Below are 70,904 nucleotides of genomic sequence, written 5' to 3' on the forward strand. Positions count from 1 at the left end.
CCTCCCCGATGTTGGACACGCGGGGGGTGGGGGGAAGCACTTTTTCTGTAGTATACAAACGGATAGATGAAGGAACTAGATTGAACGAGTGTGAACCATAAACGGGCCATGCGCCTGCGACTCCTCAAATCGCTCGCCAGGGGGCGCTGCTTTCCCACGTCTCGACGCCAGTCCCTCCTGGCGCGCACTCCTCTTGCGTCTCGGGCTCGCGCGCGCTGCCGCGGCACCGGAAGTGACTGCGCTTGCAAGTTCCCCCGGTCTCTTCAGGGGAAACTGAGGCCGGCTTCTCCGGGAGATTCGGCACGAGCAGTCAGCCAGGTAGGCCGGCCCAAGTCCGCGGCATACTTTCCAGCCGCAAAACTCTCTCCTGTCTGGAAGCCGCGGGGCCGATGAAGGGGGGATGTGGCCCCCCACGGCTCGCTGGGCTCGCAGGTGAGAGCGCCGCCTCCTCTATGCCTGACAGGCGCTGCGCCCAATGGGAGCCTTTGCCGTCCCGCTTCCGTGCCGACTCGACCTGGGGATTGGCTAAGCTGGGGCGGGCCGCGGGGGCGAGACCCCTCCTTCCAGAGAGGTCTAGGGGGCGCCCCTGAGGGAGGGCGGTTGCCTAGCAACGGGGCGGTGGCTCGGCGGGTACCCGGCCTAGGGGAGCGCGGAGCCGTAAGCGAGGCCTCAGCCCACCCACCCGGGGCTCCAGCGCGTAGCGGCCTCCGGCCCTGGAGCCCTGTAGGGGGCTCCAGAAGACCGCCTTGAGCCCGGCTTCAGGAAAACGAGGTCTCCGCTGTGGGAGCCTCGACCCTTCTTTCTGGCCGGTGGCGGGGCTCAGCGCCTCCCTCTCACCCCGTCTTTGTGCGGGGTGCCGGCGGCCATTGTGTCCGGGCGCGGAATGGAGGACCTGGCAGTCCCCCAAAGCTATGTCCAGGGCCTTTGGGGAATTCAAAGACAACTAGCGGTGTTTGTGGGGGGGTCTCCAGCATACGCCTCTCGGAAAGGGCCGGGAGTGGTTTTTCCGAAATCAGATCGCAGATCGGAGGCCGGCTCCCCCTCCCCGTGTCCCTGCTCGAAACCTTGAGATTCACTGAGAAGTCCCTTTAGGGTTTCGGAAGCCTCATCCAGGGCTGGTACTTAAATAGAAAGAAAGAAAGGAGGGGTAGGGGGAAATTACACTAAACCCACACCTCCGGGAGAGTTCTCCTGGCTCCCAGTAGGAGGCGGAGAGCCAAGGGGCGTGCTAGAGCGAGGGGGTTGGGCTCCCGGGTGGCTGGAGGCTGCGAAGGAGAGGCCGCCCTGGATCTGGGCGATGGAGGAAGCAGGCGAGGGGGCAGGTTCCTAAGCTTCGCAATTCCTCTGTCGCCTTCTGGACTGCCTACCAGGTCGCATGATCCCTCCGGCCGGGGCTGGTTTTTTTGCTGAGTTACCGGCGAACCAGCCACCACCTCCTCCCGACCTATGATACAAAAGACCTTCCGGGGGTTGCACCTGCTTGCTGTCGCCGGAGATAGATTTGAATGTAGGTGGTGGTGGTGGGGATATGCCAGTGGGGGTGACTTTTGGAAAAAGGCATTTCGGAGAAGAGGGGGTGGTGGTGGTAGTAAAAAAGAGGCTGATGAAACAATTCAAAGCTTGCTGGTTCTTTCTATTTGAGTTCATTGAAGTCCCTTAGAACCTGGACTCAGACCTTCATAAGAACCACAAAGAAACCGATTCTGGTACCTGGAGGAGGAATGGGGATATTTTAAGGTAAATGACATGCATATTAAATTTTTCTCCTGAAGCTCTTTCTCTCTCTTCAGAACCATATCTTGGCTTCGGATCCTGGAAGAGAATCGCTAAACACAGACCCAGTGAGTGAGCAGGTGTTTGGACAATGGACTGGTTGAACCCATCTCTATTATAAAAATGTCTCAGAGCAACCGGGAGCTGGTGGTTGACTTTCTCTCCTACAAGCTTTCCCAGAAAGGATACAGCTGGAGTCAGTTTAGCGATGTCGAAGAGAACAGGACTGAGGCCCCAGAAGAAACTGAACCAGAAAGGGAGACCCCCAGTGCCGTCAACGGCAACCCATCCTGGCACCTGGCGGATAGCCCCGCGGTGAATGGAGCCACCGGCCACAGCAGCAGTTTGGATGCTCGGGAGGTGATCCCCATGGCAGCAGTAAAGCAAGCGCTTAGAGAGGCTGGCGATGAGTTTGAACTGCGGTACCGGAGAGCATTCAGTGATCTAACATCCCAGCTTCATATAACCCCAGGGACAGCATATCAGAGCTTTGAACAGGTAGTGAATGAACTCTTTCGGGATGGGGTAAACTGGGGTCGCATTGTGGCCTTTTTCTCCTTTGGCGGGGCACTGTGCGTGGAAAGCGTAGACAAGGAGATGCAGGTATTGGTGAGTCGGATTGCAAGTTGGATGGCCACCTACCTGAATGACCACCTAGAGCCTTGGATCCAGGAGAACGGCGGCTGGGTAAGAACCACGCCCCTTGTATGTCCGCCCCTTGTGTGTCTCTTCTCTGTGGAGATCCCTAGCTGCCTGTTTTGCTTTCTTTTCTGTTGTATGGCATGGATGTTGAAGATATTGATTGTTCAGGAGACTTTCCTGGCTTCATTTTAATACAACTTTGGAAATACAGATGACCCAGTTTTTAAGGGACCTGTATCTTTCATTCTGGATACCCTAGTGGCCCCACAATTTTATAGTTTTATTCCAATTTCCCAGCCAAAACAAAAACCAAACAACAACAACAACAAAAAAAAAAAAAAAAACAAAAAACGGCCTGTGTGTTTACTTGGCTTAAAACCTGTGAGAGTAGCAAGTTCTCCCAGCATTCTGCTCATTCTCACGTAATGGGTCACCTTGGCAGGGGTGATGAACATAATACCCGGAGGAACTGCGGAGCTGGTCGCCTCGGGCTCCTGTGTGCTTGCATGCATGATACTCAGACCATGTGGTCAGGCAGGAGCCCGCTGGCTGGAGTGGCTGAGTATTGTCTGATTTTAGGGAGGGTGGTCTGGGCCAATCATGTTTGTGCTGTGCCCCTAAGTTCATTTTCCCTAAGTGTGCAACTTTCTGCATGGCTGGCTTGTTCGTGGAGCCCTTGTTGTGCCATATACTGAGCCCCAGGACTTTGAACCTCACTGCCCTGGGCCGGTTGGGGATCTCCAGTTGCTCTGCCCAGTGTTTTTCTGACAGAGCAAGAGCCTGGTCTGTGAGGCTCTGTAGGAAATTAAGATTTGGTGACAGACTGGATGAGGGTGTGAGTTCTGGCCCTGTCATTTAACTGGCCATGTGACCTTGGTCAGGCTGGTTTACCTTCTGGAGCCTTAGTTTCTAACAGACTAGTGTGACTCTTAAAGAGAGCAGAGGTTGAGACCAGTGAGTGCCTTTTCTCCAGAGAAACCTGCTCAGCACCTCTGAAGGGTGAGACAGAGATGGTCACTGTAGCAGGCATTTCCCATTTGGAATGAACTCCATTCTGGAATAGGGGAGATTGTGGCTTTTGAGACATATTCTGTCCCCTCAGAATATGTGGAAAATGGACAGACTGGAAAATAAATCATCCATTGAAGGAAGCGAGGTGGAAGGAGCCATGCATCATGGACTCCGGAATGTCAAGAATTTAGTTGTCCATAGGCTGGGCCTAGGGCGGGGCAAGCTCTTTGCTTTACTACTGGGCAAGAGACCTCCTGGGTTTGCCCTGGGACCCCATCCTGTCTCTGGTTTCCCATTTCTTTGAAACTTCACCCCACTACCCTCCGGTAGCACTTGTAAAGGCAAGGAGGTCACTTGTCAGTAGAGGTCAGATGACAGAGTAGAGTTGGTTAAGGTAGAGGTGGGCTCCCTTGAGCTAAGGACTTGAAAGCCAATCTGTAAATGAACTCCCTGGGGAGATAAATGATTAAATAGTTCCTGTTGGTTTGTGCTGTGACCTCTTCTATTCATTTTCTCTTGCTTTGATTCTCTTTTGGGGCAAATATTTGTTCAGCTGATTATAGGAGGGACAGAATTCCAGTGCTTCAGACACACCCTCTGAAGCATCTCCAAGTAGGTGTGGGCCTTTGCTTCTGTGGCCTGCTGACTGAGTGGTCCTAACAACAGGTAGGGTCTTGCCAGCTGCAAACAGTAGGCAGATGGAAAAGGTACCTGCTGGGCCAGGCAGCCTCTTGTCTGCAGAGGCTACTGGGACCTGAGAATTGGCAGGTCTTTTTCCAATCACCTGGAAAAATGCTAAACCTACGTAAAACAGCAGCTTGGGGGCAAATTCATTAGATCCCCACTGACTAGAATTCCACCTTCTAAAGTCTCTTCACTCAAGAATCTCCAGAGCCTGTTGGGCAACATACCTGGTAACTTGCCACTTCTGCTTGGTAAGCAGAGAGGACTGTGTGCAGAAGAGCCGGTTATGGCAGGACCATTTCTGGATATGCATTCTGCATTCTTCCCCTGGGGGGGGGGGTGTACTCAGTGTTATTTGAGCCTCGGTAGAAGACGCCTGCCCATGTCCTTTGAGGTACAGTCTCCTCTGAGCTGCACAGATGCTGCTGCAGTGGCATCCCACCCCTAACTTCCCTGGAGGCCGCAGCTATTGAGGTCTTAGAGTTCAGGTAGTCCACTCAGGATATGCTCTGAATGTAGCATCCCTTTAGGAAAGGGAAAAGAACTTTGCCTGTCTTATACCTTGAGTACCTCAGGTGTTTTTATCCTTTACTTAATGAAGCAAATTTACTGAACAATTACTATAAGGCAAGCAGTATGCTAGGTGCTAGCTTAAGCTAGACATTCACTCTCCATCAGGAAAATACATGGTCATTCATATATTCCATACAGTCAGTAACTTTCCAAGATAGGTGAATTTATTCCCAGGTTGTACACAAAGCTCCCAGTGGCTAAATGACTGAGCTTAAATGTTTCTCAACTAACTAAATTGAGGTTGGCCTAATTTTAGAGTCCAAACTCTTTCCATTCATGTCTTGTTCAGGAAGTAATAGTCCAGACAGACTAGCATAGAAACTTGGGCTACTATTGGGCTGAAGGTGCTCATTCCATGTTGTAATTGTAGCATTGTTTGGGTATCTGAGAACAGTGCCTTTATCATCAGTAGGAGTTTTCCAAATGTGTGGAAACCTCCAACTGTGGTACTAGTAAAACTCAGGCATGGCATCAGGAGTTTGTCCAGTCATGATGGGCTTCTTGTTGGTGTTTTCCTTGTTAAAATCTCAGCCTTGTCAGTCACTGAGTGGCATGTGAGCAAGGAGACAGATGGCCTGCCCCAGAATCTCTGCTAATTGTAGGGCGATGCTCTAAGGATTGGAACTCCAGCCTCTGGCCATACTCCTGCCCACCTGCCTGAGTCACCTGGGGAATGTTGTACCTGTTGTGTCACTTGTCTTTTGTCTCTGCTACCTGTAAAATCGAATAATGATGCCCAACTGCCAGAGTAAAGCCCTTCCCTAACCTAATTGTAGGGTGGATGCACTTCTCCAGAATGAGCTTCCTCCCCGAGGCTCTGAACTTTACCCCCTGGAGTTATTCTTTAAGAAACTAAGCCTCTTCACTGAGACCTAGGCCCGGTCAGATGAAACTCTTTAGGGGTTTTTTACTTTGAATGTGGGCGAGGCTTCCAGTGGGCCAGTCACTTTGCTATAAGCAGCCCTGGAGATACCCTGTGCCCAGTGGAAACACTGTTGTTAGGAGCAGTGAATAAGTGGTACTGGGAGAGCACCTAGCTTGGCCTTTCCCGAGCTGCAGATCTCTTAGCTGTACTGGCTCCTTCAGTGCAATAGGGATGGATTGTGCTTAGCTGAAGCACCTCAGCTCCATTTGCAAATTCGGCAGTTCTGTGGTTTTCTTGGGGAAACCCCATGAGAAACCCCAACACCAAAATTCTTAGTAACCTCATTCAGGTCTCCAAATGAAGTAAAGTGTCTCAGGGGCTCCCCCTTGGAACACCTACTTTTTTTCGGTATCCTTTTTAGGTGGCTCTTAAAACTTCTTTGCCATTGTAGGGTTTTCCAGACTCCCTAAAGCAACATCCCCAGAAACCACATGGAGCTCTTCATCTGCCTGAAAATTACCCAGGTATTTTTAGGGGGCCAGTGGAACCTGGAGGAGTTTCTTGACTTTCTTGTGGGCAACCACCAGTTTTGTTTGGGCTGTGTGAAGCAGTATTATTAGCTGAACCCCAATCCCAGCAGACTCCTGTCCTAAGACCAGTGGGCTTGGGCATTCATTCTTCTCTTGTGTCCTGCCTCCTGGTTTTCCCCAGCCCTCAGTCTACCGTCACAGGTCTTGCTTTTTGCAATTGCTGCTTTGTCTGGTTTAGTGTGCTTTGATTTAAAGGTAGTCCCCAGTGAGCTGTCTTTCAACAGAAACAACATCCTCGACAACCTAAATCTGTCAAGATTTCTGCCCCATCCGCAGCCCCCAGCCAGAGTCCACAGGGTCTTCCTTACCACTCCTCCTTTCTTGAAGGAGTTACTCGGGATCCTGTCGCCCCACTCCCGCTGGGCATCTAGTGATAAGGACCACTGGGTTTTTGTTTCAGCTAGTGAGACAAATTGCCACCAGCTTGATATTCGACTTTTGTATATGATCCCTAGCACTTTGTATAAAGGAAGGAAGCTGTTTAAGTTGGTGCAGAGAAGGCATTTCTAACAGCTGGCCTCTGTCAGGAGTTGAGGCAGAGTCCACATCTTGTTCACACTGATTATCTCAGCCCAGAGCACAGGTCTTGGGTGTAGCAGTCACCAGTGAAAAAGATACTGACTATCTGAAGAAAGGACCTTATCAAACCAGAATAATAATGGTGGGCACCTCCTCTGACCCAGATACTGAGCCACTACCCTGCTAGGCTCAATAGGAAACGAATTAACAAATACTAGATCTACTTTTGCCTCATGTAGCTCTTTCTGGTGGAGAGACAAAAAATATATATTGGAAGCTGAGGTTCAGTCTGTAAAATGCTTGCTGTGCTAGCGTAAGAATCTGAGTTTGGATCTGCCATGCTTTTAATCCTAACACTTGGGAGGCAGAGGCAGGCTGGTCTACAGAGTGAGTTCTAGGATAGCCAAGTCTATACAGAAAGATCTTCTCAAACCCTTTAATAAAAAAGAATCTCCTGAGTTTGATCACTAGAATCCGGAATCCATGTTTTTTTAAAAAAAGTCTGACAGTGACAGTGACCCAGTGATCCTGTACTGTGATCTCAAAGCTGGAGGCAGAGACCACTCAAGCCTAACATGTGAGCTCTAGGCCAGTGAAGTAGATAGCTCCTGGGAAGCAATACCCAGGATTGACCTCCAGCTTCCATATGCATATGCATATAGATGCAAGCTAAGCTGAGTGTACATGCACTCCGTATACACAGCAGTCCATTGGTACAGCCTGGGAGCTAGAGAGATGACTCAGTGTTTAAGAGCTCCTACTGTTCTTCTAGAGGACCCAGATTTGGTTACTCAGTCAGTCGCTTGGCCCCCCCTTCCTGTGTGTGTGTGTATGTGTGTGTGTGTGTGTGTGTGTGTGTGTATGTGTGTAAGAGAGAGGGAGAGAAATGCATGGATTTTTGAAGAAAATTAGGGGGAAAAGCAAATTGGTTCATAGATTATGCCTAGCAAGGCAGGGTAGGGCACCACTTTAATAATGGTGGTCAGAGTGGCAGGATAATTCAGCTTGCGAAGGTAGATGCTGTCGAACATGGTATCTTGGGTTACATCCTTGTTCCCTTATGGTGGAAGGAAGGATAGTGCTAGTTGTCCTTTGCCTTCCATATCTGCCCATGGCATGCCTGTCCCCAGTGAGTAGATGGATGAAACTTAAAGAGTAATAAAAAACGTGAAGAATCAAGATGTAGAGAAATGAAAAAGAGCTCACTCCTCACCTGTTGAGTGGCTAGAATATTAATTTGACATAAGACAAATTAACAGAAAACTCAAATGTTTTGATAATTCGTAAGTACACAAGAGCCAAACTCAAAGAATGTCTAGATTCATGATTGGGGTTTATGTATCATCCTGAACTCCATAAAGAGATAGGAGGCTGAGTGTGGTGGCACATGCCTCTCATCCCAGCACCCCGCAGAGACAGGCAGATCTTGGAGTGGGAGGCCGGTGAGGGCTACATAGTGAGACCCTGTGTTAAACCAAGAAATATGTAAATAAATAAATGGGAGGAAGGAATAGGGCTTTGGGATTCATACAGGGACTATCCAAGGTATGGGAAGGGAATCATAGTGAGTAAGTAATTTTTAAAAGATTTTGCTTATTTAATGTATATGAGTGCACTGTAGCTGTCTTCAGATACACCAGAATCCATTACAGGTGGTTGTGAGCCACCATGTGGTTGCTGGGAATTGAACTCAGGACCTTTGGAAGAGCAGTTGGTCCTCTTAACCACTGAGCCATCTCTGCAGCCCCCGTGAGTAAATACAGGTAATAAAAGTTGTAGAACAACCTGATTACTGATACAAATAAATGCTTTTGTGACAGATGTTTCTTTTATGAAACCAGCTTTTTTCCAGATCAGCTAAGGCTGTACAGGGCAACCCTATCTTGAAAACTGAAAAAGGAAAAAAAAAGAAGAAGAAGAAGAAGAAGAAGAAGAAAGGAAAGAAAGAAAGAAAACAGCTTTTCAGGGTTAATCCTATGCATCTCTGGGTGTATGTATGTTCCTTGGAGTAACCAGCTTCCAGTAAGCCACATATCTATATTCTGGTCTCCTAGGCCTGTTTTTGGAATATTGTGTCCAGAACCCCAGCAAACCTGAACATGGTATTTGAGCCAAGATCTGAAGAGGTGGTTCACAGTGTGGGTCCATATAGCTTTATAGGCAGAGGAGCGAGCTGAGGAGGAAGGAGACTTGGCACTTTCAGTGATGGCAAGAAGTCATTTTGGCTGAAGAAGCAACAAGGAACAGAATGGTAGGAGGCGAGGGCAAAGAAAACTTGGGGAAAGGATAGAGAGGAGGCTGGGAACCAGAGCACGCAGGGTGTTGAAGGATAGGTTGAGACTTTGGCCTGAAACAAAAAAGAAGCCAAGAGTAGGTTTGTAGCAGGGAGGTGGTGCTCGGAATTGTGTACAGGTGAAAGGAAGTCTTCACAGATGAAAAGGCATCTGAGCTTTGAGTGTGCAAGCAGAGAGAGAATGACTCGTCTGTCTAGCCACATTGGAAACCATGGGCTTTGGTTTGGGGTTTTTGGTTTTTGTTTGTTTTTGTTTTTTTGGCTATTTGGAGATTCTAGCTGGAACACGGACTGAATACGCTGTTATCTGGGCATGGTGGTGCACGGCTATAATCCTAACACTTGGGAGGATGAGCAGAAAGATTGCTTTGAGTTTGAGGCCAGGCCAGACTACATCATGAATTCAGGGCCAACCTGGGCTATACAGTGAGCCCCTATCTCATGCCAATAACTTTAACTCTTCTTCAGAAATACTTCTTTCCAAATATACTTTCCAAATGATCCTCCTTTATTCTTCTGTTTCTGCCTGAAAAACTGAACTCGTCCAGGCAAACATCCTGCTACCACCCCTCAAGCTCTTGGACCTACATTGAAGTATGCTGGGGTCTGGAGAGCCTGATACCTTGTTGCTGTCACACTTTTTATTATCTGTCCCGTGGAACTCTTGGCTCATTCATTCACAAAGCCTTCGTTCTCCTTTTTGTTTATAGTAGGCACATTCTCCTGGCAGCCTTCTGTCATGGCATAAATACTCTAGTGGACCAAGCTCTCCCTGGTCTTCGGGTAAAGACCCAAATATCTGCTCTCTTAGCTCTCTGTATTCAGTCTACCAACAGATCATTTTAGTCCCAGACCTCAGTTTCTTCCTCATGATGGGATCTTGAAATTGACATCCTAGAAGTCCTGATTCTCACAGGCGTCAGTCCGAGGGCAGATTTCACCAAGGAGGCTATTCCACAGCAGTTACTTAGAGTGGCTTCCTTCTTTCCAAGACACAGTGACATTTGTCGCTGGCTCCATGCACGCTGACCAGCGTATTCCAAGTTACAAAGCACTTGCATATCTACCTTGCCTTTGTGATACCTTTAGCCATGCAGATTGGTGATCTGAACAGTGCCATCTCCATGTCACAGGAGCAGGCAAGGCTCAGTGATTAGTGGGTTCGCTGGTCACCTAGTCTGTGACCTGGGCTTGTTGGGAAGGCTCAGAAAGTCAGCTCTTGGTCTACAGTGCTCAGAACCATGACACACATCCAGACAGTGCTGTCATGATCCTTGGACCCCTCCAGTCACTGTTTTGTAGAGAGAAACCACCTTTGGGACCTTGTGCTGCTTGGTTTCATCCCCAGTGAGCCTCAGGCCAGGCTTACATTGACTCCAGGCGATGGAGTTCTCTGGGTAAGAGCAGCGTTCCCCTCGGAACTAGAGCTTTTTCTCTTGCTCTTCAGGAAATGCCATTGCAATGACTTCCATAGACTGTTTCCTGTCCCGGCCCAGCAGCCGGATTCCTGCTGCAGTGTGGAAACTGGAAAGTAATGTCCCAAGAGGCATGCCCCTACTTTTTTGTATGCCCTCGCTTTCCTCTTTCAGTCACTTTCTCTGCTCTTTCCTTTCCCCTTCACCTAGTCTCTCCTTCCAACCTGCCCTCCTCCCTTTAGAACTGGAGATGCTTTTCTAGTAGTTCTGCCTATGATGCTAGACCGTGGGGTCAGTTGGAAAGAATTCCCAGCCAGTCTCCCTGGCTCCATCAGTTAGAAACTCTCCCCTAGAGGGGCACTAGACCTGTCACTTGGAGTACCCTGTGTCATCTATGAACTGACTTCTTCCATGGGTTTCTACCCATTTGGGCATAGGACAGAGATTTCTAAGAGAAATAACCAAGGTTCTGCACTTAAAATCCTGCTTCTTGGAGATTGATGACTGGGTGGACTGACAGAGCTTGCCACTCCTTCCCAAGTCACCTTTCAGGAGGAAGCTGGAAGGTTGCAAACCCTGTTGGACTGTCCTCTGAGGAATGGGAGCTGGCCTGGGAGGGGATTGGAATGCACTCAACTATGCCTCAGATCCTTTGTTCCAGCTCTTGAAAGGGAAACATTCCCCTCCCTCCACCCTGGCCACACACATGTGCCTTTGTTCCCCAAGTCAGAGTCAGGCAGGGCCTGGAACACAACCGCTGGGAACACAGTGTCCCTTCAGAGGAACCTGATTCTGTCCCCAGAGACTGTCCCTTGGTCAGTGCGACTGGGACTTAGGAGCCCGGCCTCATGCCCTTTTTACAAGAGCGTCTCCCACAGGCTGTACGCCTGCTTCCGGACACATGTCTAAGCACTTCTTTGAAATTATTCCACGGGATGCCCAGGTCCCAGGACTAAGCAGCCCCTCCTCTTATTCCGCTTGGTGATTAATATTATTGTTAACATTGCTATTAATAGCACCTAACATTTATTGAATGCTTACTCTATGCCAGGCATTGTTCAGTATGCACTGCAAGTACTAATTGAATCCATTCTCACAGCAGCACTCGATGAAGTAGGCACTATTATTAGCCCCTTTCACAACTGAGGCATGGGGGTAAAGCAGCTTGTCTGAGTAGCATACTTAGTACTAGACAAAGCCTGGGAAGAAAGCTTCTAGCTGAGCCTTGAAGGGGTGTCACGGGAAGCAGAGTCAGAACTCGACTCCAGGCCTGCCTTACACTAGAGCTTAGGCTGTTTATTTCCTGTACTTGAAACAGCCTATAAAGTAGGTAGCATCTTCATTTTATGGTCAAGAACACCAAGGCTGAGAGAAAAAAAGGATACTTATTGCTGAGGCCTCCCAGGCCAGTATCTGGAGGAGCTGGTGTTCCAGTTCAGAGCGTTTAACTTCCAGAACTGCACCACTGTAACAGTCTGCAGATAGTGACAGTTCCTTTCCTCTCCATGATGGGGACCAAAGCTTTTGTTCACATTTCCAGGTAAGATGGGCTACTTTCAGCCTCATTTCCAGGGAGGAAATTAAAACAAAGGGTGAAGTGACTGTCAGACTTAAAGTCTATTTGCCTGGTTTGTTTCATTTGGAGGCAGGTGGCTTTTTGAAAGAGTCTCATGTGTCCCAGGCTGCCTTCAATCTCATTAGGTTGCTGAAGATCACCTTGAACTCCTGATCCTCCTTCCTACACTTCCTGGGATTACAGGCATGCCCCACCATGCCCTGCTCCTGTGTTTGGCTAGTTACTCTTGGTCTTACTTGTGCCTCCTGCCTCTCCTAAAGCTGAATTCATTTGGTTTAAATAAGTAAAGGCTTATGAGTGTCTTAGGTGGTGTCATGTCACCACCGTGGCTGTGGTGGTGAGGGAGACTACATGCTTCCTGTTGGCAGTCTGTCTCAACTTTGCACCATGGAACCGGCTAGTGGCCTTGCCCTTTGAGTCAGTCTATGTGATCATCTGTCTGTCCCCTCAGCTACCAGACATTTTAGCTCACTGTTTTGGAGCTTCCAATTAATGGCCCTTGGCTCCACTGTCTCTGGTTTATGAGTGGTTAGGCGGAGCTTTCTGGCCCACAAATGGTGAAGCAGAGTTGCTTACTTCATGGCAGCAAGGAAGCAAGTGGCGTGAGAGAGGGAGCTAGGGAGAGCGTACCCATCACTGCATGCCCCCAGTGACTTACTTCCCATCACACAAAAGCCCATTAAGGTACGAATTTGCTCTTTAATGACGAGAAGAGCTCTGGGATACCTGCCCTGCTGGGGATAGCAGGTTGAGCAGACCTTCTTAATCCCGTCCCACTTTCAAGTCTCTGCATAAAATGGTTTGATCCCAGTCAGTAAACCCATGACCGTCCTGCACTCAGCATCCAGTTACCTTCCTGAAGATTCTGAATCAGAACACTGTTGCATTAGGGACCATGTCTTTAACACATGAGATTCGGGGGCGGGGGCTCAGGGCGGTGCTTTTGTCTCATTCTGTAGTTTGAGCTAACTTGAAACTTCCTCCTGCCTGGGAAGTCCTGGGACCACATTTGTATGTAAGTGTGCCTGGCTAGCACATATGTTTTTGAGGTATATTTCATAGCCAGGCCAAAACAGTATTTATTGATCATGTTTAACAAACCTGTAGATAGCTCACATGTGAAGCAACGTCCAGTTCTCAAATCCATAAACCTGAGAGCATAGTGCCAACCTTACTGGAGTAAGCAAGGCCTAAGTAAGGAAGTGAATGCTAAGTGTTGTAGGAATAATTGCAGGTGTTGTGTGTGGAGCGCTTGCTTGCTCTGCTGCATTTATGCCCTTGACATAATCGTCTTACTCGGTCTCCACAACTGCTCTGCCGTGAAGAGGGCACAGCCAGGACTCAGAGACCTCCATAGTAACGCATCTAAGAGGCAGAGCAGTCTGACAATATGCCTTGTGCCAAAATCTATCCTTATGCCACTGTGTTGTTGCTTTTTCAGCAGACCTGGACTAGTTTATTTTATCCCGAGTGCCTGGCACAGTGCCCAGGCTTCAGCAGGGGATTGGCTAGTGTCTGTTCAGTGAACAGGAGGGTTGTTACTACTAGATGTAGTAGTACACTGTCAGTCCCTGAGGAAACAGACACTTCTGAATCAGGAATAAGCCCCAAATACTTGGTGAATGGCTTGTGCCAAATCTGTGGTATAGACTCAAAAAGTGGAAGAGGCCAGACCACTGATTACGTCCTACAGGTGGCCTGGGCCTCTGCCAGCGGTCCTGCTTCTACCTCCACTACCCATTAGATTACCCACGAGAGGCCTCCACCCTCGGTCAGCATCGTCACCTTCCACCTGGCCCCTGACCAGCTAGATTGCCAGTCTACCCTCTTTTGCACCCCAATAGAAAGCATCAGAGTGGGGAAAGTCACTGGGGGCTTAAGTAACCATGGTTTTTTCAGCAGCATGGCTTTGTATGCTGAGGTCTCCCATTTCCTCATCTGTAAAAAGAAGATAATGGTAATGGGTCTCTTCCTCGGGGGCTCCATGTTTTTCCTCTGCTGAGAATCACTCTGCCTGCCTCAAGTCTGATTAGGACTCTTATCTTTATCATTCAGGTCTTACTTCCCTAGAGACTACCCATGTTTACATGTTTACTGTCTAATTCAGGGAAACTTAAGCTCCCAGAGTATTTGCTTTTGTCTTGAAATTTTTCCTTTATTACCAACATCTAGCAGAAAGTTTGAAATTTGGTAACATTTGGCCAGTGTTTTTTGAGAGAACGACTGTGGAGTATAGACCTACAGTAGACTTGGTCGGTTTCCTGTGCTGTCACCTGTTCAGAAGATGTGGAACATGAGGCTTCTTTGCTCCTCCCTACCCTGTATGCTGGAGGTTGGACCCAGGGCATTAAGCATGCTGTGCAAGTATTCTTCCTCAGTCTATAGTACCAACCATTTTCAGCCTGATTTGAGACAGGATCTCTGTGGAACCCATTTGGTCCTGACCTTAGTCCTCCTGTGACACTTTTCTGGGGTTATGGGCTTGCACCACCACACCCAGCTCAGTGGAAGATTAAATAGGTGAAAGGAATGTGGCTGGGACAGGCTAGATGGGTAAGAAGCAGCCAGCCAGATCTGAAGGGTGCATGTGAAACACTGGGAAATGGTGAGCTATCATGGCTTTTACTGAGGAGGATCTGAACTGGGCAAAGCTGGTCAGGCAGAAGGAAGTAGAGACTGATGTAGGCCTGGGAACGTAGGGGTGGGAGTAGCTAATGGTAGAGTTGGACTCAGAGGGAAGGCCCAAAGCACCCATGGGATGCAGTCAAGTCTCCGGTAACCCCTGGGAGAAAGGAACCCTTGCCAGGTGGGACTCGGCAGGCAGAGCTGCAGGGAGGGGAGAGTCAAAGGCACCTGAGACCTGCAGGCCAGGTAGGCCGCCCTGGTTGTTATTGGGAGCTCAGAGCCAGGTGCAGATTCAAAAGATTGATTGAAGCCTTTTGGCAACTCTAGCCTTTGTAGGGTAAACATCACCTGTCTCCTGCCACCTGCTGTGACTGTGCCAACAAGGTACCCTGGCAGTCCCAAAGAGGCCCAGCTTTCCTGCTGCCCTGGTAGAGCAAAACTATCCTCCAGAGAGGCGGGTAGCCTCTGAAAGTCTCAGGTGACCATAAGGTGTCTCCTGCTAAAGGGCCTTCCCACTGAGGAAGGCAGAGAGGGGCCCTGGGAGCTCAGACAGCTGGGCCAACTAGGGGGAGGGGTCAGCTCAAGAGCAGGTGCAGATTTCGAGGAGGGTGTGGCCTGAGGGGAAGTAGGGATCTTGGTAGGCTACAAAACTTCCCTCCCCCACCCCTCACACAGCTGGCTTCTCCAGGAACCCGACGACCTAGTTAGAATGCTTAGAAATAGTTAGCTTAGGTTATAGTTGAGGGCTGTTCCAGTCTATCATCCTTGAGACTTCTTGGGTCCAAAAGGTACCCTGGAATTCCCCAGAATAGTTCAATGTGAAGAACATGCAACGTGTCACATGCGTGGGGTTGTTGCCCAAGGAAGGACACAGTCAATAAGGTTTCTTCTTTGCTGTGTCTACTGCCATGCCCAGGGAGAAGTCGTACCAGTCCACCCCTTCCACTTCTCTCCAGGGAGTGGTGGATGGCCAGAAGAAGCCACAAACTCCCTGAGGCATATATAGAGGGAGAAACTGTTGCTGAGAACACAAGTCCTCTTCTTTCCTCCTTTCCAGTAGGACAGTAAAACCAACTACCTGGGAGGGTGTGACAAGACTGAGGTCAGGGCCAGCTGGACTCCAGAGACCCTGTTTCAAAACATGTAGGAAATGGTTGGGACTACAGCTGGATGAGTGAGAAAGGTTCTGGGTCTCTGGAGGCCTCCACCCTCTCTAGTAGCAGCTGCTTCTGATGTTTGTGGTACTTGCCAGTGCCTCCTTGGGAGAAAATTGGTGATCACCATGAAGAGTTAGGTACAGTAGGGTTAGGAGTGTAACTCATTGGTAGAGCGTTTGCCCGGCATACAGGAAGCCCTGGGTTCAAGTCCTAGCACTGCACCTACGCAGGCTTTGTAACCCAGACCTAAAACTCAGTATTCTGGAGGATCAGAAGTTCAAGGTTGTCTTCGACTATATAAGGAATTATAAACTAGCCTAGCTCTGCCTCAAACTAACAAAAAGTAAGTAGTGATGAGTTGGACATAGTTGCTGGGCTTAGTAACGCCTGCCTGTAGTCACAGTGCTTGGGAGGCTAAGGCAAGAAGAATGTCATCAAGACTGTCCTGTGTGGTGGGGGTGGGGGAGAGTGGATGAGATGGCACAGTGGGTAGCATTTGTTATAAAGCCTAATGACATGAGTTCAGACCCTAGAACCCACGTGTAGAATGAAAGAAGCTACTTCACCAAGGTTTCCTCAGACTTCCACAGGCATGTTGCACCTACCCACTGCTCAGAAGTAATTTAAGTGCTTTTCTGGAAATACTCTGCTAAGGTTGAAAACAACTGTTAGATTCATGGAGCCTGGCATATGGTGACTACTCAGTGTGACAGCTCCTGCTATTACTGTTACCTGATTGCTGTCTGTCACAGGTGCTCAAGTTGCTTTGGAACTCATTATATAAACCAGGCTGGCCTTGAACTCATAGAGATGTCTCTGTCTCCAGAGTGCTGGGATTAAAGGAGCTGCTTTCTGAAAGCAAATGTTTGGGCGACAGAAGATGAGGTTAGCCTTTGGCCCAAGAATTAGGGAAACAGGGACTTTAGCTCACAGCCTTGTGCCTGCCTCCCTCACCAGGGAGGGCCTCAAGTCAGAACTTGAACACAGCTGGACCCATGTTGTTGACTAGGTATTTGGCAACAGGGTGTATTTTCTCTAGTATTTGCCAAGGTTCTCCAAGATTGCAGACCCGCCATGTTTGATGACTGGAAGATTTATGAATTGAACATTTATAGTATACAGGAGCATGCAAGCCTAGCACACAGTGTGTGCCTCCATATCTGGATAAGTGAATTGTGTGGGTACTGTGGAGTTTCTCTGGGATGGCCTCTTTCCTTGTTTGTTCAATGGCCATAAGCCTCTTGCCTAAGCTCTGCCTGTCGCCTCATATGCTGAAGAAAGATAACACCCGCTTTGCCTCCCTCCTGGGCTAGCAGGGAGGCCCTAGGAGGTGATAAGTGAAAAAGCACTTTGAAAACTATAAATGTTTGGTCTTGTTGCTCCTCCTTGATTGAGGCCACAGCCATAGATGTCTGTATCATTCATTCTTCCACTGAACCAACAGCCAGCAAAAGGAAACAAACGTTGACTTAATATTTCCCTATTTTTGTGGGTTAGGACAAGCTTATTTTTTCAAGCCTAGACATCATTAAGGGGAAATAGTTCTTTCTAGACAGGTTGTTTCACAGGGGAGTTACAGGGCGCAGGTTAGGAAGAAGCTAAGGAGGAAACACTGTGCTTATTGAGCACAGGACCATCACTTTTACCGGCTACCATTGGTCCTACCACTTAGTGGCTAAGTGTCCAGCAGCCAGATGAGCAAGCATTCCTAATGCTGGCTGGTGTAAGTAGAGTGCCCCATTATACTGCCTTGTGGAGAATAAGCTCACCAAATTCTAGTTTTTTCCATTTCTTTCTCTGTATGGCTTGGTTACTCACGGATTTAGCTATTGGTTGCCTTCTGCCGTGAAATTACTAGACAAACTCAGACTGTTGAATGTGACTCCAGTGAGTATTGGCTACCCCAGAATGTCCTTGCCTGCCTAGCTATGGTACTAGTGGGAGCTTGGGCCCCCACCCAGATCAATGTCACTTACATATAAAATCCAGGGCTCAGAGCTCCTCACCACACTCACCTCTGGTTGAGAACAATATAGCCACCCCTTGTTCTACCCATGCTCCTTCTGCTCCCTTACAGCACTCACATGCAGATGGAACCTTCGGTGACCACACTGGAGAGAGGTCTTTAGGGAGTCACTCAGAAATGACCCTCTGAGGCAAGGCCCAGGGAGGAAGCCCAAGCCTAGGGTTCTGGGTCTCCTGGGACTGGATCAAGCAGCAGGTGGCTGAGTGTTGAAACTGAAAGGTGTGTGGGACCAGACAAAAGTCCATTCTGCCTGCCTGTCCATGCAGGTGGTCTGCACCTGCAGCACTTTCTCGGTCTCATTTGGTTGTAGAAGATAGGGTTCAATATTGGTACCCAATGCCTCAATAAGAGATGTGTGTGGAAGTTTGGAGCAAAGCCTGCAGTTGACATCTAGTCCTTTGGGCCCTTTTCAGAGCCCTTCAGGTTGAAAGAGAATTCTCTCCTTTGAGCTATATCGGAAAGGGTCCAGGGATAGTGACCTTGATTGCCAGACCTTCTTTTGTGGGGTTTCTGTTGTTTGTGGCACTGGGCTATGTCTTTTTCTTTTCTTTTCTTTTCTTTTCTTTTTTTCTATTTTACTTCATCATCGTGATTATGGGTATCATCATTATTGTGTGCCATAAGCAACTGGGTGGAGGGCAGAGGACACTTTTATGAAGTCAGTTCTCTCCTGTCTTTTTTTTTTTTTTTTTTTAAGATAGGGTTTTTCTATGCAACAGCCCTGGCTGTCCTGGAACTTGCTCTGTAGACCAGCCTGGCCTACAGAGATCTGCCTGCCTCTGCCTCCCAAGTTTTGGGACTAAAGACATGTGCCAATATGCCTAACTGTTCTTGCTTATCTTTTTGTGTGTTTTAAGAGGATCGAACACAGGTCTGATGAGATTTGATTGAAAAGCACTGTCTGGTTTTGGACACAGCGTCTCACAATATCTCTGGCTGGCCTAGAACTAGCTTTTAGACTATGTTGACCTCAAACTCATAGAGATTCACTAGCTTCTGCCTCCTGAGTGTTGGGATTAAAGGCTTGTGGCAAGCAATTTTACCTGTCAAGACATCTCTCTGGTCCCTTGTGTTTGAGCTTCAAGAGAAGAAGGTTCCTTAGTTGGAAGCATGGACTGTAGAATTGTATTTATGGGTTTGAGTCTTGGCATCATCTTATACTGCTGTTGGACAGTAGCTGTGTTTCTTTTTTTCCTCTGTGTATGTTGTATCTGTGCATGTTGTATAAGTGTGTGTACTTGTCTGTGTGTGTGTGTGTATGTTAAGGAAGCTAGAGATTGGCTTCAATGGTCCTCTGTCATTCTCCACTTTATTTTGAAACATGGTCTCTTGCTGCTCAGTCTAAACCTCTGGCCTCTGAGCCCTATGGACCAGGCTGTCTTCATCTCTCAAGTAATATTGTTACAAGTGCATGTCTCCACACCTGGCTTCTCACATGAATGTTAGGAATTGAACTCACGTCATGAGACACTCTCTCAAAAAACACAAAACAAAACTCAAACCAGGAAGAATTACTCTTTCGAATTCATTTTTGCAGAGGAGAAAGAAGTAACAGAGAGGAAAACATCACAGAAATATAGCTAGTAAGTGGTGAAGCCATGCTCTGAACCCAGGCAGTCTGCCTCAGAAGCCCCTCTGTCCTGTTGGGGTGGGGGACAGCTGTTGCTGCTGTAGCTATTGTATCCAGCACTGTAGTTCTTTGATTTTGTTCTCTCTGCTGATTCTGAGCTCAGGAAAAAAACATAGAAACCCACCCTAGTCACCTCAAATCCCCAGAGACTAACATAGTATTTGTAGTACTCATTGATATTTGCTTAATGGCAGAGAATACTCCCTTTCTTCATTAATCAGTCAGTAGGTCTTTACCAACCATTTCCTGTAGGCTAACTCTGATCCTGGGACTGCAAAGTGAAGCTATGCCTCTGTGAGCAAAAGAGTGTACGTGTGTGTGTGTGTGTGTGTGTGTGTGTGTGTGTGTGTGTGTCCCCATCCATGTATTGAGGGGGGTTACATTCCAGAGCTTTGTGTCATTGGCAGAAATTACCACAAGGGAGGCAGAAATAGTACAGGTGGCCGGGTGGTTAGGGATGTTTTCCAAGCCTGGATTCCCACCCCTCCCTGAGTGGGCCACTCCCTCCTCCTACAGAGCGAGGCTTCACAGGTTCTCTACCCTTTGACCGGGGCAGAAATCACTCCTGTCTTCTCGGTGCTTCTGGAGGCTTTCCTTATCTTTCTTGTCCAGTTTATAAGCATCTAGAAGGATGGGAGAAAAGGCAAGAGAACAAGACCGTAGAAAAGAATCACACCCATCTCAACACTGCAGCCAGATTGGCATTTTAGAACCTAAGTTTAAAGTGGGGTATAGTGATCTTGTACTTTATAATTTCAGTGTTTGGGAATAGGAGTTCAGCAGCATCCTCAGTGCACAGTGAGTTGAAAGCCAACCTGGACAAAACCCTTCCTGTCTCAAAACAATTGAACCTACTAAGAACAACACTATCAGTAGCATTCTTTCACCCTACCTTTGTTTATCTGGTTTGGTTGGTTTGTCTGGTTTGGTTTTGATTTTTTACACAGAGTTTTTCTGTATAGTCCTGGGTGTCCTGGGCCTTTCTCTGTAGACCTTTTGAATGCTCACTAAATACAAAGAGCTGTACTCAGCAATTTATATGCATTCTTTTTTGCCAGGTATCCCTAAATAGGTTTTTAGTGTGTATTTGCATTCATCTGTGTATTCACTTGGATGCCTATGAAGGGCAAAAGACAAAACCTCAGATGTCATCCTCAGGAATGTTATCCTCCTCTGAGACAGCCCTGTCACTTGCCTGTAGCTCTCTGCATCAGGTGGGCTGGCCAGCCTACAAGCTCCAAGTAAGCATCCACTTGTCTCTGCTTCTCCAGACTGTGTTAGAAGCATATATTTGAGTAGTAAATGGCCCTACCTTCTTTCCAGTGAGGAAATGGTGGCCCAGAGAGATGAAATTACATGTTTAAGGTATTCCTATTGTGTAAGATAAAACCTAAATTTGAACCTAGAGAGGTCTGGTCCAAAACCTTCTGTTGCTCTTTCTTGTCTGTGTGTAAAAATGTACAGAAGAGTGTTGGGGAAGCCTCTTGGAATTCAAGGGATACCCACTGCCCTGCCAGCTGAGAAAGTTTGTCTGCAAGGGGATACTCCAGGGCTTCGGGTTATTGTAGGATCTGCCGCAGGCATGTTTGAACTTAGCCATTCAGTATCCTCTAATTTCCTGCTTTTACCCTCTCAGCTGCTAGTCAGGAGGTTCATGAAGGTGACATCATCTAGCTGAATCAGCTGCTGCTGTAGACTTACGGGAACTGAAAGTCATTGCCCCTTCCTGCTTTGCAAGTCTCTCCAGAATGAAGTTAGGGCATGGGAGTTCCACCTGTCTAGAGGGTCATGGCCAAAATTCAAAATGTTCACTGCTTTAAGAGCCAAAAAGGTAGGCCAGGTGGCACTCACCTGTAATCTTAATGTTTGACAGGCAGAGGTAGGTGGATCTCTGAGTTCTAGGCCAGCCTCAACTGTATAACAAGTTTCAAAACAGCATAGTGAGGCTTGTATATTTATTTTATTTTACTTTTTTAATTTTTGAGATAGGGTTCTCTATGTTACACTGGCTGTCCTGGAACTAACTATATGTAGAGCAGGCTGGCCTCAGATTCACAGAGATCCACTTGTCTTTGCCTCCCAAGTTTCTGTGAGATCCTGTTTATAAAACAAAATGAAGCAGAATAGCTTATTCTGCTTCCCCTTCCTCCTCTTACTTTGAAGCCCTGGCTGATTCACAGCCTTCCATGGTGGGATTCATGTGTGCCACCATGCCAGGCTTCAAAGGTTCATTTCAGTGGGAAAAAGGGTTTTTGAGGGACTGAAGTCTCAAGAAGGTTTTCTTTTCTTTTCATTTAACCTTTTGTCTCTTTTTGTCTAAGTTATGGGGTCAGGGCAGCACTGTAGGTAGGCAAACAAAATTTATTTGTGGATTTTGGTTTTGGAAATAAGCCTTTTAGAGTCTGATTAGGAGAATTCAAATGAACAAACTTGGTATACTTCAGAGTAGAGCAATACCACACTGTAATCTGTCAAAGCTCCAACTATGACAAAAAACGTTAGGTATATTTTTCAAAAAGAGAAAATTGGAAAGCTAGAGAGATGCCTCAGAAATTAAGGGTGCTTCCTGTTCTTGCGGAGGACCTCAGTTCACTCCCCAGCATCTCCTGTAAACTCCAGCTCCAGAAGATTTTACGTCTTCTGACCCCCACGGGTACCTGCACTCGTGTGCACATACTCCCCCACACACACTTAACTTAAAGTTTTAGGAATTATTATTATTATTTCTACCATCATCATGTTTATTTTGGTGGCTCCTACCTGTGTAATATTAAGGCTGGGGAAGGAAAATTGTTGTAGAGAAAATCTATTATGAACTATATCATCTATAGCATCACCTGTCAATAAAAAAGGCCTGTGACCAATGAGCTGAGGCAGGAAATAGAAGGTGGGAGTTCCAGCAGAGAGAAAGAGGAATTCTGGGAACAAGTCAGGCATGGATGCTGGAGGAGAGAGATTCATGAAACTGAGAAGAAGGTAACCAACCACATGGCGGGATTTAGATTAGAACGAATGATAAATAAGTTATGAATCAGTCAGGGATTAAGCCAAAGCTATTTGGACTAGGCATTTATTCATGAAATATTAACTCTCAGAGTTATTATTTTGGGGGGAACTTATGCACAGTTGGAAAAATCCTCCATTACAGATTGCCACAAGTTTGTGATTAGGCTGGGCTATGTAGTGAATTGAATTCTGAGATAGCCTTAGCTGCATATTAAAATTATCAAAAGCAAAAGAAGTGGGGAGATGAGTTAGTTCTGGGACAGTAAAACATCATACAAGCTTGCAGTCCAGTGGAATATCACATGAGCTGTCACATTTAGACTCAGTAAATATGCAGGTAGTCCTGGCTCCTGAGGCCCAGTCAGAAGGATTGCATGACCCATGAGTTTGGCAGAGTGTACCCAGCACCTAAGGAGCACTCAGTGGGTGGAAGCCCCTTAGATACATTCTTGACAGGGGACAGGCCATTGGATAAATGTGGGTGAGGCTTTTAAGGCTAGGTTGGCCTGGAACTGGACTTTGAAGCCTGGTGAGGGAGTTGAGAGGTGTAACCTGTCAGGTAGATAGAGAGCACTACTGGAGGCTGCCATTTGCTGTGGAACTTGTTTTAACTAGTACATAAATTTAATTAGATAGCATTATGGCATCTCTCCTTCCTCATCTAACCTTCCGCCCCAGTCTCCTCTTTTTCTTTCTTTCTTTTTTTTTTTTTTTTAAATAGTATAGAATATAGAGCTTATTTAGGGCATGGGGAGGGGAGTTGAGGGAGTAGAGACAGGAAGAGAGAGAGACAAAGAGTGGACAACCAGGAACAAGTAGAGAGAGAGAGAGATGAAGGAAGGGAGAGAAGGAACAAAGAGATTAAGAGCCAGTCTCTTCATTTTTCATGTTCCATGTTTTCTTTTGCCTACCACTGTTCTTCCTTACCACCTATATTATCTCTGCTTGCTCTCCTTCCTAGTTGTTTAGGCTTTACCCACATTCACACTCATTTATACACTCATATGCACTTGTACGTTACAGCCTAGGATCCATTTATCAGAGTGTAAGTTTTTGTCTTCTGATATTGTGCCATATTTTGTTATTTATATTTTTAATATTTTATTTGTTCAATATTATATTTTGTTTAACATTATAATTTCTAGATTCATCCATTTCTTTGCAAAGCTCATTTCGATTTTCTTTATGACTGAATAAAATTCCATTTTGTGTGTGTGTGTGTGTGTGTGTGTGTGTGTGTGTGTGTGTGTGTGTGTGTGTATACACACATACAGTGACGTGACTGTGGATATACCAGGACTTCAGTGGTAGGATATGGAGTCCTTTGGGCAGGTGCCCAGAAGTATTATAGCTGGGTCATATGGTAGCTCTATTTTAAAATTTTTGCCTTCTGTGATTTTCATAATGGCTGTACTTACTATCTTACATCCTGATCAGTAGTAAACGAGGGTTCCTTTCTCATCACTCTTGACAGAGTGTGTTGTCAGATTTCTTGGTGATTTACTGTATCATCCTTACTAGGTGACTTTGTGTGTCAGAACCTCAGGCTCTGTAAAATGTGGAATGTGCTGACACTGACCTCACCAGGGCGCTGGCAGAACAGACACGGTGCCATTGGTGCCATTGGTCGTGAGAACAGCTGAAGAGAGGCCCAGGATGTGCTTTCTGCTGTGGAAATAGCCAGGCCAAGGCTAGGAAGTAAACAACTATCGCTCATTCTCTCTTTCACCAAGTCAAGGAGACGACTTCCCCCATGGTCTCCCTGCTCTGCCCTGGCTCCCTTCACACAGCAAATGTGAGCCTTTTAAAACTGTAGGTCAGGCTGTTATTTCTTGACTCAAAATCTTCCACAAACTTTCTCTCCACCCCCACCCCCATCTTGGTATACAGTCCAGGGCTGACCTTGAACTCAGTCATCCTGCCTCAGCCTCCCGAATGCTGTGATTACAAATGCAATGACTTTTTATTCATGAAGATAAAAGCCAAGTGGGAATAGTATAGGGACCTTGGCAGGACAGCAATGACAAGATAAGTGCCCTAGAGTTCACTGTTCCTGGCCTCCTAAGTGCCCAAGCTCACTCCCCCTCCTAGAGCAGTCTTGTGTCCCAGCTCCCATGTTCTGTGTGTACACATGCCTGGGAGCACAAGTGGATGACACAGTGATGACGGTATGTACCCAGGACATTTTGTAACAGGGAAGGACATTGACCACTGCTCTGGGGCTATCAAAGGTCACAAGGCGAAGAAAAAGCCAAGGGTATTCGGGCAGCCTTCCTCTCTAAAGTGAGTCATTTCCTGAGGGATGTTGGTCATTCATTCATTTGTTCATTAATAAATACAGAGTTCCTGCTGTATGTCTGGCATTGAGTTAGAGGTTAAGCAAATATTGTGAGCACTGTCTTGTCATTCAAGTAAGAGAGCGATTCTAAGTACTTAACAGCAGGTAGTATTTAGGACAGGAAAAAATACATGAGAAGAAAACTTTCTGTTGCTAGCTGGGGTGGTCAGGAAGGCCTCTGATAAGGGCTTCCTTGGGTCTGATTGCAGTATGGCATGATCCCTGTGGGTATTAGGGAAAAAAATACTGAAGTAGAGGACAGCAAGTCCAAAAAAGACTTCAAGTATGTAATAGCAGAGAGGTAAATACTGTGCAGAGATTGAGGCTGAAGTAACCTGCAGCCAGGTCCTCCTACAGGCCCACATAGAACATGGCTTTCATTCTAACAGGCATGGAGGGGTTTTGAGCCAGGAAATGACCAGATCCAACTTAAGCTTTTGGAGAAGCTCTGCTCACTCTGAAGCAGGATCTTCACCTGTGAGTGGCCACAACTTTCAGGGTCAAACAACCTCTCAGTGTTTGCACATCAGATGTTTACATTATGATTAATGACAGCAAAATTACAGTTATGAAGTAGCAACAAAAATAATTTTATGTTTTGGGGTTACAACACCATGAGGAGCTGTATTATTAAAGGGCCACAGCATTAGGAAAGTTGAGAACCACACTGCTTCGGAGAATGAAGTACTCGGGTAAGAGCAGGAACAAGATGGCGCTAGCTGCCTGTCCCATACAGATTATGGCACATGTGGGGAGCAGTGGTTATAGCTTGATTACTGGTTTTGCTGCTGCTGTGGGAGGAAGGAGGAAAGAGAGGGTCCAGCTATCTGGCCTCAACAAGGAGGAGGTACTTGCTCCCATATAGGAGAATACACTATAGCAAATAATTGTTTTCTGCTGGGGCTGTGGCCTTTTGTATTCGAGTGCTAGTTACATGCTCTTTTGACTTTGGGCAAGGGTTTAATTAACTTTGCCAAGCTTCATTTTCCTCATACATAAGACTCGTGTCTAAGCTCTAAGCAGTTGGGTACTGTAAAAGCTAAGTGGGAGTAGCTTGAATGACAGACTACGGGCACTGCCTACTCTGAATAAACTCTGACTAATAGTAGCACACGCTACAGTTGTTGGAAGGCAAGGAGTCCCTAGTCTAAGCAAGCTTCTGAGGAGCAGGGAGCAGGCTCCACCCCATTTCCACCATTCCCTCAAGAAGCCCACCCTTCAGAAGACAGCTCAGACACCATCTGTCCAGCAGAGAAAAGCCACCGAGAGACAGCTTTCACGGGAGCATTAGATAGAAGAGCCCTTCCCAAGAAACCTAATCTCACTCTCAGCAGGTGATAATCCCAGTAGCCTCCCCTTGTATCTGAGCCGAGCCCACCCACTTCCTTCTCCTCCCCCATCCTTCCACCTAGGCTTTCTTCCCCTTCTCACCATCTTCAGGCTGCCACCCGGAAGACTTAGCAGCTGGAAGAGCTCTAATAGGAAGCCCACATCTGATTGGACCAGCCCTTAACATAGATCAGGTCACCGGGGACTGTAGGTACCACCTGTCCAGACCCCTCCCCCAGGTGCCTGTTCCTGGGCGTGGAGCTTGATCCCTGCCGAAGCCAGCTGGAGCCAGGAACTCCCACTGTGGCCCAGCTGCTGCCCTCCCATCCTTTTGACAGAGAAACTAGCTTAACCCTTAAGGTACCACACATGTAGTCATTTATGGTCACAGCTCTTCCCTGCAGTGTTTGTTGTAGTGGTCCTGTACACTGAATTGTTTTGTAAAACTAATTTATTATAAATACAACACAGAGTTGTTTGGTTTTAGTCTTTTGAGACAGGGTCTCATTGGTAGCCCAGTTTGGCCTGGAATTGGGGACAGTCCTTCTGCTTCAAACTTCCAAGTGCTGGGATTTGTATATGTGCCACTTGCCTGGCAGCATAAAATAACTAATGAATATGTATAGTTTCATGAATAGAAAATATGTGTAAACAAACTCTTTACCCAGCTTTTAAAAATCAGAATTATGGAGAGCTGTACAGTGAGACCCTTTCAGGGGAAAATTTAAATGAATAAATAAAACAAAAATTAAAAAATCAGAATATGGGCTGGTAAGACATCTCAGATGGCACCACCAAACCTGACAACTAGAGTTCCCCTCTAACTAAATAAATAGAAATAAGATGCAAATACTACATTCAGGAGTCAAAGGACATAGAGTCCTCAAGATCAGTCAGTCACAGTGGACAAACTTAACAGATGAGATGGTGTGGGGCTTTTACAAGTCCATTGCAGGTACAGGGGCATGCATGGTATGAAAGAAAGTGACTGCCCAACCCACTTCATAAGGAAGAAGGTATGGGGTGTAGGCACCTGAGGCTCCTATAGAAGAAAATGGAGGGGCCTGTGGTAGAATGTGTCTGGGCTGTGTTGTGGCCAGCTCTTCTCAGTTCAGCTTTTCCCAGGGGGTAGGTTCATGGCAGTTCTTTAACTTTTGCACAGGTCTGCCCTTAGGTTATGAGGGAAAATGAGAGTCCTCCCTGCAGTTCTCGCTGTTCCCCCAAGTGCCCTCATTCTGAGATAATCAGCATGCTGCAACATTTTGGAGTTCCTGAAGTTCAGTTTATATCCCCATACAATATGGACTCTCCTTCTTCGTGTCTTTAAGCTTTATTCCTATGTAGTTTGTTTTTTTCATTCAGCATTGAGATCCTTCTATGTTACATGTGTAGCTGTAGTTTATCTGTTTTTTTCTTTTGGGGGGTTGTTTTGTTTGTTTTATTTCTAGAAGAATTTTTTTTAAAGATTTATTTACTTAGTTTATGTATGTGAGTGCACTGTAGCTGTCTTCAGACACAAGAAGACAGCATCTGATCCCATTACAGATGGTTGTGAGGCATCTTGTGGTTGCTGGGAATTGAACTCAGGACCTCTGGAAGAACAGTCAGTGCTCTTAACTAATGAGCCACCTTTCCGGCCCTTTAAAAATTTTTTAAAGGAACAAGGTCTTACTCTCCAGTCCAGGCTCCTAGAACTTATTCTGTAGTCCCTCCTCAGCCCCTCAGTACAGGAATTGTACAGGCATGAGCCATTTTCCCAGATCAGCATTCTCGTTTTTGCATGATTAGGTCTCAAGGTATGGGCCCAGTGATCTGTTTAGTGGTTGTTCAGGCTATTGGGTTCCTTGCTTTCACTATTTCACACATAAACCTGTGTGTGTCCTATACTTATGTGCATACACATAAAAAAGCAGCGGTTCCCAAATGTTAGCCTATCTGAATCACCTGTAGGGTTTGTGTAAGTCATAGGGTGCTGGGTTTCTCCTTTGGAGTTCATTTTGCCTGTCTGGTTTGGAGCCTTGAGCAGTTGTCAGTTTCGCAGCAGCTGCTGCTGCAAGTCCTTGGACTTCATTTTCAAGATGATTGTTATTGAGTGTATACTCAGGAGTGGTGTGGAGTCACTGACAGAAAGGTGCTTCTGGATTGTGTTCATGGGGTTCTCTGAGTTTATACTACTGCTAGCATGTGTGTTATCCCTGCTAATCTTGATCTGGTCAGACTTACATTTTTATGGATCTGTTGGATGTGAGATGGTATCTTGTGTTTTTTTTATTTGCAATTTTTAGATTGCAAATGGGGCTAAAAGTTTTCTTCTGTGTGCCCACCATTCATGTTTTCTCGTAAAATAAATGTGAAATCTTCGTTCTACTTCCACTGAGTTGGCATCTTCCTAAGGATTTATAGAGTTCCTTGTATTATCCTGAATGTATTTTGTCTACTCATAACATCTTTCAGATTTAGATTTCATTATAGACAGACAGACAGATATGATTTATTCATTTTATGTGAGTGCAATCTCACTGTCTTTAGCAACGCTAGAAGAGGGAATTAGATCCTATTACAGATGGTTATGAGCCACCATATGGTTGCTGGGAATTGAACTCAGGACCTCTGGAAGAACAGTTAGTGCTCTTAACCACTGAGCTGTCTCACCAGCCCTCTCTATATGATATTCTTTTATGCCTAAAATGTTTTTAAGAGTTATTTTTAGTTATGTGTATGTTTATGTGTTTGTGTGTGGGTATCTATATGTGGTGCCCCCAGAGGCCAGAGGTTTCAGGTCTCCTAGAGCTGAAGTTATAGTTGCTCTGGGCTACCTAATGTAGGGGCTGGCAACAGAATTTAGGTCCTCTCTGTAAAAGTAGTAAGTGGGGCTGGAGAGATGGCTCAGCGGTTAAGAGCACTGACTGCTCTTCCAGAGGTCCTTAGTTCAATTCCCAGCAACCACATGGTGGCTCATACCATCCGTAATGGAATCCAGCACCCTCTTCTGGTGTGTCTTAAGACAGTAACATTATATTCATATACATAAATAAATAAATAAATCTTTTTAAAAAGTAGTGTTCTTATACATTCAATATTTTAATGGAATTGAATCTTTTGTGATTTATAACATTTCTATTTTAATAGACTTTCCCTTTCTTCACTTGTGATCCCTAAAGACATTGTCAATATATTCTTCTAAAATATTTCTTAACTTTTTAATTAAATTGGTTTGTTTTATTGATGTGTCTATGTGTTGTGTGCACATGTTCAGGTCAGAGGACAAAATTCAGTAATCTGTTCTTTCTTCTTACCACATGGATCCTAATCAGGTCATAAGGCTTGACCCAAAGTGGCTTCACCCCACAGCCTCCTCAGCAGCCCTCTTTTTTCAAGTTTTCAAAGCTTTGTTCTCCACAGTTAAGTCTTTAATACATCTGGAACACTCTGTCTGTCTGTCTGTCTGTCCATCAGAAATGCATACTGTGTGTGTGCATTTGCCTCACAGTACCACAGGATAGAGAAGGGTTGAGGAACAGATGGCATCAGGTTGGCACTGAATTAATAGTTGTGGAACCTCAGTGGTAGGCTCATTTTGTTACTCTGTTTTGGTTTTGTTACTTAGAGAATTCTTTACATTTTTGTAACCAAAACCCTCCAGCTAAGGTCTTATTTAATACTGTATGTTACCCTATATAAATGGAATGAACAGTTAACATTTATAGGCCAGTATTGCTATTAATTTCTGTATTGTTTGGTTTTGGAGATGGGAGTCTTGCTATGTTGTCCAGGCTGACCTCAAACTTGAAGCTCAGGTAATCCCCCTGTCCCCACTTGCTGAGCAGTAGGATTACAAGGCATGCAGTTTCCTTCTTGACATTCCCCATCACCTTCAGCAATTATGATACTCAGTTGACAGCCCTCTGTGTTTCTTAGACCATCTATGAATATAGTACACCTTTAGGAATAAATCATTACAGGTAGATTTGTTGGCATACTCCTTTAAATCCAGAGGCAGAGCAGGCAGATCTCTGAGTTCAAGGTCAGCCTGGTCTACACAGTGAGTTCCAGGACAGCCCAGATCCAAGATGATTGTAAGATATAGGTGCTGAGAACAAAGCTCTGTTCTTCTGGAAGAGCAGCAAGCATCTTTTCTTCTGCACACTCATCCTAACGACAAGGATACAAAATAACATTTCATGTATCAAGTGAAACTTGCTGCTTGTCCAACATAGTATTTTATGTGTTGGTTCTCAACCACCCAACAGAGTCGTGTGAAAACTTAAAGGCAGAAGGGTTAAATATGTGTACCAGGGTCTCTGGCCCAGCTAGGTAAGTGGTACAGAGCCAGAATTAAACCCGGATTAATTCTCATATAATATCCCCACTTTTTAAATTTTTTCTTGCTAGGTGAAGTGTTTGATTGATAAATTCTCATTATGTAGCTTTGGCTGGCCTGGAATTCACTGTGTAGACCAGGGTGGCTTTGGACTCTAGCCATCCTTCTGTCTTGGCCTCCTAAATGCGGGATTGAAGATACGGACAACCAGGGTAGCACCTTCGGTCTTCATCATTTTTTAAACTTAGTTAGTTAATTTCTTCCCTTGTTTATCTGAGCTGGTCTCACTACAAGGCCTATAACTTGCTATGTAGACAAGACTAGCTTCAAACTCACAAAGATCTGCCTGTCTCAGCCTCTGTCTCTTGAATGCCTGGCCAATACCCATAGCACTTTTAAAAGTGTACTCTCTATGTTATCGGGAATAATAAAATGTGGCCATGGAGTCTCATATGGATGAGAAATATGAGAACACACATGAGCTAACAGATAGGCTCTATGGAGTTCCCAGGAAAGGAACATATATGTCCTCTGTGGTCAAGCTGAGTTATCAGCCTTCCCCATAAAAAGTTTCCAAATCTAGTTAGAATTCTGTCAGTTTCTACTTTCCAAATTTTGTTGCTATGGAAAGCATCAAGTCATCTTTTGGCCATCAGAGGGTCTCTAGGAATGACACATGTATAATCCATACACTGATGACAGTGAAAATACTACTGTGCTAGTGAGTCTAGCAGTGTGCAGGACACTGTAGGTGCACTGTCAATTTTAATCTCCAGAGTAGTCCTTCCTGGGAAATGGGAAGTTCTTTTGAAGGGTGTGTTTTGTTGTTGTGCTGGCGTGGATCCTAGGACCTTGTACATGGCAGGTAAGCCATCTATCACTAGAGTTTGTTTCAGTAAATATTAAAAAAAAATTGGTTTATCGCTTTTTCGGTCCTGAGGTCTCACTCCTCAGGCCTGGTTTTAGTTCGGAGCCCCACATACTTCTGGAGCCTGGTCCGAGCTGCCAACATGGCCCAACTCACCCTCCCAACTCCCTTCCCTTGGCAGTTTACTACCGCCTGTTCTCCGCCTCTGTCCTGGGGTATTTTTGTACCCCAAAATCCTACACAAACACAACTCTACAGCCCGGTAGCTTTTCATACACATTTATATATGCAACTCTCAATCCACAAATCCTCTACACAAACAAGATTGCATCAAATAGACAAAGATACAAACTGCCCTTCTATATGAGATATTAAACCTGTAAAATTCTTAATATTCATAGGTTTTTAACACCAATAAATCCCACCTGGGTCCAGCTGGTCCTTGGGAAGCTCCATGTTGCCTCGAACTCTAACCTCCGTCCTCTGACCAACTCTGACCTCTCAGCCCTCTCTACTTCGCTCGCCCCTCCCAGTCACTGGCTTAACTTTATTTTACTAATTAAAATAGGAAGGTTCAGTTGGACTATCCAGCCCTTCTTTAGGGAGTGGAATTAACATTAAAATACAAACAGCTTCAGGACAATCTACAAGAGTTAAATTCTTTGTTCTCATTGTCTGTACTAGAACTTGGGTATTGAGCCAAATTAAGTAATAGTTACAAGGTTTAATACTAATAAATACCAATAAAACTCAATCCAAATCCAGTCTATTAGAATCAAAACACCCCATCAGTCCCTCCTTTTTTTCCAGTTAAATTTATTGTTTATTTTATGTGTGTGAGCTTTCTGTCTGCATATATATGTCTATGGACCATGGATGTCTAAATGCTCAGGGAGGCCAGAAGAGGATGTAGACCTCGTAGGACTGGATTTAAAGATGGCTGTGAGCCTCCATTAAGTGCTGGAATTGAACCTAGGTCCTTTGGAAGAACAGCCAATGTTCTTTTACCCACTGAGCCTCTCATCATCCACTCTTCCTCCACTGCTGTGGTTCTGGGCTTCCCTCAGCTCTCCTTTCTACACCATGCACTTTTTCTTATTGTTTGATGCTTTTTCTGGTATGGGCATCTGGCTTTTGTATGGCTGCCCTGCCTTATACTGAACATTTTAAGGAAGACCTATAGATTCCCCCTACTCTTGGCCCCAGACCATATCCCGGGTGCTTAGGACAGGCAGCAAAGAATTGGACTGCCAAATAATACTTGTGGCCCATCAGCTACGGATGGTCTGTGTTGATACCACCAGAGCAAAGACAGGCTCTGCAGTCAAACATATCTGGGTTTCAACACTAACTACTGCTCATTTTGTGTCTGTAGAATCCTGAACATAAATTCACCTTAGTGACCTTCCACTTCCTCATCCACAGATGTTAATTTTAAACACATATAAGAGCCCAGGACCTGCTGTCAATAGTGGCCATCTTGTCATTGGCATCAGAAGGAAGTTGGGGACCAGATGCATTTCCATCCAGTTCCTGTATTACAGCCCGTTCTCAAGGATGAGTGAGCTGATAGGTAGAGCAGCACAGACAAAGAGCATTGGGGAGCCAATGGTATGTTCACGGGTGGGCAATGTAAGGCAGGTGCCAAGGGCTTCTTAAATGGCTTTCTCAATGTCCCTTCAGCACTTTGGTTTATAAATGAAGAAAATCAGGTGGCAGCCACAATCTGTACAGCTTTGGACTAGACCCTTACTGGGGTAATAAGGAAATTAATAAAAGACAAATATACGTTTTAAAAAAGCTGGAATGGGATGGGACATGCACTCTAATAGACTCTGATAGAGCTGCACTAGTAGCAGCCAGAAATCCAGTGTTTGTTCTATACATCTGACATGGGTCTGTTGTGTACAACTGACGGAGGAGTCAGCTTTACCTGATGTTAGTAGGAGGGCTCTACTGGGTGCAGTCTCACACTAAACACCCAGGAAGACAAAGCTATGGTCAGTACTTTCTGCACATGGACTAAGGAGGCTTGAGGTCATGACATGGCCATGCTCAATGGCAACAATACATTCACTGAGGACTTCCTCCATTCCTCAGAGCTGCTACTAGAGGTGAAGGGACTTCAGGGATCACGTAACTGAGTAAATGCCAGTGCTGAGAGCTGAGATATAGCTTAGGAGTAGAGAACTTAGCTAGGCTGAGTGAGGCCTGCTATTCAGTATTCAGCACCAGAAAAGCGAAGTCACTGCTGATGTTCAAACTTACTTTCTAGTTGGCAAGATGGCTCATCAGATGCATACACTTGCCATGCAGATGTGGCACCCTGAGTTTCACCTTTGGAGCCCACATAAAGGTGAAGGAGAGAATCGGCTCCACAAGATAGTACTCTGACACACATACAAAGATGGAGGGGAGGGGTGGTTTTTTTCAATGTTAAATTTTTTTTGCAATTAAAAATTGTTTTATTCATGTATGTGCACATAGGTGTATGTATGTGCACCATGTGCATAGAGGAGCCTGTGGAGATCAGAAGAGGCATGTGTTCCCTGGAGCTGGAGTTACAGGCAGTTAGAAGCCACCATGCTGGTGCTGGGGACCAAACCCAGGGCTTCTAGAAAAGAAGCAAATGCTTTAAACCACAGGGCCATCTTTCCAGCCCCTCCCCAATTTTAAAATTTAAATGTAATTACATCATTTCCTCCTTTTTTTTTTTCTACCAACCCCTCACTCCCTTGCAAATTTGTGGCCTCTTTTTCTTTAATTGTTGTTACACATATATATGTAATACATACATAACAATATGACTTCAAGACTGACCATTCAATACTGGATAACCAAGTAGGGACACCTCCCCGGAGAAGACCAGTTCCCCTTCCCTCACCAGTGGCTTCCCATGGTCCTTTTTCTAGGGTTGGATTTCTCCCTTCCATGTTAGCGTGCTTATTGGTGTCATCATTGCTCAGATCTTATTTAGGCAGCCATATTGCTGAGGTGTCATGAGTGTAGTTCTCTGTTGTTTCTAGGAGACATACTTTCAAGGCTGACTCCTTGGTCTTTTGCACACAGTCTTCCGCAGTATACCCTAGGTCTTAGGTGTGGGGCCTGTTTTTCGGATGTACGTGAGTCCATGTATCATGGCAGTCAGTCCTCCACATTTTCACCAGCTATGGCTTTCTGTAATGGTTTCCAGCCGCTGCAAAGAGGAGTTTCTGTGATGGGCAGTGTTATCCTGTGCTGTGCTGGTAGGTATAAGGATAACTGTTTAGAATGCAGCCAGGAACGGTACTGATTTAGTAAAGTGGAGGCAGTGGGTTGTTCTCTACGATTTATGAGTTCTTTGGCTCCAGATAGAATCTTTTCTTCTAACATAAAGCCCCAATCTCTTTCCTTACATCCCATCGCTCCCTTGATGGAAGCAAAATGCCCAGGAAGGGTCACAGGGCTTTGGAAGCAGAGTGAGAACTCTGCTGATGTAAGGATATAAGTAAAGCTCACCTAATTGAGATGATGGCGCCTGGGAATACCATGCTAGGACAGAGGAAAATCATGTCTCCTTACCACAAGCCAGAGTCTTACACAGCCTCAGTTGGCCTCTAATCTGCTATGTAGCTGAGAATGACCTTCAGCTTCTTTCTGGCCTTCTGCCTCCACCTTCCAGGTTCGGGGTTACAGGTGTACCTTGCCACTCCTGGCAGAACTTTTAAATTGTTAGGGTTGGTTTGTTCATTTTTCTGTGTGTTTGTTGTGCCCCTCCTCCGAATAACTAAAGCCTTTTAAAGTGCCAGTGGTCTGTCTGTGAGAAAAGCAACTATTCAGTTTGGGAACTTTTTTTCCAAATGAATCATTGAACTAACTCCTCCCTCTCCATGTGTGTTTGTAGTGTTTTCTTAATAAAGATAACATTAGAAAAAGAAGAAAGCTTTAGTGGAGGACCTTGGTAGAAGAAAGATTGTAATCTCTGAAATCTGTAGAGGTCCCCAAAGCCAGAGCATACTTTAGGAGGCCAGCCGTCTTGCCCTACTCTCAACAGGCCTTCAAAAAGCTCGCCCAGGCTTCCCTGAACCAGCTGCATCTAGTGAGTACTAACGGAAAGCCCTGGTATTTTCTTTCATGCAACCAAGCATGGAGATGTAGGTCAGGCACTGCTGGCCTGGCAGTTACAGCGATTCTGACTCTGCCTCTGCACCTGCAGCCATCATGTTCTCAGAGACCCATAGGGTAGGGAAGGGATGCCCCCCACTAAACAGGGGTAGGATCTTTAAGAGCTTGTGAGTAGAGCTGGCTGGATCAAGCAGAGGGTAGGAAAAGACCATCTGGAATGTGGGGCCTGAGAAGATGGCTCTGTCCAGGCGTGTCCGTGGCTTCTGTTCAGCTTAGCGTCCTCATCACTGATGGAGGAGACTGGGGAGGTCCCATCCTCCTGCTGAGCTCAGCTGGGAACCCCAGACCTGCACCTGAACCCTCCTCTGCTTGTCTGGTGTTTACAGAGCTGAAGCTGCTGCCCTTTGGGACCCAGCCTGTTTTCATTTTTGCTCTCAGCTGTCTGATCTCCATGGACCTCACCTACACGTTTGTGCGTGCCCGTCCCCCACGATGCTGCCTCACTAGGCCCCTCAAGCCTGGCACACTCTGGCCTTTGTTCTCTATAGAACTGCCAGCTCTGTGCCTGGCACCAGGATGGCTTTTCTTGAACTGCATTCTGGGGCAAAGCGCGGCCACAAGACTGCCCTAGTGCATCATCTCTAGTTATCAGTGTTTGTATGTTTGCTTGTTCTTTGGGTTTTGGTTTGTTTGGTTCTTGTGTTGTTTTTGATTTGTTGTGGTTGTGGTTTTGGTTTGTTTGTTTGGGACAGGGTATCACTGTGTAGACCAGGCTGGCCTTGAAATCCACTTAACTCTGCCTAAATACCAGGATTAAAATCACATGCCACCATACCTGGCACCTCTAGTTGTCTTAAAGCCCATGCACAATCTTGGTTTAACATCGTTCCTGTGGAGATGTTAGGCCTAGACAGAGGAGGCTCAGGCTCAGGCACAGGGAACTTTGACTGAGCTGCTGCTTTGTCTCCAGCACATCAGTGCTCAACACCTGATACAGTGCAGATTGGATAAACCAAAGCCCAGAGATAAATAGGCCCACTTGTCTGGACCTTCCTGCTACTAACTCCAGGCAGCCTAGTTTACAAAGAGGACCTGTACAGATGGAAGTTGTGTGGTGGGCAAGTTGAGACACAGCAAAATCAATATGTCCTTCCTTTATTGTCTCTTGAGATGTGGAGGGAACAGGAGGGCATATGATATCTCTTCCTCAAAGTCATCTCCACTTCCAAGCCTAAGAGCATCAGATTCGGAAAAGGGCAGCAAAAGGAAGAACTTACTGTGTGCTTGTTCTCTGAGCACTTGAAGCCAAGGGAATAGGATCATTGGAGTTCGATGCCAGCTTACAAAATGAATTCAGCTCCAACCTGTGTTATATAACAAGGCTTTTCTGGAAGGGGTACTAGCTGTTATAAATAAAGCTAAAACTATCAGACTCTGTGGGAAGTGCCATCTTTAGCTGGAGTCAAAGCATTTATTGGGCATCTACCAAAGGCTGCTTGATTCTGCTGCCATGCCTGTGGTATGGGTGCAGCTGTTCTTGTATCTTAGAAGACCAAGCTCTAACTTATATCTGGTGGTCTTTGGGCATGTGCCTGGATTTCAATATCCATTTGTTGAGACAAATTGATCTAGGCAGGAACCACACATGATGACACTAAGATTTCTGAGGTGGTGATGTATCAGTGCTTGAATAGCATGCCCCTGGATGACTCTCCCCTGAGTGCCTGCAGCCTGTAGCTCTGCACCGAGAGGAGCTGATGAACCTGGGATGTGGTGGGTGTAGCCCACAAGGACCTCTAAGGTTTTAGATATTTGGAGGGTGGGGTGCATTCATATGTAGCATGGGGGGGAAGAACAGAAGGGGAAGGGCATTCTAGAGATTTGTTCCCATTGCATAATCTTCCAGATTGGTTGCCTTTAGCCAATGGAATTCTAAACATTTCTAATCAGATAAAGGTGGCTGAAAATACCCAGGACTTGTCCGGACTAGCTGGAAGCAGTGCTAGGGTGAAGAGGTTGAGGCTACAGTGCTTGAGCAAGGTCTGACCACTTGGAAGCTTGCCCTGGCTCATAGATAACCACTGTCCTCTTCCCCTCAGTTCATCAGGATGGAGAACAGAGCCACTGGGCTTTTAGGTAGAGAAGGGACAGACCCATTTGTAGCAACACATCCTTCTGGAATGTTGTGTCTTCATCTTTACATGTGGGGTACTTTGGATGCCCCTGAAAGGACCCAAATGAGTTACTTTCTTCCCCTTCCCAGTAGCCCTTGCAGAATCCCAGTGATGTAATCACTTTCACTTATTTATTTGCTTGTTTGAGGTTTTTTTTTTTTAATTTAAATTTTTTTTAAGATTTTTTTACTTATTATGTATAATTACACTGTGGCTGTCTTCAGACACACCAGAAGAGGGCATCAGATCTCATTACAGATGGTTGTGAGCCACCATGTGGTTGCTGGGACTTGAACTCAGGACCTCTGGAAGAGCAGTCAGAGCTCTTAACCGCTGAGCCACCTCTCCAGCCCCCAGTTTATTTTTTTTTAAGTGTATGAGTGTTTTGCTTGCATATATGTCTGTGCACTCACTATATATGTGTCTGGTACCCTGGGGAGTCAGAGGAGGACATTGGATTTGGAGTCTCTGGTACTGGAGTTATGGATTGCTATGAGCCACCATGTGGGTGCTGGGAACTGAGCCTGGAGTTTTCTGTAAGAGCAGTAAGTACTCTTAACTGCTGAGCCATCTCTAGCCCCTCCTTCACTTTATAGGTAGGGAAATACCAGGCAGGGCAGTGGACTTACCTCAAGCAAACTAGCAAAGGAGCTGGGAAGAAAAATTCACCTTGCTCAGCGTTTTTCCACAGCAGCAAGACTGAGCACCTCTAGGAGAGAGGCTGGGCATGACTGAAGGGAAGAATGTAGGAGAGGCTGCTGCAGACCCCAGTTGTCCCAACACAGTGCAGAAGATGTCATTATTATTATTATTTTCTCTTTTTAGTATTTTCAATGTACTGAATTTTTATTATTTTTTTCTTACAACTTTATTTTTAAAAAACACAGATACATGTACATATTTTTAAAAGCATTTTGGCATAAAACTATATGAATATGTTTTTTTCAGTATTATTATTATTATTATTATTATTATTATTATTTTGTATTTATCTGGTGGGGGCCCAGGTGCTACAGCACATTTATGGAAGTTGGCTCTCTCCCACTGTAGATTCTGGGAATCAAACTCAGGTTGTCAGTCATGGGCAACAAGTACTATCTCACTGGCCCCCAGAATGTGGCCATTGATTTGCTAGCTTGTTTTCATGCTTGTTTTGAGACAGAGTCTTACTATACATCTTGGCTGGCCTGGAACTCACTGTATAGACTGAGCTGGTCTCCAGCTCAGGGATCTCCTGTTCTGCCTCCCAAGTGCTGGGACTGATGGTGTGTGCTCAAGAGAAGATGCCTTTTCTAGTACTTTATAGGAAAGTACTTCCCAGCCTTCTGCATGAGCCTCTTAGGACTTGGTGTGTCTGGAGAATGCTAGGTTCCTGCCTAGTTGCTTGATATTGCAAGGCCTTCTTGTGGTATTGCTGAGACAGATGAGAATGAAGAGGGAACCAACTCTACCTGCTCTGTTCTTTCCAGCACCAGCCTAGGCCCAGAGACCAGAAGTTGATCATAGGTAAATGGAAAGCGTAAGCAGAGGGCTTCCTTGAGGGTGGTCCTTGTGAGCCTAAGAGTAGGAGAGAGCTAGGCTGAAAAACCAGCATGCCAAAGAACCTGAGAAAGAAAATATGGCATGTGAAGAGAGAAGCAGCCTGGCCCTTGTTGAGGACAAGGAAACACACATGTGCATGGGAGACTTCACAAGTCATGGGAGACTCAAACTGTGCCTTGGATAGTAATGAGTCTAACACTAGTTGTACCTAACATTTCCTCAGAGTTAACTATGTGTCATGATTTGCAAGTGTAGCGGTGAATCCTGGTAGTAATTGAATTGTGGTCATCCCATTCATAAATAAACATCTTAGTCTACTTGCCAGACTTGCTGGCTACCTGCACACTCTGCTCTGACAGCCTAGACTGGTGGGAAGTAAGTCAGCCTTGTTCTTATCCAGGAAGCACCTCTAGTTCACATGTGAAGAAACACTCAGACAGGAAACTGGTCCAGGCCAAGGAAGCCTGGCAGAGCTGCTTCTGCCCACAGCTACCTTCCTTGGCAGCTGGAACAGCAAAGATGAGAACAGCTCCAGATCTTTGCATAACTGGAAGTACTCACTCCCTAAAAGAAGGGTTTTCCAGCCAAATGTCCAGTGTTCTACACAGAAAGGAGAGACTGCCATGGAATGACTATAACCTCCTATGATGTAGATGATATACATGTGACAAACTCTGTAGGGCCATGGCAGTATCTCTTACTGCATCAGAGAGATTACCATGCTGGGGGACCTCAGGCAGTGGTGGAGAGAAATGTTAATTCTAAGGCTGGAGTGATGGCTCATCAGAGGACCAGCATTCTGTTCTCAGCACCCATGTCAGGCTGCTCACAGCCACCTGTAACACCAGATCCAGGGACTCAGTGCCCCTTCTTTCCTTAGGCACCTGCAAGTGTGCACAGGTACTCCTGACTCTGAGTACCCTTCTGGCCTGTACACTGGGGTACTCCAGCACTGTTGTCATCTACTTGAGAGTGGATAGGAAGTCACCATGCTTGAGATGAGAGGGCTGAGTTGAGAGTAGAGGCCTCACAAAGCATGCTGCACTGCCCAGAGCAATGATTTGCTGGGCTCTAGAACCAGGCTGCTAGATTTCAGGTTCACCTTAGATGTGTGACATGACCTTGGGGACATCGTGCTTCTTTACTCCTGTGTCATTGTCATGACATAAGGAGTAAAAACTCTTCAGGGTTTTGTTTGGTCGTGTTGTTGAGAAGGTCACATGCAGTCCTGGCTGGCCTGGAGGTCACTGTATGGGCCATGCTGTCCTCAGACTCATGGAAGTCCTGACTCGGCCTCCATTGAGTGCTGGGATTACCTTTTGGCTGTTGTGAGGTCTGGATGATTTCTTAAACTCAAGACACTGGTCTAATGCATACTGGTTGTCATGTCACCTACCCTCTGGGAGCAGGTGGCTGCAAACTCTATAGAGCAGGTCTGCCCCAGAGAGTGCTTGTGATGCTCTCCTGGTGCCCAGCTGAGTAGCCTGTTTCAAAGCTGCCAGATGGAAGGCCTCCCTTGCTCTGCCGGATACTTCTGATTCCCTAGTGAGGTGTTATCTCCTCCCTGCACAGCCGCTTCCTGTTCTGAGAAATGAGCACATCTGTCAGGCTCCTCTTCTTAGAACTAATGGTGGGGGAAGGGGAAGGAGAAAAGAGGCTGACAGATGACCAACAGAGTTAGAGGAAGATGTGAAAATGTCCCCAAAGATTCCCTGAAACTCACATGGTCTCAGCCACATAGACCCTCAGCCAGGAAGCCATGAAAAGATCACCTTGTTTCACTGAGCATTTGCAACCTCTAATGTCAACTCTGCTGGACACACCAGAGCCGGCCGCCTCTGCTCCCACCATACCCCACTGATCTGCCTACATCCAGGTCTCTCTGTTCCTCAAAGAGCTTACTCCCCCCCCCCCCACACACACACACAGGTCAACAGCTCCCCCAGGAATGCCAAGGGAAGTGGATTCCAGCCACAAGCCTCACTCCTTCCGAGCTGCTGCTTGCAGTCCTGCCAAGAGAGAGATAAGACCTCTGTGCCACCCCCTCCCCCACTGTCTCCCAGGGATCTTCCAACAGGCCTTTGTCTACTCAGCTGGTGTCTGTCCGCTTCTCTCTAGGAGAAACTGAGGCTAGGAGCAGAAGGTGACTCTGCAAGTGACTCACAGCCTATCCATACAGGACCGTGCCAAGGCCAGTGCGAGGCACACTGCCACCGTTTCTTGAGGTGTCACTTTGAGGAGCCCCTTCCTCTTCTCCACCCACATCTTTCCTGAAATAACTGAACAGGAAGGAAGCAGTGGGCACAGGCCTGGTGGCTTTCCAGAGTCACCCAGGAGGAAGGAAGCACTGTCTGGCACAGGAGCTTGCTTGTTCCTCACTGAAGCCAGGGTGGAAGGGTTTCACTTTCCCTGGATTTTGTCACATCCTCTCCCTGGGGCTCCTCTCAGCTGACTGGATGGGCTGATAGCTTTAGACCACCTTACGCTCTTTGAAGGACCCAGACCCTGACCATGGCCTAGAATATGGATTTTGCTGGCTGACACATTGGGCTTAAACTACCTTACCCACTTTGGCAAGGTCTCTTAATGACTCTGAGCCAAAGTTTACTTGCCTCTTTCCTTCATGAGCATGGCCCATTATCAGGGCAGGAGAAGGTCTATTGTTTGGAAATTGAGGAGAGCCTAGCTTAATTGTTGCTACAGATCTGTAGGCCTCAAGTGGCAACAGTGGTACCTAGTGGCAGTATATGGGGAAAGCTGATGGGCTGACCAGTTGAAAGGGCAAATCAGAGCACCTCACAAGGGGACGTCAGAATGAATAAAAATCCCAAACCCATCACTACTAATATAAGGAAGGGTCTTAGGTGACCTAGAGCCTCCACATTAACATTTGCAAGGGTTTTAAGAAATGCCCTGAACATTAAACAGAAGGATTCATTTCATTTATCTACACTAGGGTCCTCTATAGCACCTGCTACATTCCAAATGCAGTGCAAGCTCTAGAGATGACAAGTGAGAAGCTGGTGGGAGAGATGGGACAAAGAATCATCTTTCAAGTGAATGAGAGCATAGATGGTTGGGGAATATGAGCTACCAGAGGTAAAATGCTTTGGCTTAGACTAGCACATACACAATAAAGAAGCAGTGACACAGGTCTGTAATTACAGCTATTTGGAAGGCTGAGGCAGGAGTATCTCAGGCTCCTGGCTAGTTTTTTCTGCAGGTAAAGTTCAAGGCCAACCTGGGCAACACAGTGAGACCCCCATCTCATAAACAGAATGCTGAGGATGCCCAGGTCTGTGGTAGAGCACTTGTCTAGCATGTGCAAGGCTCTGGGTTCAGTCCTAAGTACTGCAGCCAGCCATCTCCTAGGCTTTTCTTATGTACTAACATTAACTGGGGAAGAAGGAAGCATGGATACAGGTGAGAGGGAGAAAAGGGAAGAGAGATCCACTTAGGTTGGGACTGTACTCAGCCTCTGGTGAGCCCCTCTCTTTCAGACATCATGTCACTGACGTCTTTGGTGTTAGTTGTAGAGGAAGTTGAGTCATTCAGTTAGCTGCCTTTGGGCAGAAATCTGTCTAAAAGTCAGTCTACACCTGATTAGGCGAGCTAGGTTTCAAGGTCTGGCTTAGGCTTGGTCCTGCTTGTACTCTGTCCCAAGACTGAGAAGGGAGACCAGCACAGACATAGGGGCTTTCCTTCTCTATCATGCCAAGACCTTTGCCTTTAGAATCTCTGCTGGAACCTGATTTTTTTTTTCTTGGTGCTACCTAGAAAATTGAAGACATTATGCCAGGCAAGTGCTCTGTCACTGAGCAACATCTTTTGTTGGGAGCATGCTCTTTTGTACCTAAGGCATTTATTTAGTCCTCCCCTGGCTGGCACTGGCCCACTATCAGGGCCTCCTCTTCCCACAGCACGCATTCTCACTCTTGTCTTCTCAGCTCCGTCGTCTATGCAGTGGCCTTACTGGTTTTTGTGATACTTTGTCTTGTTTTTCTTCTCCTTTTTTAAAATATTATTTCATATGTATGGGTGTCTTGTTTATGTTTGTGCACCACATGCATGTAGTACCAACAGAGACCAGAGCGAACATCAGATCCTCTCGAGCTAGAGTTACCTTACAGATGGTTGTGAGCCACCATGTGGCTGCTAGAAATGGTAAACTCCAGCCTCCACTCCACCCCATCCCTTTTCTTTCAAACCTTCCCTCAAAAATCTCTTGGGCCTGGAGAGATGGCTCAGCATTTAAGAGCACTGACTGCTCTTCCAGAGGCCCTGAGTTCAGTTCCCAGCAACCACATGGTGTCTCACAACCATCTGTAAAAGGATAAGATGTCCTGTCTTGGTGTGTCTGAAGATAGATACAGTGTACTTACATAAAATAAATAAATCTTAAAAAGAGAAAATCTTTTTAGATACTTTCATGCTAAATACCTTCCCATGAAATATGAATAGCATAATGAAACACTTTTTATGTACTATGTATAGCCACAAACAATTAGAATATGTACGAATTTTTTACAGGGCCCCTTTGGAGGTAATCTCACTACTGTTAAGAATATATTAGAATATAAAACATCTGGAAGCCCTGCTTGCTGCCTTTCTCCAGGGCTGGACTTGAAGCATGGTAGCTGCTTTGTGAACATCAGTGATGTGCCTGAAAGGGCAGAGACCCTGCAACACAGAGAGTTGGTTGCAGAGTTGGGAGGAGATGAGCAGGAAGGAAGGGACTGGTTGTGGAAGAAAGTTTTGAAGAGAGAGTGAAGACTGGAATGGCAGGCCTCTTGATGTGTATGGCCATGACTACTAGAAACCCTGTAATGTTGGAGGGGACACCTTTAAACCTTTAAACGGGTCCAAGACTGGTCCTTCTCCTGCAGTGAAAGTTAGAAAAAATCAAGTCTTAATCTGGGCTCTGCTCCAGACCTGCTGTGGGTTGACCCTCTGAATATGTTGCGCTTGGGTTGTGTACATCATTAGCCATGTGTCCCCAGCTACGCTAAAACTCCCACGCACATCTCCAAGGCAGCAGTCAACTTCAAGGGATTCCTCTCACTCCACTGTAGCTCAAGCTGAGTCCAGCAGACCTCAGGCCTCAGGTTTCCTGGGAGTATCTATGACTTCAGTCCCGTGTCCACTGGGTAGTAAAATCAGTGGGATCCCTTAGGAGTGGTGGGGCTTATCTTTGCTTTTCCAGACCTAAGAGCCCAGCAGTCCTGTTTATTTACCCAGGGCAGCCGCCTGCTGAGAAAATGGCTGTTTGTTTCCAAGTATGTCGTGTGAACCCGGGCTAAATATACCCACAGCACAGCCTCTCCAGCCCCCGCCCAGGGAACAGCACACCCCATTCTGCTCAGCTCTGTGCAAAAGCCACTACCAGGATCCACACCCTTGAAAGCCCTGTTCACCTCAGGAGAAGCTCTGAGCAAGATCACCCTGGCCAAGAATGCAGCTTAGGAACAGAGACAGGAGTGGTCAGTGCCTTGTGCTCTCTGTCCCCTCCTCCCTGGAATAACTGTTCCTGGACAGTGAACGCTTTGTGCTTTCATGGGGACAAAGCCTGTTTACTCCAGCCCTCTACTTCAGGAAAGTTCCAGGGCGGGAGCTAGGCTCTGTGTTTTGGCAACCACCCCAGTGTCCCTGATTCCTTGTGGCCCCTTGAGATAACCAAGACTTCTTTCTCTCACTGTGGCCTTTTTTCTTCCCACAGCCCAGGGCTCTATTTATACTTCTTTTTGTTGCTTTACCTGGGCCTACTTAGCTGGCTGGCCTCAAACTCCAAAAGTATCTGATCTTCCTGCCTTCATCTCCCTCATGCTAGAGTTATAGGTACATGCCACCATACCAATTATATATAGGGTATCAGGGACCTAAGGCTTCATGCATGCTAGCCAGACACTCTTCTGACTATGCTACATCCTCAGTCTTCATTCGAGTTTTCTTGTTTGCCAGAACGAGTAGAGACTGACCAGGATGGACGAAACAAAGACATAGGCAGCCACTGCTTTCTGCCCAGGACCTGGGCTCCCCTCAGCTCTGCTGCTACAGCTACTTTACCTTAAAACCCCATGGCACTGTGATAGATCCTTTCCAACAAACGAAAAAGTGGAACAGCAGCACTCTGACTTACTAAAGATGGACCTCAGGGCCTTATATATGTAGTGTATAGGCAGGCCGTCCCTGCAGTCTGGAGCTGGTCCTCCTACCTGTTAGTTAAAGTTCCAAGCCTTAAGCGTCAGATGTCTTACCTCAATTGGGAAATGAGACTCTCACCTACCTCTGAAGGCCCTACGGGAAGATGGAGCAATACCTGGGGCTTAGCAGACATGCAGTGTATTTGTTCTCCTCGTATGCAGTCATGTGTTGCTTAACTTCCCAGGGATGAACTCAGAAATGTGTCATCGGGCCACTTTGTTGTGAAGATCAGAATGTACTTAACAAGCCTAGAGGGTGACACAAGAGAATATGATGCAGCAAAGAGAGGTGGCAGAACCAGGAAACTGGATGTTACTACCAGCCTAACTTACCACTGTGTATAGTGAGCTTTCTCTGTGCCAGACCCTGTTCTAAGCACAAGATAGGACCTTAGCCCTAACTAGACATAGCTAGTACAGAAGGCAAATGGTAGCAAAACATAATTATGATGTGGTCATGAGAAGTGCTGAGAAGATGGGTGTGGCCACTGTAATCTTAGTGTTCCCAATACTCATAAAACTGAGGCAGGAGGATTGAGAGTTCAGGGCCAGCCCCTATCTCTGGAAAAGGGGTGGAAGAGGAGAGAGAAAAACCTATAGTATGCTGAGAAAAAGACCTACAACAAGGTGGGCACAAGTGTGGATGCTCTAGACAGTGTGGTCACAAAAGATCATATAACCAGAATAAGGGTGAAGAGTGTTACAGGATATTTGAACCTGTTCCTAGTTAGGGTGTGGCTCGGCCCATGGAATATTCCTATTAGCTGGAATAGACACACCCTTAATTCCTACCTTTAATACCAAACAGTGAAGGTAAAGTTACTTTGTAAAGGAAGCACCCATGTTTGAAAGTCTAGTTGAGTGGCAGATAAAGTGACAGATTTGACAGAATAAGATATGGCCAGTTCTCAGAAGATGAAAGGAAAGGGACGCTACGTAAGGGAGAGGTGGTACAAGAAGAAGAGAGTACAGTAGGGTTGAGAGGGGCTGCTAGAGTTAGTTTGAGGCCAAGAGAAAAGGCAGACTGAATCAGTCAGCTGGGGGAGGAGTTTGAGCCAGAACAGCTGGATTGAACCAGCCAGCCAGAGTTCAGAAGAGCAAGAAAGGGTGAGCTTGTTCCACAGCAGATCCTCTCAGAGGCTGAAAACGTTCTAGGCCTAGATTAGATGGTATGAAGACCAGAATCTTCCAAGACTAGGCCTAGGATAGCAGACAGAGGCAGTAAGCCTTCCTGACAACTTGCAACCGGCAAATCAAAGTTACTTTTACAAGAGAGGCTTACTGGAGTATGGGGAGGGAGGCAGACAACTCTGGTGTGAGGACACCTTGGGAAGCTGGATGCATTGTGATCAGAAAAGACTTATATCTGCTGGCTGCTTCTGATTCTTTTCTCTAAGTGGATGAGGAGGAGCTTTGCCGTAAGGGCTCATGGCTCACTGCTGCCTCTTCAAAAACTTCATAAATATTGATCTTTTTGAGTCACTCTGCTCAGAGCTTGTGCTACTGCTTGGGATGCAAAGATGCCCCACTAAGTACAAAGGAAGCTGCTAGAGTAGAGGACTGCGTGCAGCGTACAGTAATCTGGTCATTGTTTTTAAGCAGTCTTCTCTGCAGTGTGGGGGATATCAGGAGGCAAGAATGAACCAGGCTGTATTCAGAGTGTGCACATTAGGAGGTGGGGCCCAGAGCCACTGAAGATGGAAGTTTTATCAGGGAGCCTCCAGTTAGTCAGCTGGGACCAGATGGAGACTGACAGAACCTTCATAGAAACAATAGCATGGGCTCTAACATCAACATTCAGTTCCACAGACTACAGTAAGCATGTATTTGTAGAGGCCAAGTACCAAGTTTGGACTCTGTTTGTATCAGTGACCCAGTAGGGTGACCTTAATCCAGTTCCTTACCTCTCAGAGTCCCAGCTACCCGAGGAAGAGACAGTCTATTGCAGCCCAGTGGCTGCAAGGCTATGGTGTGCACGTGCTGGCTGTGCCACTGAGTCATGCGCTCTCCTGATGACCAGGTTTCACGGCAGAGAGCTCTCCCTCTCCTGGTTCTAGACTGACAGCCCAGACGTGGGACAGAAATGGCATGTCCACGTTAAGTGTTCTGCTGTGCTCTCCCCACCTATCGGCCAGCTCTGGCCGAGGCCCCCTTTACAGGGAGAAGAATCCTGTGTCTGGATTGAAGTTGTTCTGAGAACCTCACCTCCCTGTAGCCTAGCAATGGGCAAGCCAGAGCCTGGCATTCCTCTTGGCTGCCACTCAGCCTCTAGTGCTGTGTGTGATGACACCCCACGTGCCCTGTCCCACCTCCTGCACTCCTCTGTCTCCTAGTAGTTCTTGCTGGTGTGCCCTGCAAGCCGTCTGTTGCTTCTTAAGGCAAAGCACACTCTGTGCACCTGTGTCCTCAGCGGTAGGCTAGGTTGGTCTCCCCTGCTGGGGTTCAGGAGGGCAGCCTTTCCTCTGGCCATGGTGGGCACTAGTGCTGTGGCTTTTCAGCTCACCACGGCATTGAGATGTCCCTTTCTGCCTGTTCTGTGCAAAGATTCACACAGTGTTTACCTTTCCTTCTCTGTTCCTACAGGACACTTTTGTGGAACTCTACGGGAACAATGCAGCAGCCGAGAGCCGGAAAGGCCAGGAGCGTTTCAACCGCTGGTTCCTGACAGGCATGACTGTGGCTGGTGTGGTTCTGCTGGGCTCACTCTTCAGTCGGAAGTGACCAGACACTGGCCGTCCACTCACCTCTCAGCTCCCACCACCCTGCCCCCACCACAACTCTCTCTTCAGCCACCGTTGCTACCAGGAGAACCACTACATGCAACTCACGCCCCTTCCCCTATTACAGGGTTGGGCCTAGACGGAGTCCCCTGCAGTTAGCTTTCTAGAATCTACCACGCTTCTGTGAAGGCCACGTTCTCCCCACATCTCAGTTCCCTTGGCCTCAAAACTCACAAGGTTTTCCCTCAGATCAGCTCCGTGGAGGCTGGCAGGAGTGGGAAGCGGTATGCTGTAGGGAGGAGAGCCTGCCTTGTTGGTGGGACCCTGATTACCCCTGAGCCTCTTGGGAATACTTTTCTGGCAGGAAGCTGGAGAGCTTTCTAAACCTCTTCCCTGAAAGACTAGATTGCCTTGGTTTTGATGTGTGTAGCCTCAGAATTGATCATTTCCCATCCCACTGTGTCCCTGGGGCTCCTCCTCCTTCCCATCTTCATCCCCCACCCCCACCCCAAGAGCCATTGAGTGAGTTGCTTTTTAGCCCTTTTGACTAATTAGAAATTCAGGCTGCTTGGGATAATGAGGCAAGGACCAGAACCTCCTCCCCATCTGTGGCCTGGCCAAAGCCTCCACTTCTGGTCTGAATGTTCTCTGGAGGCTACTGGCTAGAGTTTAGCCCCATCCAGGAGGAGGGGCTTAGCTGCTGAAAGTCCACCTTGCTATAGCTAGAGAGGGCTCTTGCAGCTTAGTAGCACCCTAGATCCTTGTCCACCCCTCCCCTGGCTCCCATGACCATGACTGAGGGACCAACTGGGCCCAAGATAGGTGCCCCAGAGCTGTTAATGATTTCAGCTGCCTCACTTCCTGCAAGATCAGCCTGTGGCATCTTTGCCTTGGGTGCTGGCCACAGGGTCCAGGGACTCTGGCCGCAGCCCAGAAGTGAAGAGAAGCTATACAGAGCAGCTGTGGGAGCCCTGGGGACTTCCCTACCTCAGGCAGGAAGGGCAGGAAGAAGACCCTGGTGCACAGGTGAGGAGGACTGCAAGGGCCTGTCTTTGTGCCCTGCCCCCACCTAGCATGGGCAGCAGGGCTGCCAAGGTCAGAATGGCCTGGCCAGGAGCCCTTCAGGCCTCTCTCTCCTTCGCTCCACCCTTGGCCTGTCTCATCCCTGTGGGTCCCAGCTCAGCTCTGGCCACCCCAGGCTCTCTGCTGTACATATTCGAGACTAGTTTTTACTCCTTGTGAAGATGATATACTATTTTTGTTAAGCGTGTCTGTATTTATGTGTGAGGAGCTGCTGGCTTGCTGTGCGCGTGCCCGTGGAGAGCTGGTGCCCAGAGACTGACAGCCTGCCGCTCCCTCTCTGCCCTGCCTGGGGAAGCCCACTGGGGGTCCTGGCTCCTGAGAGGCACCTGTCCCTCCCCTCCCCTCCCCCTACACTTGTTCCAGCTCTTTGAAATAGTTTGTGTGAAGGTGAAAGTGCAGTTCAGTAATAAATGGTGTCTGTGACTCTGTGAACCATAGCCTTGGCTCTGCGCCGCATGGGTGAGGGAGAAGCTGCTGGGCTCTGGCTCTGCTGCCCTTGGGATGGGGCAGCTCACCATGTTCCTTCAGCCTAAAACTCCTTTCTGGTCTCTCCATTTCTGTATTACTGAGAGAAGGGGTGTTAGTTAAGCATCCTTAGGAGCTAACATTCTAGTGAGCCTGACAGTCACATACTTGCTGGACAAGTGTTTCCTGGGCCCTGTTGTAGTGTAGATCTGCCTTTTAAAACTAGCAGAGAATGTAGTTGTAATGAGGTGCTGGTTGGCTTAGGGCTTTCATGAGAAAGCCACTATCTTCTGGCAAGACATGATGACAAAGTAACCAGATCTGAGGTGACATTATTGGGTAAGTCTCAGAGTTTCACGTGAATTAGAGATGGCTCTAGAGAAAAGATGGCGTTTAGGGCTAGAGCAGTGGTTTGAAGGTTGAATGTTAGCTGCACAATCCTGAGGACCAGAATTTAGATTCTAGCACAGCTTAATAACTGAGTATTCCCCAAATACATGGAGTTCCAGTAACAAGGGTGTGTGGTGCCCTCTCTGAACTCTGCCCAAATGCAAGCACGTGTACACATGCATATTTATTCAGACACAAGAATTTTTTTGACAGTGACACAGAAGCCAGGCATAGTGGCACCCTTCTTTAATCCCCAGCACTTGGGAGGCTGAAGTAGGTAGATCTCTGTGAATTTGAGGACAGCCTGGTGAGTTCTTAAGGCAGCAGGGCTGCACAGAGAAACCCTGTCTCGAAAAGAGAGAGAGAGAGAGAGGAAGAGAGAAGAGGTTGTGACAGTTTGGAGTTGGTGAAGCATCATGGAGGGAAAGCAAGCACTGGGCTCTGTGGTGGCACACGCCTTTGATCCCAGCACTCGGGAAGCAGAGGCAGGTGGATCTCTGAGTTTAAGGAACCTGGTCTGTGTAGAATTCCAGGCCATTCTGGACTACATGGCGAGATCTGTCTAGAAGACAGGCACCGCTCAGATCCCCCACGACTCAAGAGGCTCCCAGAAAAGCTGAGGCTTGAACAGTGAGGAAGGGACTATGAAGGGACTCAGGTCACTCTGTGCTGAAAGAAAGCTACTCTGGCTCTGAGCTACCTTGTGTTTAGAAGCCAGATTGACTCCGTGGGGGACATGGACTTGGCCCTGGTCAGGGATCATATGATCCTTAGAGCTCCTAAAATCCCTCTAGATGCTAAGGGAGCTGTGGAAACCCAGAGACCAGTAAGAAGCCATTGATTTTACTCTGAACTTGGCGTGGGGTGAGGAGGTGCTCAGGGGACACTGTAGGTTTTATGACATTGCCCACCACTCCCAAAATCTCCATGACAGCCTTCCTCTTGGAGAAATAGGCATATGGTAGGGCCCCTCACACCATTTGGTCACGATTGAATGGGGTAACCCCAGCATCAGGCAGCCAGGCCCCAAGGCAAGGAAGTGCTACTTTCAAGTTTGATGTTGCTGCGGCTGCAGCTGTGGCTGTAGGTAGGAGGGAACCCCCTATTAGATGGTTTGTTTTCTGAGCAGGCTTGACTGCCTCCAGTGACTTCATGATGGGACCTGAAAGCCACCCGCAACCCATAGGGCTCTTGCTCAGTGCCAGACTTGTAACTCCAGCAGGACAGCTCCGCCAAGTGTCCTCCCGCCTTGTTCTATTCACCGAAGGACTTCTGTATCTCCTGTCACTTGGGTATGAAGCTTGGGCCTGTCAGTGCTGTTGACGGCTGTCCCCTGCCCAGTAGTGGAACTGCTCCCTACCTTAGCCACTCAAGGACCTCCCTCTCCAGACTTTCCATGTTTCCAGAACTGTCTTTCACATAGATATACAGATATAAAATATGCTGTGATTCTCCATGCTTTTGGGGGGACATTCTTTCGTTTGTTATTTTTGAGACAGGGCCTCACTGTGTAGCCCTGGTTGTCCTTGACCAGATTCTCTTCCCCCAGGTGCTGGGATTACAAGCAAAGGCTACAAATGGTTGGCATAAGTAGCCTTCTGTTTTCGTCTGTATAACTTGTCAGAGTTGCAGTGTGCACACATAAATGCTGATGCACTCATTGGCAACTTCAAGCAAATCAGAACATAGTTATCCTTTTTTTTTTAAGCTATGCAATATCCCACATAAAAGTTTACAGGGGTCCACAGTTTGGGAGATTTGAGATATTGTCTGGCTCTATCTCCTTAGCTGGCTTGGAATTCCCTGTTGCCTCTGTCTTACAAGTGCTGAGATTTATACATGAGAGCCACCTTATTTGGCTTTCACAAAACTTTTACCCAGATCCCTAATTTGTAAGTCCCAATGGTAGACATGTCATCACACTATTGGAATAACGCTGGCTGTAGGCTCCTGGGCTCCCCTTTAAAGGGAGGCAGAAACAGCTTTTGTTTGGTTCTGTAGTTACAACATTTTTAAAAGATTTATTTTAGGGGCTACAGAGATGGCTCAAGACATGGGTTCAATTCCCACTACCTCCCCAGGGGATCTAACACCCTCAGGTCTCCATGGGTAACAGACATTCGTGTGGTGTGTACAAAGCCCTTCATTCAATCCTCAGCACCACGTAAACTGGGTGCAGTAGCACATACCTATAAAATAGAGACCAAGAGGGTTGGAAATTCAAGATGGCTCTAAGCTACATAGCAAGACTAAGGCCAGTATATGAGCTCCTGTCTTAAAAACAACAACAATAAAAACTAAACAAAACAGAATAACGGTTTTTGGTTTTGAGACTGTCTCACCGTGTATCTATCCCAGGCTGACCTGGAACTCTGTATAGACCAGGCTGACCAGAAAATCACAGTGATTGACTCTACCTCTGCCTCCTGAGTACTAGGATTAATTAAAAGTGTGAAGTCAACTAGACCTACATAGTAAGACCCTGTCTCAAAATAAATACATAAAAGGCTTGGGGGGGGGGGTATTGGGGAAAGTCTGGTGCTGAAGATCAAGCCCAGAGCCTTGCATGTGCTAGGCTAACATCCTTTCACTGAGAGATACATCTTAGCCATTGACTGTAGTATTTAGTACTCGACGTCCTCGATGAAGTAATTGTAGTATAAACCTGAAGTTGCTCTCCATTAAAATGTCCCCTATTCACATGTGAACAACTGCTTATAACTACAGTTCTAGGGAAACTGACACCCTCTTCTGACCTTTGAGGGCACCAGGCACATAAATACACCACGGTGCACAAAAATGCATGCAAGCAAAATACTCACACTCTGAGACAGGGGCTCATATCCCAGCAGATCCTCTAGAAGCAAGAATCTCCTTCCTGCACCTCCCCAGTGCTGGCATTACAGTTACAAGCTGTCACATCCGTCTCCAAATGGACTTCTTAATGGCATTTGAGAAACAGGGAAGCCATTTCAAACATACAAAGAGCAAGCCCGAAGCTCTCTTCCAGTTCCCCAAGCCCCAGGTCTCTGATTTTGGGGCATTTTCTGATCAGAATGGCTAACTACCTGAATGTCTCTTGGTAGCCATGCCTGGAGCTCTGAGTTGGAACCCTCTTTCCCTCCTCTCTGCTTTGACTGGATGGGAACCCATGAAAGATAATACTCCTCCACAAGCATCTGTTCCCACAGCTCCCATGGAATCAGCAGAACATTACGCCCACAGCATTCCTGCACCACTGTGCGGAGCTGGGACTGAAAGCCTATGTGCTTGTCTGTTTCTCTGCTTAACTAAATTCTCTTTCTGCTGTCCTGATAATCCAGCCCAGCACCTGGAACATGCTAAGTGATGATTAGCCATACCCTCACTCTAAGCCTAGGTTGCTCTGGAATTCACTGTGTTATTTAGGCTAACCTCTAACCTATGGCAACCCTCCTGTCTCAGTGTCCCGGGTGCTGGGATGAAAGGTTAATTGTGGCTAAACTACTTGAACAAATTTTCAGAATTAGCAAACCATGCAGTAAACTCAGCAGCTAATGATCAACTTCAGTATGGGGCCAGCAAAATGGTTCTTCGAGTTAAGATGCTTGTTGTCAGGAGTGACAACCTCTCTCCAGGACCACATATTATGGAAGGAGGAGAAAGGTCTAAGCCAGTAGGCCTCTGACTTTTACATTGCCGTGGTACACACACCGTTGAAAGAGAATATTTAGGTTTTTTCTAATTATAAAACATTTTGCTCTGGACTTTTCTGTCTCTACCATCACAGCTGTGTCATGAGATGAAAAACAATGAGGGCTGGGCTGGAAATGTAGCCCAGTGGGTAAAATGCTTACCTAGCAGGTACAAACCTCAGATTTCAAATCCTGGTGCCAAAGCTCTGAGTGGTGAGTAACTGCCTATGATCCCAGCACTCAGGAGCTACAGGCAGGACGACCAGAAGTTCAAGGACATCCTCACCTACATGCTGGGTTCTAAGCCAGCTTGCTACGTGGAAGCAAGGAAAGGCATCTTCATTAATGTTCTGTTGCTGTGAAGAAACACCTGACCAAGGAAACTCATTTAAAAACAAACAGCAACAACAAAAAACTTTTTAAAAACTGTATTTTGTGTGTATGGGTGTTTTGCTTGCCTGAGAAAGTGGCGAGCCTCCATGTGGGTGCTGTGACTCAAAACCTGGGTCCTTTGCAAGAGCAAGATCTCTTAACCACTGAGCCAACTCTACAGTTCCCTCCCCCAGAAAAGCATTTAATTGGGAACTTGCTTACAGCTCTAGAGGGTAGTCCTTTATCATCATGGTGTGAAGCAGACAGGCTGGCTCTGGAGCCAACACTGAGAGTTTTACACACTGGTCGGCAGGGAGCAGGCAGAGGGAGAGACACTGGGCCTTGCGTATGCTTTTGAAACTCAGCTCACCCCCGGTGACATGCCATCTCCAATAGCACTACACCTCTTCATCTTTCCCAAATGGTTCATCAACTGGGTACCAAGCATTCTAACAGATGAGCCCATGGGGGTTGTTCTCATCCACCACAGAAAGGAAAGAAAAATAGTCAAGATGTACGATGTAGCTCCACTGCGTTGTTTTCCAGACAGGAACTATGACTGACCTGGAACTTACCATGTAGACCAGGCTAGTCTTGAACTCACAGACACCTGCCTGCCTCTGCCTCCCAAGGGCTGGAATTAAAATATAATGGTTATATATATATAACCATTACACCCAGCACCCTACATTCAATGGTTCAACAAAAAGAAATGAATATATGTGAATTAAATTTATGTTTGCTAATTTTTTTTACTAAATACCCACACATGAATGTTTGAGAGCTAAGCACATAAAGTATTCTCAACTAAATTATATAAGCTATCTCATTTCAGTAAGTACCCATGAATAATTTCAATATAAAGGTCCTTGTGAATTCATAAGGAATTTAAAGAGTCATATTATAAAATTTTATAGCAAGAAGATCTTACAATTTGAAAATGTCTTTTTTGAGGCAAGGTATAGCCTTGAATGTCCTAGAACTTGCTTTGCACACCAAGCTAACCTCTAATTCAAAGATCCACCTGCCTTTGCCTCCTGAGTGCCAAGATTAAAACTGCAAGGCACGGAATGCTACCAACCACCCAGCTGAAAACACATTCGTAAAATACTCAGATAACAAGAATATAGATGTAAAGTAAGAATAACATTTGCTGGAAACAGATAGTAATATAAACTTAACATAGCAGCCTGTCAGTTAAAGGGTTTTTTGCACTTACTGCTCAGAAGGAAGTGACCCTCCTCAGGAAGTCCCAGGTCAGCTTCAAGTTGAACAAATGTAAAAGCAAACAGCCCCAAAAGCACTTACAGCTGCACTAGGTAATAAGAAATAATAATAATAAATATAAATATAAATAAAACCAAATAGAAATAACATGGGGAGTAACAAGATGGCTCGTTGAGTACGGAAGCATGCTGCCATGCTGACGACCTGAGTTCAAAGGAGGGAGAAAACACACTCATGCCAAGTTGTCCTCTGACCTCTGCACATACAACATGGCACTTGCACATCCTCACACATGCATGAATACAGAAACAGATAGAATAAAATGTTAATCAGAAATAACTGGGTAGGGGAGGTCTGGGAAAATGACTCCAGTGGTGGGTCTGGGCGTTTACCGTGCACGCATGAGAAACTGAGTTCAAATCTCTAGTACTAATAGGAACATCTGGGCATGGCCCTGGGGGTGCCTGTATCCACCAGAATGGCCGCCTCAGCACAAGTACACACAGATGTAAATACACCTCATACAGACATAAAATGGTTTTACTGGGTTTCTCTGTGTAGTCTCTGGCTAGCCTAGAACTCACTCTGTAGACCACACTGGCCCCAAACTCAGAGAGCCACCTGTCTCTGCCTCCCCAGTGATGGGATGTGTGCAGTGGCTGAAGGAACCAGAAGAGGGTGTGAGATTCCCTGAGACTGTCATTACAGATGTGTGTGAGGTATACGGGCAACTGGGAATTGAACCTGAGTCCTCCAGAAGAGCAGTCAGTGCTCTTAACCACTGAGCCATCTCTATGGCCTAGGCAGAAGTCACTTTTACCCTAGACTGTGTGCCAAGTCACCTCAAGTCAAACTATAAAGAACAGTGGTCCTCAGTGATGGCTACGCTGCACAGCTAACCACTGAAGGCATAGCCAGGAAAAAGGAACCCATTTCTGGCTGTGCCCACCCCATAGGTAGAACATCAAAGCCCAGGGACAGAGATCAGTGTAGTATTTGAGAACAAAACAGCAACAGATGGCCTGGGGTAAATAAGTAAGTCATTCTGAGTGCCAGGGTTTCTTTACCTGATGTGTATATGTGTGTGTATGTGTGTGTGTGTGTTTGTGTGTGTGTGTATGTGTGTGTGTGTATGTGTGTGTGTATGTGTGTGTGTATGTGTGTGTGTGTATGTGTGTGTGTGTGTGTGTGTGTGGAGAGTATCTGGCATAGTAGTATATACTGTAACCCCAGCACTTAGGAAGTTAAAGCAAGAGGTTTACAAATTTGTGGAGGTGGAAATAGAACTCAGTGCTAGAGTTCTCTCTAACATGTGCAAGGCCCTGGCTTTCATCCCCAGGACAGTGACAAGCAAAGTGGTTACAGGGTGGTCACAGCCACCATGTGTGGTGGTATCACATGTAACACTTCTAAAATGTTAAAGAACTCATCTGGCAAGTAGCCACTGCATCCGAACTGTCAGGTTAACCTAACTCTACCTTAATGTGCATTTCCCCAGAGTGAGCTCAGCAGTACAATGGGGCAGGGAGGACTGTGGCCAGCTGCCGTGGCTCTGATGTTGAATCTCACAAAAGGTCCATGTATCAAAGGAGCCATTCCCAAGACAGTGCAACCAGGAAGCAAAAGGAGACAGGGCTTCTCAGTTGTTCCTAGATCATTGGGGGTGTGGCCTCAAGGGGGATTATAGAATTCCTCTCCCCACAACCCCCACTTTCTCTCTATTATTGGTTTGGTTTTGTTTTGCTGAGATAGAGTCTCAGGTCAAGGCTAGCCTCCAACTCTCATTATGAATACACTGTTGCTATCTTCAGACACATCAGAAGAGGGCACTTGATCCAATTACAGATGGTTGTGAGCCACCATGTGGTTGCTGGGAATTGAACTCAGGGCCTCTGGAAAAGTAGTCAGTGCTCTTAACCACACGGAGCCATCTCTCCAGCCCCCTAAATAAATTAAAAAAAAAAAAAAAAAAAAAAAATCTGGCCTTTGTTTTGTTTGGACTAACAGGTGATGACTTAATTCAGGAACTGTCCAGTCCCCTCCTGTGGCTGCAGTTATGAATCTCAGGGTTTGGTCTGAGCCTTGTGATAATAAGGCTAAGGAACTAAGTGTAGCAGCCTAGATGCCAAGAAAGCCCAAGGTTACCAAGAGCAGGCTAAAGACACACTCTCGCCCCAGTGAGCAGCAGGTCAAGTTAACCTTGCACTGCAGTCTGGGGAAAACATTTTCTAATGATCAACTGTGTCTACATCAGAGCTGGGCAGAGTCTGACTTCCTGGGCAGACAGCAAAGGAGACCAGCAGTGGTTCAGCCTTTGTTGTTTCATGCATCCCTCAGCTCTACATCAGATGCACGATTAGCTTTTAATTGCAACACTCAGGAAGCAGAGTTTGAGGCCAGTTTGGTCTACACAGCAAGTTCCATGCCAGACAGAGCTACACAGTGAGACCCTATGTCAAAACAAAACAAAGTAACCTGCTCACCTGCTAGGATGCAGCTCAGGTGGCAGAGTTCCTGTCCTTGGGTTAGGTCCAAAGGACTTTTCTTTTTTTGGTCTTTTGAGACAATGTTATTCTGTGTAACAGAGTCCTAGCTGTCCTGGACTTGCTTTGTAGACCAGACTGGCCTCAAACTCAGAGATCCTCTTCTGCCTCCCAAGTTCTGGGATTCAAGGCATGTACTGCCATGCCCAGTGATCTACAGCACTTCTTAGATCTGGAAAAAGTGGGACACTCCTGCAATCAGAGCATTTAGCGACCAAGGCAGGAGGATCAGACGTTCAAGGTCATCTTCAGAAATACAAAGGGAGTTGGAGGGAGTGTATTTATTTAACCATGTATATGAGCACACCCTTGCTGTCTTCAGACACACCAGAAGAGGGCATCAGATCTCATTACAGATGGTTGTGAGCCACCATGTGGTTGCTGGGATTTGAACTCAGGACCTCTGGAAGAGCAGCCAGTGCTCTTAACTGCCATCTCTTCAGCCCAAGGCCAGAATTCTTGATCACAGGAACAACATCTTTAGAAATTATGCCAGGCACTATTGGACAATTATCTCATTTTTGCCTAATCCCATAAGTCAAGCCAAAGCGTTCTGCTGTCTCTATGGAGGGTACCTCTGTGAATAGAATTCCTTCTGCTCCCAGTAAAGCAGGTTTGCCATCCTCAGTGTGTGTGTGTGTGTGTGTGTGTGTGTGTGTGTGTGTGACATATATAAGGCCCTGACTTCCACCTTCAGCATTACATAAAAATAAGTAAATAAATATGAAATACAGTTAAATAAACAATAATAAATTAAAAATAATAATAAATAAACAATACAAAAAGAGGCATTTCAGTAGCTTTACCTGTGTCACTCAGACTGAGCCTAGTCCTATGTCCACTGTTTCCGCTCCACAGACACTACTGTGTTCTGGGCTGGTTTGTTGGCTGCTGGAATCTACACATTGAGACCTTGTCTTAAAAAAGCAGCAAACATGGTACTCACCTTTAAACCCAGCACTTGGAAGGCAGAGGCAAGTGGTTCTCTGTGAGTTCAAGGCTAGCCTAGTCTAAAGAACAAATTCCAGGATAGCCAGATCTACACACAGAGAAACCCTGTCTTGAAAACCCTAAAAAGGGGCTAGAGAGACGAGGGGCTGGAGAGGTGGCTCAGCAGTTAAGAGCGCTGGTCCCTCTTCCAAGTTCCATTCCCAGCACCCACATGACAGCTCACAAGTGTCTGTAACTCCTGAGCTGTGAGATCTGAGTCCCTCACACAGATATGCATGCAGTCAAAACACCAATGTACATAAAATAAATTTATAAAATCGAGCAAATAAAGTTCTACAGTGTTTTTACAAAACTCTGAGGAGTCTTTTCTCATTCCTCTGTTTTGAGCAGATGCCCAGATGCCCACACGTAATAAACCTGAGCCCAGCTGTGGGTTGAATCTTAGTCCTCAAATTCACATCTTCAATTCTTAGCCCTCAGTGCCTCAGAATGTGACTGCATTTGTAGATGAGGAAAGGTAGGTGTGGCTGTTTGGTGGTGTGCTTGCCTCACACGCACTCTTGGTATCCTGGGCTCCAATCTCAGCACCACATGTGTTGATGAGACAAGTGTTGACCTGTAATTCCAGCACTTAAGAGGTAGAGGCAGGAGGATCAGAAGTTCAAGGTCATCCTCAGCTACACAGTGAGTTAGCCTCCAAGAGGCCTGTCTCAACAACGACAAAAAAAAAAAACACACACACACACACACACACACACAAAACAAAACCACGAATAGGCTCCCTACATGAGAGATTTTGGGGTGCTGCTCGTCTGGAACCAGGGTTTGATTTGGTTCATAGCAGCTGTGGGCATCTGTAACTCAGTAAATCCAATGCCCTCCTCAGGCCTCCTCAGGCAATACATGACTGGACAGTAGAGAGTGGGCGGGACAGAGCTTTGGAAATGTGGAGGAGGAGGGAAAAAAGAAAGAGACTGAAGAGAGGGCAACATGGAAGCAGCTGTGGATGTTTCTCTCGGCGAATCTCTATATGGATAAGGTTGTTATGAATATTTTATAAGGGATGGAATTGTACAGGATGATCTGATTTATCTAGGTGGGCAAATTATACCAATTGGATCAGAGTATGTTGGTGCGTTCTTTGATGTGGCGACTTAATTGAGTTCAAAGAGGGTGTAGTAGTGGGATTCACAAAGTCTGCCACAGAATTGGGATGTGTGTGTGTGTGTGTGTGTATGTGTGTGTGTATATGTGTGTGTGTGTGTGTGTGTGTGTGTGTGTGGCTTGGCAACAACATGCCAAGAAAAAGTGATTGAAAACAACACAGTAGGACAGTCATGGACCACCCAGGTCAGAAGCAGCCAGGGTGGGTGGTGGGATCTGGGTCAAAAGAAGCCGGGGTCTGTGACTACTTAGAGGCAACGTGGAGCTGCTAACATACAGTTGCCCTGCAGTGCCATGTGGCCCTATGGTTGCCGGCACTAGCACAGGATAAAAGGTTATCTCTTTTTATTTTTGACTGCAACACCCAAGCACCCAAATAACTGAGCATGGTGGCACGTGCTTTCAGTCTCAGACGACTGAGGCAGAAGGATGGTAACTCTAAGGCTAGTCTGAACCGTGAGTTCAAATGGAATGACTGAGCTCCAAGGGCTATAATCCAGTCTTATCCCATCTGCCTAGTGTTGCTGTGAGAACTGGGGACCCGGACTCACAGACACACCAGAGTAGCTTAGAAGCACACAGGACAGCAAGCTACAGAGACAGGCTGGAGAGACCGGCCTTTCCGACTTCGAGGTCCCCAGTAGCCTGTGGATTATCATGGCTGCCCCCAAAAACCAATACAATGACTCATACATAACTCTGGCCTCAGAGAGCTTCAGTATCCACAGGATAAAGTAGAGACAAGGGCTAGAAGATGTTAGCTGTCTGTGGCTGCACCAGCACTGCTGCAGGGAGAGACATTTGACAATTTTCTCTACTGTCCAGTAACATCATTCCTTAATTCACTAAACAAACCAGTTTTACTGCCAGCACAGTTTTTGAACGTGTTCATCTACGTATCAACGGCTGCTGTAGAAGCCGAGTCAAACCTGGGCTGATACACCATCTCACCAAACCAGCTTTCTTTCTCTTTCTTCCTTCTTTGTTTGCTTGAGACGGGAGCTCGCCATGAAGCCCAGGCTGACTTGGGAACTTTTAGTCCTCCTGCCTCAGCCTCCCAGATGCTCAGAGGACAGTCAGACACCACCACGCCAGCTGCAACAACATTTCTAGAATTTCTACCTCATTACTCCCACCTGTGGGTTCTACCCAATAAGCTGGCAGTTCTGGAGGGTGGGACCATCCATCCAACCTCTCTACTCCCACAGGGATGGCCCAAAGGCAGCGAGCGGTAAATGGGACTCATACCAGAGAGCTGTTGTGCTCTGGTCCTGACCCCTACTCCAATCCTCCCTCCCATGCCTTCCTATAAAGTCGCCTCCACAGTAAAAGCAGCAGAACCTGTAGGGCTCCAGAGGACTCTCCTCCTACCTTCCTTGTTCTGTCTCCTGTTCCTTCCGGCTGTGTCTATGTCCCAAACACGTTAGAGACCTCACCACCAGGGGGCCTTTGCTCCTGACTCTCTTCCTAGCCTCTTTCACCCAGCTTGCATCTGGTCATCTTTTAGAATGGAGACTAGTTCCTCAGGGAAGCCCTCTGGATTAAGCCCCTGATTAGCCATCCAAATACCACTTGGCATCTTTATTTAATACTCCTCTGTACTCTGATTTACTAGACTGGCCATCTGGTTTATGTTTTCTTCCTAGTCCAGATTTTCAGATTCACAATACCAGAATTAATGACCCTAGTAGAATACCTTATTCACTGTGCCCCAGAGCCTGGGACATGGTTGGTATGCAAATTTGTTGGTTGAATGAATATTGTTGTTGTTACTGCTTCCCTAAAGCCTTCCTCTGACATTTTGAGGGGTATGTGTAGGCGCACCCCTCAGATCTGTCTTCAGGAGGCCAGGAGTGGTGGAACACATATGTGAGCCCAGACCTTCGGAGGTGGAGACCATCCTCAGCTACTATAGAAAGTTAAGACCGACCAGGTTAGAGCTTCCTGTGATCCTGTCTGGGACTGACATGATGGCATATGTCTTTAATCTTAGCACTTGGGAAGCCAAGGCAGGGGGATTCTGTGTGTTCAAGGCCAGCCTGGTCTACATGACAGGCTACTGACCCTCCCAAGGTTACACGCTAAGACAAAGCAAAACAAGAAAGAAAAAAGGAAACAAGAACTGGGTTGCTAGGAGCGGGTCAGTTTTGACCAAGACAAAGACGTTAGAGTCAGTGCCCTTCTGTGGGGCACTGTGTTTTCCAGGGCTCCCACTGATCTCTCCAGTATTGTTTATTGATACCGTGTACTGTTTATTGATACAGTGTATTGTTTATCGATACCGGGTATCAGTGAGCAATCTGCTGCCTCTCGGCTTCAGGTTCACACCCACACTCAGAAGACTGAGGTAAGAGGTTCATGAGTTTGAGACCAGCCTAGATAAATAGAAAGACCCTGGGAAGAGGCAGGGAGGGAGAGAGAGAGAGACCCATTCTAACACCAGTATTAGACAGCCAGAACACAAAGATCACCATGAATTCGAGAACAGCTAGAGCCACACAGGAAACCCGTATCACAAACGAACTATTGAACAAACGAACGAACGGGAAGAACGAACCTTTATGTGTGAGTGTGTGTGGGGGCGGGGGGCTGCGCGCCAGAAACAGGATACTTTTCCTCAGTACTGGGCGGGCCTGCACTCAGGAGATAATGTCGAACTTTGCCGGTAGAGGGTGCCAGAGAGAGCACGGTGGGCAGAAAGTTCCTAGTCCTGTGTGTGTCCATCTAATGATCGCCACCCCAGCCACAACGGCTGAGTAGCTGTCGGCGCCCTCGAGGCCCCCTGCAGCTCTCCCAGGGTAGAGGCCCCCCACGTTGGACCTCATATCGACAGATGCCCTCGTTCCACCGGCCACCAGCCGCAGTCCCTGCAGCTGCGGTTGTCCCGCTGCCCAGTAACTTTGGAACAGCTGTGGACGAGCACCCACGCAGCTTCTCCATATCCACTCCGCTAAGAAACCTAGACCCCAGCACAGAAGAGCGCCCCGCTGCCTCTAGGAACTTTGAAAGTTCCCTTTGTGTCTTTATTGCTTTCCAGTGTAAGCTTGCTCTTCTGTATTAATCAGACCCAGGCTTGTTTTTCGTTTGTTTGTTTTGTTTCTTTGGGGGGAAATACTGGAAGTTGAACCCAGGGTCTTGTACATGCTCCACAAACACTCTATTTCTGAGCCATATCCCCAGCCCAGTCAGCCCATTTTAACCACTGTGGAGTGACTGCAGAGGACACAGCCTCCAGTGTTCCCGGTCCCCACTCACCCCAGGTGTCAGATTAAGGGGCTCTCATTCCCTCCCCCTCCATCCCAAACAATCAGTGCCCTCAAATCTCTTCACATGACGAATTCCTTCTTAGCATCTGTTGCTCTGAGGCCCCAAAGACCGACTCTCCCCACTCATGCTCAGAACACAGTCTCGTGAGACTCTGCGTTCCTGCTCCTCAGCTAAAGACCAGCTACTTTCCAACACACCTCCCTTCTCCCTCTGAGCTGGAACCTTCTTCAGTCATTGTGGCCTTCTTTAAGTTCAGACTGACAAATCAGATCCCACCTCAAGGTTTGTGTGTGGGTGTGTGTGTGTGTGTGTGTGTGTGTGTGTGTGTGTGTGTGTAATGCCAGAGATGAAACTACTTCGGGTCTCACACACAAGTAAGAGAGGCTCTGCTAGCTACACACCCTCCACCCTTCATTCAAAGGTCCTTCATTCCCTGATTCTACTCTGCCCTCTTCAGAAGAGCCACTTCCTTTAAGAGGCTCTTCACCTGCTTCCCAGACTCCTCTTTGTGGTACTCGTCTCCCACAACACAATCTCCCTCACCTTTATTTATTACTCACTGTATTGGCCGCCACAGGAGAAGCCTGTGTGAAGCCAAGGACTTGGTCACAAGTAGCGCAGCATCCCCAGAGCAGGGGATCAATCTTACTAGGTCCTGCCATGGGTGCTCAGTGCAGATTTGTTCATTGCTTGACTAAGAGTGGTTTTCCTTTGCTACAGCCTCCCTTGAATGCCTTCTCTTCCCCATCCTGCCTTAGGCCCAGCCCCAACCCACTTCTCCGGGAGCCCCTTCAGGACTGTTCCTGCCCCGCCCCCCATCTCAATGGTTACATTTAGATAATAGATATCGTCCAGAGGGGATTTTGCAGGCACAACAAAGCAGGCTGCTTTTATTGGAGCCGAAGGGAGACAGAGCAGGAGGAGTAGGGGAGGGGAGAGGAAGGGAGGGGAGGGGAGGGGAGGGGAGGGGAGGGGAGGGGAGGGGAGGGGAGGGGAGGGGAGGGGAGGAGGGTGTCCTGAGCTGTGTGAGCGGTTTGCAAGGGCAGGCGGCAGACAGTGATGCTGGTCACTTTTTCCACTCCTTCTTCTCGTAATCCCAGTGGGCAGCCAGGCCCTGGATGGGGTTGCTTTTCATGTCCAGGAGGCGCTGGAGCTGCTGAGCTTTCCGTTCTTCTGTCAGGGTGACAACCTTCTTAGGGAACACTGTGGGGAAGGCAAGGGTAAGCCACTCTGTGCCTGGTCTACAGCCACACGGTCAGGGTCCCGGAGCTGAGAGTGTCTGTGCTATCTCCAAGCTCTCCCCCACCCCTCTGTCTCTCTCTAAAGCATGGTTTTACTTTAAATGTGGCTCTGGCTGTCCTAACTCACTATGTAGACTAGGGTGGCTTTGAACTCACAGAGAGCCATTTGCATCTGCCTCCCCAGTGCTGGGATTAATGGTGTGTACCAGCAGGTCCTCCAGACTCTCTTGAAAAGTCCAGGACCCAGGCTTTGCTCGAAGCTTTGCTTTAAACCTACTGCAGCGCCTTCCCGGCAGTGCCTGTTCACTCACTTATCCCTGTGACAGTTGCAGACTGATTTGAGGACTAGCTGAGTCACTCCCGGTCCCACCACTTCTGCACTTCGTGGCCTTGAACAACTCTACCTCTCTGGGCCTCAGTTTCCTCCGTGGCAGGAGTAAGTTCTGTCTGGAGGGCTATGGAGTGTGAGAGCTTGTGAGCGTCTGAGGCTTCCTAGAGTCTCTCTGGCTGTTGCCTCCCATCAGACAGGAAGGGCACGGGAGCTCCTGTGTCCTGCAGCTTCAGGAGATCATGGGGAGTAGAAGGTAGCACTTGGAAAGCTGAGGCAGGACAAACAACTTAAGGCCAGCCTGGGCTACATAGTAATGATAAATGGCAGGGAAGAACAACATTTAACCCAAAGGCTAGACCCTCAGAGAGGTACTTGAGAGACCCTTACCTATAGACTAAAAATGGCCCAGGGGCTAGACCCATTCTATATACTCTGCTCCCCAGGGTGACCCTCTTACCTAGGCTTTATCCCTGATTCCCAGTCTCCCCTCCATTCATTCATTTGTGGGGTACACACAGTGGAGCACCCGTATGGGCTGTGATGCATGTGTAGAGGAGGCAGTACTGGAGTCTCCTTCCAGTACGTGACTCTTGGAAACTGAGCTCAAGTTGCAGGCATGGTGGCACACACTTTACCCACCACCAGCAGACAGACTTTCTCACTGTCCCCAGGGATCACTCTCAGCTAAGCTGGCTGCAGGAATCCTGCCGTCTCTCTTTCTCAGTGCTGGAATTACAGATGTGCTCACCATGGCCCAGCATCAAAATAATAATAATTACAATAATTATGTATAATTATGTATCACATTTATATCATTTCTATTTTATTTATATATTATATAATTTATTATTATTAGTGTATTAATGTTCTGTCATCATTATTATTATTATTGTATGAGTGTATATCTGTTCGTCATATGTGTGTCTGGTGCCTGAGGAGACCAGAAGAGGATGTCATATCCCCTAGAACTGGACTTACAAACTGTTGTGAGCTCTCATGTTGGTACTAGGAATGAACCCAGGTCCTCTAGAAGAGTAGCCAGTGTTCTTAACTGCTGAACCATCTCTCTGGCCTGACATCTCAGCTTTTCGTGTGCTGCTGGGATGGGACTGAACTTAGGTCCTTTTGCTTACAGGGCAAGTTCTTTACTGACTGAGCATCTCCTACCCAGTCACTGATGTTCTCTATCCAGCGGTGGGGAAGATGTGCCCCAGAGACATAGCAAACCCTGAGCTAGACCATTTACCAAAGACTCCCATCTCACATCTGTGGGAGATGGGTTCCTGTCAAGCTTTTACAACAGCCACAGCTGGCTACTCCCGGCATTTAGGAGGCAGAGCGGGAGGCAGGCAGATCTCTGTCAGTTCATGGCCAGCCCGGTCTACATAGAACGTTCCAAAGCAGCCAGGAATCCACAGTGAGACCCTGTTTCAAACAAGTAAACACCCAAAGGACTGGCAAAATGACGTAATGAATGGGTAAATGTGCTAGCCACTAGGCCTGACTCTGACACCCAAAAGCTGCCCTCTTCCCTCCATGCTAAATAAAATTTGAAAAGAAATAAATAAAGAAGAAAAGAAAACCCCACCTCCAAAAACAAACAAACAAAACCAACCGGGGATGACTCTTAGTGTTCTCAGCACTTGAAATTTTACAGCAGAGTCATGTTTGCTAAGGATCCGAAGCCAACCTGAGACTACTCACTGGGGTTCACACCAGCCTGGGTGTGGTACTTCGAACAAGAATGGCCCCTGTGGGTTCATGTGTTTGAACATTTAATTACTAGGGAGTGCCACTGTTTGAAAAGCATTGAGAGGTGTGACCTTGTTGGAGGAGGTATGCCACTAGAGTGGGCTTTGAGATTTCAGAAGCCCAGTGTCTCTTCCTGCTGCACGTTGATCTGGACGTACAGCCCTCAGCACCGGGTCTGCCACCGTGCATGGACTAAACCTCTGAAACTGTAAACAAGCCTCCATCATGCTTTCCTTTACTAGAGTTGCCATGGTCATGGTGTCTCTTCACAGCAATCGAACACTAAGACATTGGGGTAAAGAATAAGACCTTATTTGTTTGGTTGTTTGGTTTTTCAAGACAGGGTTTCTCTGCGTAGCCCTGGCTGTCCTGGAACTCACTCTGTAGACCAGGCTGGCCTCCAATTCAGAGATGTGCCTCCTGAGTGCTGGGATTAAAGGTGTGCACCACCACCGTTAACACCACTACCACTCGGCAAGACCTACTGGACGGGGTGGATTCCCAGAAAAGGGACATTTCTCACATTTCCCAGCGTCCTGTGTAGCTGAGCAAGGACACGTGATCATCCGTATCCAATAGGACAGGAACAACAGAAGCCGGTCGTAGGCTGGTCACGGAAACCCCGTCTTATACAGCAAAGGCAGGCTTCCGTTCCTGTTAAGTGATGAGGCAGAGGCTCTGCAGACTTGCTCGTCTGCCTGGATCGTTTCGCTGGCTTTTTACTGAGAGAGGAGTAAACCCAGCTTAGCAGAGTTCCTGCATGCCTAACCCTGACCCTCAGAAAGGAGACGCCCAAGTCTGGGGTCAGCCTGGGCTGCATAGCAAACTTGCTTTCAAAGAAAAAAGGAGTGGTTCATAGTGGTGATTAATCACCTTTAATCCCAACACTTGGGAGGCAAATGGATCTCTGTGAGTTTGAGGCCAGCCTGGTCTACCTACTAAGTTCCAGTCCAGCCAAGACTAAGTAGTGAGGCCTTGTCTTAAAAAAAGCACGGGCTGGAGAGATGGTTCAGTGGTTAAGAGCACTGACTGCTCTTCCAGACGTCCTGAGTTCAATTCCCAGCAACCACATGGTGGCTCACAACCGTCTGTAATGAGATCTGATGCCCTCTTCTGGTGTGTCTGAAGACAGCTACAGTGCATTAATATACATAAAATAAATAAATCTTTTAAAAAAAGAGGCAAAAGGAAAAAGACCATAGGCTCATGTCTTCTAATTGTTGAACATATGTTAAGAAATACGTAGTTAATACCCAGCAATCAAAACGCCACTATTCACGTTCATGCATTCACTTGAACCTATAGCCCTCTCATTAAAGCCTCAGGAGATCACAGAGAGCTGGGTGTTACTAGTCCCATTTTGCAGATGAGAAAGCTAATGCCCAGGAGAGCTAACCTCCCTACATCCTCCACTAGGTGGCCATGTTCTGTTCTTCACCCTCCCTCTGTGGAGACTTTTCAGAACCCTTCAGATGAGTCCTAAATCTGGTCCCTGTGAGAGCTCAGCCAGTGGCCATGGACACAAAGGTCATAGATGGCCTACAGCCATAGGACCCACCCAATACTCACCATAGACCCGCTGCCACCAAATCACCAGAGCCGTGAATCCAGTGAAGAAGAAGACACAGCCCATCACCGTCTTCCATTCATTGGAGCGATGGTTCATCTCTGCGAAGGTCTCGTGGAACTGGAGCCGGTACACTGGAGGCAGACAGAATGTGGAAGGGGACTCGTGTGACCATACCAAGGACCCTGGAGCAGCCATTGTCCCCTGAGACTGTTGGCTGAGCCTTCCTGCACCAGAAGCTGTTCACTTAACCTCTGTGTGTGCACGTATGTACGCATGGACATGTATGTGAAGGCTGGAAGTCATTCCTTGTCTTCATCTTTCTTAATCCCTCTCTCCTGTGTATTTTGAGACAGTCTCTTACCAAACCTGAAGCTCACTGGTTGGTCTAAACTAGCTGGCCAGAGAGATTCTCCTGTCTTGGCCTCCCCACGGCTGGAGACTGCAGGCCAGTGCTTGTCACCCCAGTTTGTTTGTTTCCTGAACTCCATGTGCTCACGTTTGCATGCAGCTCCTCACTGACTGAGCCCTCTCTCCCGTACCCAGCCCTTCTTGTTTGCTTGTGTGTTGTGCTTGGTTTGAGTCTCACCCCTGCCTCTGTTTGCTGAATGCCTCCCCCTGTAGGCAGCTCACCCCTGCCTCTGCTTCCTGAATGCCTCCCCTGCAGGCAGCTCACCCCTGCCTCTGCTTCCTGAATGCCTCCCCCTGCAGGCAGCTCACCCGTCGGATTCTCATTAAACAGTTCTGTACCCAAAGCACGGCAGCACTGTGCAAGGCAGTGACCAAGTTGAAGAAAAAAATCCTACCCTCGTGGAACTTAAGAGGGAAGACACCAGACGTTTCAGCAAATGTGTTAGGGGTAGGGTGGGAGAGCCGCCTCCATTTAGGGAGACTGAGAAAGCCCCTAAGAGGACATCTTGGAACCCAAGTTTGAGAACAGAGAAAGTCAAGTTGAAATTAAAGAAAGTCAGCATGGGGTCGTGGCACATGCCTTCAGTCCCAGTACTGGCCAGGTAGAGGCAGGAGGATCTCAGTGAGTTCAAGGGCAGCCAGGGCTACATATTAGATACCAGACCAACCAAGGTATATTCAACAACAACAACAAAAACCAAACAAACAAACAAACAAACAAACAAAAAAACCCTAAATGCTCCTGGACTTCTACAGATGGAGAAGGGCCAGGGAAGGGTGGTGTGGCTGAGGAGGAGTGAGCCTTAGCAGGAATCAGATCCCACAGGGCCTGGCCAGCCACAGGAAAGACAGATTTGGGTTCTTTTTTTTTTTTTTTTTTTTTTTTTTGAGACAGGTTTTCTCTGTATAGCTCTGGCTGTCCTGGAACTCACTCTCTAGACCAGGCTGGCTTCAAACTCAGAGACCCACCTGTCTCTGCCTCCCAAGTGCTGGGTCCAAAGGCCTACACCACCACTGTCTGGCTGGATTTGAGTCCATTCTAACTGAAGAGGAAAGGTGGATTTCTAACATAAAAATAAGCTGTCATGTGACAATTTTTCTTCCCTGGTTTTCCTCCCCCTGCTGAGGATTTTATCTGTTTTGTAGAACTCACCCTCCCGGACTTTTGGAAAAACAAGGGCTCTGTTCACCAATATGTTCCCAGAACCTAGATTGTTGGCAGCACACAAGAGGCTCTGTTTTGTATTGTTATAAATTTAAAACTATAAAACACTGGTTTATTTTGGAAGAGAATCTCACTACACAGCCCAGGCAGCCCTTACATCCATAATCCTCCTGCCTCAGTCATTCCCAGGGCTGGGATTACAAGTGTATATCACCATGCTAACTTAAATTTTTTATTTTGGGGCTGGAGAGATGGCTCAGTGGTTAAGAACACTGACCTCTTCTTCAAGAGGTCCTGAGTTCAATTCCCAGCAACCACATGGTGGCTCACAATCATTTGTAATGAAATCTGGTGCCCTTTTCTAGTGGGTCTGAAAACAGCTAGAGCATACTCATTAATTTAAAAAAACATTAAAAAAAACAAAACAAAAATACCCCTTTATTTTTGCTTAAGTTGTACACCTTCTGGTAATTATCAAAATAGTCTCAGTCAGATCTGCCTAGGCTCTGGCGTGGTTATCAGGAGATGTGTGGACTAGGCTATCGTAACCCACTCCCCAACATGGTGGCTCAGCTCAGACCAGAATCACAGAGTGAAAAACCAAGAGGGGACAAGGAGTGTCTGTGTGCTAAGAACCTGGTCTCTGGAGGACTTCAGGATGGACCCTGACCCTGACTTCCTTCCCTCCTTTTTTCCTTCCCCCCTTCCTTCCTTACCTGCCTCTTCATTCCTGGTGACCATCTTTCCCTTCCTCCTTACAGCCCTCTAAGAGTACCAGCCCCAAGTGAACAATGTTTCTCTGTACTCTAAGTAGCTCTGAAACAGCAGTGTGAAGGAAAACTGAGAGCTGGCTCAGCTTCCTGGGCAGAGCTGTCTTGGGTTGGGCAGTTTGGCTGCCAAAGTGACTTTCTACCCAGAGCAGCAGAAAGAAGGGAGGAGGTGGGGTGAAGCTGAGAGCTGGGAGGGGGGACACGGGCAAGAGGTCCAAGCTCAGTTGGTCTTTGTTGAGGGCACTGGTGCCATCCCGTAGCTCACCAACCTTCCCAGAGTGTGTGGTGTGGCGTGGGGTAGTCCCGGAGCCTTCTGTGTGCGAACAAGTCCTGGCCAATGTCTAGTCTAAGCTGTGTGGCCAAGCCAGTGCCTTTATCTTTCTGAGCCTCGGTTTCCTACATTTGTGGGACCAGCTGCTGGCCACTTAATGGTGGGTACAGGAACATACTTAGTGTGGTGACATTGGGTAAAGAAGGAAAGAGGGGGCTGGAGAGATGGCTCAGGTGTTAGGAGCACTGACAGCTTTTCCAGAGGTCCTGAGGTCAATTC

At 47.1% G+C, this 70,904-nt stretch overlaps 2 protein-coding genes across 5 annotated transcripts in view; one reads left to right on the forward strand and one right to left on the reverse strand.

Annotated features, from left to right (window-relative positions):
* The first annotated feature begins 288 nt into the window (after positions 1-288).
* Positions 289-49,474, forward strand: BCL2L1 (BCL2 like 1). 4 transcript variants are annotated; one of them, XM_080925345.1, is made up of 3 exons: positions 289-318; positions 1,791-2,460; positions 47,845-49,474. In XM_080925345.1, the coding sequence occupies exons 2-3, from the start codon at positions 1,897-1,899 to the stop codon at positions 47,980-47,982; spliced, it is 702 nt and encodes a 233-aa protein (XP_080781471.1). In that variant the 5' UTR covers positions 289-318; positions 1,791-1,896; the 3' UTR covers positions 47,983-49,474. The 4 variants fall into 4 exon arrangements, with proteins under 4 accessions (XP_080781471.1, XP_080781470.1, XP_080781469.1 ...); XM_080925344.1 differs by lacking the exon at positions 289-318 and adding an exon at positions 334-432; XM_080925343.1 differs by lacking the exon at positions 289-318 and adding an exon at positions 641-1,507 and having other exon boundaries at positions 1,773-2,460.
* A 14,662-nt stretch (positions 49,475-64,136) lies between these two features.
* Positions 64,137-70,904, reverse strand: part of COX4I2 (cytochrome c oxidase subunit 4I2) — a 10,723-nt gene continuing 3,955 nt past the window's right edge. Inside the window, exons 4-5 of the mRNA XM_080925720.1 lie at positions 68,011-68,142; positions 64,137-64,320 (exon numbers count right to left, since the gene is read on the reverse strand). Coding sequence (XP_080781846.1) covers positions 64,184-64,320; positions 68,011-68,142 — 269 coding nt within the window. The 3' untranslated portion in view covers positions 64,137-64,183. The remainder of the gene's footprint in view (positions 64,321-68,010; positions 68,143-70,904) is intronic.

This window comes from Micromys minutus (genome assembly GCF_963924665.1).
Source record: "Micromys minutus genome assembly, chromosome: 11".
Lineage (NCBI taxonomy): Eukaryota > Metazoa > Chordata > Mammalia > Rodentia > Muridae > Micromys > Micromys minutus.

Bases quoted from the DNA above. Each gene is read 5' to 3' on its own strand.
- BCL2L1 (XM_080925345.1), top strand. From the start codon at position 1,897: ATGTCTCAGAGCAACCGGGAGCTGGTGGTTGACTTTCTCTCCTACAAG. The intron at 2,461-47,844 runs GTAAGAACCACG...CTGTTCCTACAG, and splicing joins TCCAGGAGAACGGCGGCTGG to GACACTTTTGTGGAACTCTA.